The 72,089-nt window shown below is 37.8% G+C and overlaps 1 long non-coding RNA gene across 1 annotated transcript; it reads left to right on the plus strand.

Moving 5' to 3' along the window:
• Window positions 1-30,280: 30,280 nt before the first annotated feature.
• LOC108648318 lies at window positions 30,281-31,136 on the plus strand. Its single transcript, XR_001925063.2, has 2 exons — window positions 30,281-30,323; window positions 30,927-31,136. It is a non-coding gene; the product is annotated as an uncharacterized LOC108648318 (long non-coding RNA).
• Window positions 31,137-72,089: the final 40,953 nt, after the last annotated feature.

The following is a 72,089-nucleotide window of genomic DNA, read 5'->3' on the forward strand; positions in this document are numbered from 1 at the left end:
AAAGAGGAAGAACATGAGGTGCCTCCTCCTGGCCATATCTAGAACTATCAGGGGAAAATTTTAACATCGAATAGGATTAGGAACAGCTACCTATCCCAACTCTAAATTAGGACCAGCTCTTAGCTGGCCAAAACCAGAGGATTTCAATAGGTGAAGTTAATACTATAGACCCCGACACCAACTTCAATCAAGCCTTGATAAACAATGCAGGACTGCCATACCTAACTTACTAATAGTGATGGGTGAAATAATATGGGCAAATTTCCGCTTTTCGCCACTGGCGGATTGTTTTGTGAAACGGCAGAAAAACTCGCTACGGGAAAATGTGCAGCAAGACAAAAAATTTTGCGCGATTTGACTAATCTTTTGCAAGATTCGCAAAACGGGACAGATTTGTCCATCACTACTTACTAAATGTCTTAATATACCTTGGTCCCTCTCTGATCACTACTTTTTCTTCTTTACCCCCTTGAATTTCTGCCTTGCCTTATAAGTTGACCACCACACACAAAAAACAAAGAGGTCCATTAAAACATAGCATTGCAGGTTGTCTGTGCAGTTCTTTTCAATATGTGTGATTTTTCAACAATACATTATGCTTTCCAAAACAAAGAGAAATCTGTTTGCTTTTCATTTCAATGTGCATATTTTAACTAAATAAGGTCCTGATTTCAGAGCTATAAACATCGAACATTTAGAAGTCAGACAATATTTACTGAGCTATACAAACTAATACTTTGCCACACATGACCCACATTTGATTAATATATTAAAAAATGTGTTAAATAATAAATTAACTATTATGTAAAATAGCAATCACATATACTTGTTTTTTGTGAGTAGTAATATGATCCCAATATTACAGCAACAGCAGAGCATTTTTAGTGAAATATGAATCAAAATACAGTATATCATATGGATATACTGGATATGGATATGACCATGAATTGCCATTTATGAACTGTAAACATAGCAGGATTACGTCATTTCTTGTGTCATTGGGCATCAAAATATCTGCCACTGATTCTTTAGGCGCAAGTCTAACTAACATTGACATTTACAATTTTATTTTTTTTTTCTTCACGGTTTGTGTTTTTAATGTAAACAAAACATGATTTTTTTGTGATTTGTTTGTGATTTTTTTAAGTGTAAAAACCACGAAAAACACTAATACAACTTTACTGTCTAAAAGTTGTCGAGGGCATGTCAATGGGAGTTGTCCTAGGCAAATTGCAACAATCTTTATTTAAAGGAGAAGGAAAGGCTAGTTAAGAGTTAATCTCAAAATGCAGGCATACCTTCAGTTGTCTCAATAGTGCCCTTAAGTCTCCCCATATTTCACCTGTTCAGATGATCAGAAGCCTACTACTACTCAACTAATCACTACTAATCATAAGACTAAGATAATAAATAGAAACCTACCTGTGATGTGGAGAAGTCTAAATCTTTTACCTAGTGTAATTCTGCCTTTTCATATTATTACCCCATTAGAATATTGTAATCATAAAGGTATTGCACAGTACCCAATGTACTGTAGGCCCAGGCTACCAAGCAGGCCTCATATAAAAAAGTCTATGTTGCTGGCATTCTGCGATTCTTGCTATCAACAAAGATATTAGTGGTGGAGAAACGGTTAAGTAAACCTGACCGCATGTTGTAGATGTGGTCATGCCATAAAGGCACCCGCAGTAATCGCTCTCATTGCCACTTCAGGTTATACAATAGTTAAAAGTTTCCCCTGGCTCATACAGTATGATGATATCTAAATATTTATATAAGGAAACATCTGCATCATCTCACTGATTCTTTATCTCTGCATCTGTCACACATGTGCACTATAAGCTTGAATGACTAGGACTCTACATTTGCTGTTTATTTCTCATTGTTATTCTGGTTGGTAATTATTAGCCCCCCGGGTATACAGCAATGAGGTATATGCTGAAACATACACAATGATAGTAAAATAATGCCAACATTACACATAATGTATCTGTTCATTAATAGAGAACTTGCTGATGAAGGTTAAAATCCTTTAAAGACCAATGGCCTTAATATCTCTCAACTTCATTTACAGACCCATAAACAGATAAAGTTGCAGAATTATGATGTACAGTATTCTTGTTCAGCTGCTATGCTATGCACACTTTCTGTTAATGTATTAATTACAGAATTAAAATGTGCCTTGTTTATTGATCCCCTGTGGGTGGAAGAAGCCTGCAAATGCTTTCCTGCTTGTTTTTTCTATTCCAGCAGAATAAAGTAATGCCTGCTCTGCTTTAGCAACAGACTGAGACTGCGTGTTACTTTGTAACTCCACATTGGATCTTTACTTCATCTGAACCACCATGCTTTAAGTCTGCTAAAAATCATTTACACATTAAATAAACCCAATAGGAATGTGTTGCCTCCAGGATGGATTCGGGCAGCTTAGTTACCCTCAAGTACATGGTGCTGTTTTGTTATTATAGAGAAAAAAGGAAATCATTTAAAAAAATTTTGAATAATTTGCTTAAAAGATGTCCTTCCCATAATTCAAAGCTTTCTGGATAACAGGATTCTGGATAAGGGAACACAAACCTGTATATAAGGGACTTCAAAAATATTCACAGGTATTATGTATAAGCAACACACAGGACATGCAAAACTCAGTGCTATGGGCACAAGGGATAGTTCACCTTTAAGTTAACTGTTAAATGTTATATGCCCAATTCTAAGCAACTTTTCAATTGGTCTTCATTTTTTATCATTTATAGTTTTTAAATTATTTGCCTGCTGGTTCTGCCTCTTTCCAGCTTTCCATCAAATGAGGGTCACTGACCCCAGAAGCCAAGAAACTTGCTCTTTGAGGCTACAATTTTATTATGTTGAGTTGAAAACCCCCAACATACTGTTCTTCGATTTCAGCTTCTTCTTCCTCTTCTCCTTCTTCTTCCCCTACAGTTTTAGGGGTACAATACCCAAACTCCCCACACATCTTCGCCCTACAGCGGAGCAGGTTGCTTGTGCTTTTCTAAGCGATCCCGCCCCCTGTCTTTTTGTGGCGCCGCTCCGAACCCCCCAATTTTCCCATTGACTTTGAAAGTGAAGATTTTCAAACTGCTGCCACACTTACAGCTTTGAAGCTACATCCCCCAAACTTGAATAACATAATAATGGGGTCACCCTGAATGAAACAGTGACATTTGTTGGATGACCCAAAAGTGGGAGGGGCCAACAACAAATCAAATTTCACCCACTGACATTTATGGGGAAATTGAAACTGCTGCCAATCTTACAGCTTTGAGGCTACACTCCCCAAACTTGAATCACATTGTCATGGGGTCAGCCTGAATGAAAATATGATGATTGTTGGATGCCCAAAAGTGGGCGGAGCTGTGAACAGCCAATCACATTTTACCTATTGACAGCCTGGAACCACCAACAGACAATCAGATTTTAACTTGATTTTCTATGGGGAAATTCAGCCTACTGCCATTCTCACAGTATTGTCACTAGGGGACTGCATTTTTAGGTTTTAAAAGTGGGTGGAGCCACCAACAGCCAATCAGACTTCACTTATTGAATCTTTTTGGTTTAAATTTAAAATGCTGCCTTTCTCACACTATTTATTCAGGGTTCTCAAACTTTGCACAGTCAGTCACTGGCTGACTACATATTCAGGGTTAGAACAAGTGGGCAGAGCCACCAACAGCCAATCACTTTCCACACATTAAAATTTCATTGGTTTATATTTAAACTCATGCCAGTATTTAAGTATTAATTCCCGGGTTGTTAAACTTTCCAGAGTTAGTCACCAACAGCCAATCACATTTCACCTATTTACTTTTAATGGTGTAGTGTAAAATGCTGTCAGGCTCACAATTTCTTTGCAAAGTTGGTCACTGGGGGACTGCAGTTCAAAAATAGGAAAAGTGGGTTGGGCCACTTACAGCCAATCAGATTTATTCCATTGAATTTCATTGGTTTAAATTTAAAATGCTGCCATTCTCACACTATTTATGCCAGGATGCCCTCTGTTTGTCACTGGGTGACTTCGACTCAAGGTTAGAAAAAGTGGGCACACCCACCAACCACCAATCACAATTTACCTTTTGACTTTTGTTGGTTTAAATTTAAACTGCTGCCATTCTTTATTAATCCTAGGGTCCCTAAACTTTGCAGAGTTAGTCACTGGGTAACTGCAGTTCCAGGTTAGAAAAAGTGGGCAGAGCCACCAAACACCAATCAGATGTCACTCATTGACTTTCAGTGGGGAAATTTAAATTGCTGCCATTCAGACACTATTGAAACCATGGTCCCCAAACTTTGCACAGTGGTTTTTACTATATAACTGTGGTCCAACGTTAGAAAAAGTGGGCCGAGCCAACAGATCAGCCAAACTTCCCTTTTTAGTTGTTATTGTTACTACTATTCATATATTAGTCACTCTTTAAAACCACTCCCTGGTTACTAAGGTAAAATTGGACCCTTGCAACCAGTTAACTGCTGAAATTCCAAACTGGAGAGCTGTAGAATAGTGATGAGCGAATTTCTGTGCCAGGCATGGATTCGCAGTGAATTTCTGCATTTCATCATTGGCGAATTGTTTTTTAGTGAAACTTCCGTGAGAATTCGGTGTGGAAAAATTTGTCATGCTGAATTTTTTGTTGTGCGTCAAATTGGGCGCAGCGGTGTAAAAAAAGGCATGGTTGCATCAAAATTGGCCACGGTCACGTCAAGAAGGCACAGGCGACAAAAAATAGATGTGGGCGACAAAAAATAGATGTGGGCGACAAAAAAAATCACGCCACAAATGCGTTTCACAAATTTTTCACCGTTTCGTGAATTTTCTTGCTGCCTCACGAATTTTATGGCAAAGCGAAACAGGACAGATTCGCTCATCACTACTGCAGAACAAAAAGTAAAATTATTAAAAAACTAACAAAAAAATTACTAACTGCAATTTGTCTCAGAATAGCACTTTCTACTAGTGATGAGCGAATTTTTTTGGCAAGCATGGATTCGCAGCCAATTGCCACATTTCGCCATTGGGGAACTGTTTCGTGAAACTTCTGTGAAAATTTGCCACTGAAAAATTTGTTGCACGACCAAAAAAAGTTGCGGTCGTGTAAAAATAGGTGTGGTTGCGCAAAATAAGAGGCAGGCAACAAAAAATGTCACGCAACAAATGTATTTCATGAATTTTTCAAAGTTTTGCAAATTTTCTTGCCCTTTTGCGGATTTTATGGCGAAGCCAAATGGGACAGATTAGCTCATCACTGCTTTCTACATCATACTAGAAGTTAACTCAACAGGGCCCTTCTTTCAATCTGAATATTTCAGACTTTTCAATTTTTTGGGAAGTTGATAGTTTAAAATTATCAAATTCAAATTTACAAACTCATTTTTTGCTAAAAAATGTACCTTAAAAGACAAGTTACTGAAAAGGACAATTTCCAAACAGAGGAGGGGGTTATTGCATCTCAACTGCAGAAAATGAAGCCATCATGTATGTTGGTTTTGCACATATTTGCATTTTGAGACAATAATAGTTAACATCCAGTATTCCAGTGATCTTTAATAAGTGATGTTTGTTTGTTTTTTTTTTAACACTACCAGACCGCTGATTACCTACATCATATTTACATTGAACCCAAGCAGAAATGTGAAGTATTTTGTTTTGTATGCAAAATTACAGCTGGTTTAGACATTTTTTGCCAATTCAATATAAAATGTAATCTTTTGAATCAAAAGCTCATCCAGCCCATGTGCTAGCACAACAAAGCCATATTTCTTGCTTTAGATGAATTATGATGTAACTAAAAAATTTCTGTAGGGGCTTGTGGAAAAGTGAGACAAATAGATGATAATAAAATAAATAGCTGGAGAAGTTGCAAGAATGAAGTCCTGAGTACAAAATTCATTCGGGCTCTTGCTGACTGAGAGGTTTAGTATACTACAGTCTCTGTGAGTAATTCAAATCAAAAGACAATATGTGCTCTGGGCCAGTGCTTCCAATGTATTGATCTTCAATTACTTGAAAGAAGGAAGGCCCTGTTTGCCTTAGTAGATATTTGAAAGTATAACTAATCTATCTATTTCATTAAGCTTTTGTTTAGGTGGCTTCTTTACACTGCGTTTGATTGAACATGTTTCTAATTAATACGTACAGTTCCTGCTCAGTATATACTGTGCATTTTGTTATTCCAGGTGTTGGTTTACTGACCATTTAAAGGGGAATTACAGTGTAAATAAGAGAACAGTTAAACAGTAAAGGGTGTACATAATGTACATATTGAACGGTGATAATGGATAAAATTGTAGCAAATGGTCATTATTACAGCTGTGCCTATTTGTTGCTATTATTCCCCTGTGAACAAATATATATATATATATATATATATATATATATATATATATATATATATATATATATATATATATATATATATACAGTGTATATATATATATATATATATATACAGTATATATGCTCCTAGGCCTGAGCAGTAATAGAAATATCTATCCAATTTTTTTTTGTTTTGTTTTACAGATTTATTTTTCATTATGTACATTTCAGTTCTGTTTTTTTTCATGTTTGCTACCTCACTGTCACTATTTGTGATATCACTCCAGCAGTTAAGAGTGACGTAAGTTTATTAGAGCACATGGCTGGGGGTACTTAGAAAACTAAGGCTATGTTTATCCCCATGTCAACTTTCAATATTAAATATGAAACAATCTGTTTGTTCTCTTAAAAAATTATATTTTGTATTTTTCTGTGACAGTATTCCTTTAATGAAGGTTTGTACCAATTTAAATATATATAATTTATTTATTGGGCTTGTATACAACATAAATATACACACATACACAAGTAAATGCAGAGTTAAATAGCAATGATACTTTTTCCATATCGAATTAAACAGTTAACTTCAGTTTCTCCATTAAGACCATGCATTTTCCATGTTTCTAATTGCAAAATCCATTTTGGACTGAATCTCTAGCTCCCATCAGTGCAAATCAGATCAAAATGAATTGCTAATCTTTTTTTTCTAATCTTACAGCATAGGCCAGAACAAAGACCTTTGGGTCCTAGAGCAGAAAATTAGGATTGGCTTAAAATGAGTTGGTCAAAGAATTTTCCATCAAAGGTTTACAAAGCATATGTTATATCCTGAGAAATTCATTTCTTTTGAGCACCAGGCGGTCATACTTGAACTTGGCTGTTTTATTGTAGTCAAAATCAAACAGGTGATCTACTTTATTTCTAAATATTAGAAACCCATTTATTTCAACTTTTATTTACCATACATATTTCATTTCCTGTGGGTCAGAGGTTTGCATATACCAAGTTGTCGGTCTCTTTTAAAAAAAAAAAATCCAGTATCTGATGTAATGATTTGTTGAAGATTCTGATTGCCCATTTGTCTTGTTCACTGGTTAACCGACAGCATACCTGTGACTGTATTTAAAGAGGCGGTTCACCTTTAAATTAACTTTTAAGATGTCATATAATGTCCTATTCCTAGCAACTCTGCAATTGGTCCTCAAAGTTTTTGAAGTATTTGCTTTCCTCTCCCACATCTTTCCAGCTTTCAAATGGGGGTCACTGACCCCAACAGCCAAAAAACTTTTGCTCTTTGAGGCTACAATGTAATTGTTATTGCTACTTTTTATTCCTTATCTTTTTATTCAGGCCCTCTCTTATTCATATTCCAGTCTTTTGTTCAAACCACTGCCTGGTTGCTAAGTTAAACAAGACCCTAGCAACCAGTTAGCTGCTTCAGTAAATGACTGAATAACCACAAATAATGAAAAATAAAAAACTGTTGCAAATTATCTTAGAATATCATCTACATCATATTAAAAGTTAATGTTAAGGTGAACAACCCCTTTTAGGATCTACTTTAGAGCCACTTCCTGTTTGCCCACACAACATTGTGGACCTCTACAAGTTTGGTTTCTTCTTAGGAACAATTTCCAAATCCTCAAGGCCCCATGAGGATCTGTACAACATTATGCAACTCCCAGGGATGAATGAGTTTTGCTCCACAAGGTTTAGCTGCAACTAGTGATCAAATCTGTCCCACTGTGCTGTAAAACTGTCGAAAAATTTGCGTAACGGGGAAAAAATCGTGAAAATGATGTGTGTAAAATAAATTGTCACAATGTCCAAAAAATGACAATGGCAATTTTTTTTCCTTGCGGCAAAGTTTTCCGCCAGTTTCACAAAAAATTTGGCAATGGCGAAATGGGGAAATTCGCTTCAAATTCGTTCCTCTTAAAAATTTTGCTGATCACTAGCTGCAACTGAACCCTAACAACAGAGGAACTGGCATTAGATACTAAACTATCGACATCCACTGTTAAGGGAGTCCTTCCTTGCCAAGGCCTAGAAAGGCGAGAAGCTTGTGGAAGGCTACCCTAAGGGGCTGATTTACTAAGACACGATTTTGAATCCGAATTGGAAAAATTCCGATTGGAAACGAACATTTTGCGACTTTTTCGTATTTTTTGCGATTTTTTCGGCGTCTTTACGATTTTTGCGTAAAAACGCGAGTTTTTCGGCATCTTTACGATTTTTGCGTAAAAACGTGAGTTTTTCGGCGTCTTTACGAAAGTTGCGCAAAGTCGCGATTTTTTCGTAGCGTTAACACTTGCGCGCAAAGTCGCGCCTTTTTCGTAGCGTTAAAACTTAAAAGGCACAACGTTTCGCGCAAGTTTTAACACTACGAAAAAAATCGCGACTTTGCGCAACTTTCGTAATGGCTACGAAAAACTCGCGTTTTTACGCAAAAATCGTAAAGACGCCGAAAAACTCGCGTTTTTACGCAAAAATCGTAAAGACGCCGAAAAACTCGCGTTTTTACGCAAAAATTGTAAAGACGCCGAAAAAAATCTCAAAATTACCGATCATTACGAAAAAAACGCAATCGGACGCATTCGGCCCGTTCGTGGGTTAGTAAATGTGCCCCTAAGCATTCAATTTAAAGGAACAGTAACACCAAAAAATGAAAGTGTATAAAAGTAATAACAATATAATGTACTGTTGCCCTGCATTGCTACAACTGGTGTGTTTGCCTCAGAAAGACTACTATAGTTTATATAAATAAGCTGCTGTGTAGCCATGGGGGCAGCCATTCAAAGGAGAAGAGGCACAGGTTACTTAGCAGATAACAGATAAAACCCCATTGTATGGGGCTTATCTACTAGTTATCTGCTATGTAACCTGTGCCCTTTCTCCTTTTTTCCAGCTTTGTAGAGCAACAGCACATTATATTTTAATTACTTTAAAACACTTTAATTTTTTGATGTTACTGTTCCTTTAAACACTAGCAAAGTATATATAACCTAGCACATATAACATTAGCAAAGTATAAATAACCTTCTGACCCACTAAAAATCAGATATAGTAACTAAAAGCTGAATTAAATCGCTATGCTATTACTTTGAAACAATCCCATATAGGAATAAAGTAGGTACCCTATTTGACTTAAAGCACACAATGTATGAAAGAGTGAAGTTATACACAACTGGGTTTGAACAGTAGGACTCTGTATATGCTGATGTGTATGAGCTGCTATACACAGGGAGATGTTTTTACTTACACTGCTCCTCCAAGCACGCCAGAAATGCAGCGCTGCAGGCTGTTCTACCCCATAAATACAATCAGTCATAGACAGATTATAATAATCCCTTCCCAGCTACCTAGAATAAACACTAAACTGTCCTAGCCAATCCCAAATGATCTGTAACATATTTGACTTCTATCTTAATTCATCCTTTTTGGAGACAAAAGAATCCTATTGGGTTTATTTATTGTCTACATATTTTTTTAGTTGACTTAAAGGGAAACGAAAGTCAAAGTCACTTGGGGGTGCCAAAATGTTAGGCACCCCCAAGTGACTTTAACCGCTTACCTCGTACCCCGGGCTGGTGCCCCTGTTAGGAGAAAACAGCACCAGCCCGGGGCACCTGGAGCGCAGCGCTTCCGTCTTCCTGGCTTCCTTTTCCTGAGTGCCAGCGGTGGGCGCATGCGCAGTAGAGTGAAAAGCCGACTTTAACATTTAAGTTCGGCTTTTCACTCTACTGCGCATGCGCGCGCAGCGAATCAGGAAAAGGAAGCGCCGGCAGCTACCCCGGGCTGGTGCTGTTCCTTCCTCACAGGGGCACCAGCCCGGGGTAAAAGGTAGGCGGTCAAAGTCACTTGGGGGTGCCTAACATTTTGGCACCCCCAAGTGACTTTGACTTTATTTTTCCTTTAAGGTATGGTGATCCAAATTACAGAAATTGAAAGTTTATTATCCATGAAATGTTTCATTGCTATATAAATATAAAGTTTTTTTTTTATTTTAAGTGGTCTGCCAATGATTTCCATCCTAGTAAATAACATTATAGGATTGTTTATTCAACCTGCTTGTATCTTTTGCCTCTGAAGAGTTAATGCTCCATCCTTCTAGATAAATATTTATTTGACAAGAGTTAATTTCCCCATACATCATTATGAAAACAGGAAATTTGCTTGCATAATATTGAATTAGCATCAATTAGCAAAACTGGAAAACTACACTGGGGAAAAAGATGGAATGTGTTAGTAGTGACAAAAAAATCAAAAGATAAACATGAGAATGATATTAAATAGAAAAAAGTTTTATGTACTGAAAAGAATTATTTAGACTGTATCTTAACATGGTGTTATTATTTTATGCATTTACTGCTGTGTGCTTTTGGGAAAATGAATTGCATATCATAGAAGAACCTAAAAGGAGCACAGATGGTTACTATTCGATTCCTTTATTTCTAGAATATGACAATGTGTTCAAGGTTTTCTCAAAAAAGGTACTAATGTACATAAATAAAAAAGGCATTGTTTGTCCTTTACCATTAATTATTTATTCAGTTTTAATATTCAACAACAGAAGGTTTACATCCAAGCTGATGGGATCAGAGTATAAAAAAGGCAAAGGAAGAAACAAGATAATGTCAGGAAACAAGGAGAGTGTAAAAAGAAGAGGACAAAGAAAGAAAGGAAAAAGAAACATTATGTCTCTCATTGTGCCATGTAAAATACAGAAATTGTACAATAGTAGAAAAGAATGTGGAAAACAACATTTAAATAGGAATTGTTTATTCTAGACCTACAGTATGGAATCTTTACTGCATAGAAGGTACTGTACAAAAAAATGTTCTCTGAGAGCAAAGATGGCAAAGCAAATGCACAAAAAAGCACTCAGATGAGACTTGACTATGTTGGAATCTACAATATAGTATGGAGAATTAACTGCATTTTTATTTGTGGAAATACTAAGACATAGAATGGCATTATTGGAAAGATTGCCTTTCAGGGCCTTTTCTTTTTTGCCGTTCTAAGCAGAGTACTTTAAATTAGAACAGCTGAACAAGTAGTTCATAGTGTGATATTTCATTGCTGTTGGCACATCAAAAGGAAGCAGTCATTCAAGAAAGTGGGCACAGAAAGACATAATAATCCCCCTAAGCCCGCTTATTTTTCGAAACTACTTATTAGTACTTGCATCAAAATGCACTTCTTTAACTTCCACATAGTTGGGCTCGGTGCTGCACAATTCTTCCTGTCTTTGGTTCAAAATCTAGCACTGCTGCACCTTGGGTTGCCATCTGTCTGGTTTTGACCCAGACAGCCTGTTTTTTTTGTAGGGCTGTCTGGGACAAAACTGCCTGCCCAGTTTTTCAAATCCCAAGATTGACTCGATGATTGGCTAATCGCTGCATTATAGCTCCACCCCATAACATCATCGCCCTACCCTATAACATCACTGCCCCGACATCACGCTCCGCCTCCTTGTCCAGAGTTCCTATGCAGCAAAGGTGGCAGCCCTAGTTGCACCTATTGATGCAAGGGAACCCTGGAGCTATCGCCACCAGGGTTAGTGGTAGTCCCAGGGGGGTAGTCCCAGGGTTCCCATCATGCCCAGAGTCAGCACACTAAAGTATTGGGCACAGATGTCATTCACACACCAAATACCAGAAATGACACCTGTGGACCTCTGTGCCGTTGCATCTGAATTGCGACAAAATGCATGCACAGTTGTAATAATTGGCTGCAATTGCCATGTGAATCAACCTCTTAAGTCTCCAAAAATGTGAGAATTCTGGGAAAAAATGCATTGTGGGGAAAAACATGAAAATTGTGCTCAAAACTGCACTTTTGGATGTATATGTGACCATATGACTAGTAATTCAACCCCTATAAAAGGCAAAAAGAGCTACAATTAGAGTGTCTATAAAATAAATAACATAGGAGGCAATATCATCCCTTTTAACCTGCATTTAGTATTTGTGTGCCCAATACAAACATATTGCAGTGAACATAATGTAGTTTGGAAATTGATATTGCTAACATAAATTGTACTAACGCAAGCTGTAATCAGCACATTAAATTGTGTCACAGTGGATCACTTCAAAATCTACATAAATTAAGCAGTAAAGTCTAGTTAAACAAAAAATCTGGAAGTCTCAGCCCTATTATGTGCTACAAGTAGCTGCTTGTTAAGCCATTGCTAATGGTGGGACATCTTGTCATATGCAGAGTTTGCTTCCTCAAACAATTCATTAAAGACTATGCAAGTTTAGCTTTCAGTGGTTTGAGTACAATCTGCAAACCTGTCAGAAATAGCCACAGTATCATTTTTTTCAGATAAAAGTTAATAAAGTAATACCACAACAGACAGACTAACAATATCTAAAATTGTTAATTTGCAACAGAAAATGTTGATTAACTAAACAAAAACGTATTAAATCCTCCATAATGTTGGAGTCAGATATAAAGTAGTGCTGGCTATTAGGCTGTACAGTTAATTTAATGCGATGTTATGCGGAAAGACTATTTATGAGAAGGATTTTATAAGTATAGGAGGGAAAGATATTACCAAGGCACTGGACACATACAGAAAGGCCTGATCTATTCCCCCTTGAAATAAATGGCTTTGTGCAGTTGCAACACATTAGTGATGTTTGATTCATGTGACAAAGAGGATTAGAAGGATATAAAAGAATCTTAGGCATGGTTAAAGCAAACTGAACCAAAGAATTGCTGCTAGGTACAAGTTAAAATGCTCATGTTGTTACCTCAGGGGAACTTGATTGTGACTTATCTTTATTAAATACAATACATGTATATTTTATATACTGTATACTGTATGTTCTGTATTTGAAGATGTAAATACTAGATATATCATCAGAACACAACAAATACAAGCCTCTGAAAATAATCCAATTAATTAGGTGTTAAATCCACAGGTAAACAGTGGCTGTAAATCCAGTTCTTTTGTCCTCAAGCTTCCTTTTATACCTCCTATTGTCCTGGAGTTCAAGACAGTTATTTTAGAGTCCATGCCCAACTTAATTACATGAACCTAATGGTTACTGACCAATCAGAATTTGACACATCAACTATGGGCAGTCTCTGTTAATAGAATGGGTTGTTTTAGTTAGTGAGTTCTTTGAAACAAATATGTAGGATACAAATGCAAGACACACTGGAAGTAAGAGTATAAAGTAGGAGAGGGTTAGATGTAACATATACATATCCATATGGTATTATCTTTGTTAATATTTGTATATATTCTATGTAGACTAAACTCACATTTTTTTTTAAAAAGGATTCTCTTTTGCCTCTGTAATATTCAGTACATTGCACTTAAGATATAAGATATAATTCATCCTTATTGGAGGCAAAACAATCCTATTAGTTTTATTTATTGTCTACATATTCTTTTAGTTGACTTAAGGTATAGTGATTGAAATTACGGAAATATTTATTTGGAAAACCCCAGGCCCCAAGCATTCTGGATAACAGGTGCTATGCTTGTATTATATTTTTTTAGTAATGATCCCGCACATCCTAATATTTTTCTATTCTAGTATAGCTAAAAAGTCAAATTTCCTTGTGGTTGAACACTCCCAGCCCCATTCTGTTGGTGGTCTTATGCCTTTAAAATTGTGTTAGATTGGTAATCTCTCTCTAAAAAAATCCGCAGTAGGGGGATGGTCGGCATGGACAAGCAGAAAGTTTTCTCAAGTTAACGTAACCAGACACAGAGGTAAAAATATAGTAAAAATGTAGGACCACCGTAAGGTGTTCAATTTGATGCATGAAGACTTAGCAATTTTATTATCATAAACTTTTGTCTTTATACAGTCTATTTTAATGCATGCATTTTCAGAGAATACATAACTAGGAAGGCATGGGACTAGGGAATGTGCATTGTTTCCATTTTTTTGTTTGCAATCATTTTAGTCAGATTAGTAGCATTTAAATTTTACTTATACATTAATTAGCCTCAGAGTGATCCCACAACACCAATCTGTAAATTCAATTTTACAAAACAAAATTCTACATTATGTTTCCCTATGTATAACTGGCATTCTACAGGGCTGCTGTTAATTATGGTACTTTATTTTAATGATACCAATTAGGTTTATCATTTTGACAGTACTCCAGACAAGTTTTGATTTAATTTAAAGGCACCTTTATTTGCAAAGGCACAGTCCACAGCAATGTTCCAGGACTTTTGTGGCATTTTAACAAGGGCTGGAAATTACCCTGAAATGTTGATGCAGATTGTGGTCTTTGCCTTTCAATGTTCCTCTTTCAAAATCAATTTGAAATTAAATTACATTTGTTTAAATTTAATTTGCCCATAGCAACCAATCAGCAATAAGAATTTAAGGGTCAACTACAAGTTAGAAAACAAAAGCAAAGATCTGATTGGTTAGTATGAGCAATCTCACCTGTGATATTGGCTTACTCATTATAATAAATATGCCACTAAAAGTTTTTCCAAGTTTCTAGGTCCAGTAATCAAACTGACACAAAAGGCTCTTCTGTAAGTATTCTGCCTTCTCTGTTTATACCTCCCCACTGTTCCTGAATTTATATGCTAATCACCAAACACATGACATTTTTCGGATAAAAAAATCCAAATATAAAAACTCAATAGAATAAAAAAAGCTTGAATACCTCAAACTCTAACAAATTAGAAAAACTTGAAAAACTCGAATTGAAAAAATGACTTGAATTTAGGCTAGGACAACGCCCATTGAGTTCTACGTAGACTCCCAAGCTTTTAGCTGTTGACGTTTTTGGATTTTGTTTTTGAAGAAGGCATAAGGTCAAGAGAAAGTGTATGAGTTTTAGTAATTCTGTTGTGGAGTGGATTTGTTATTGCTTATGAGAGTACATAAGCACAGTACATAAGTACTGTCTTTGTCTTCCTGTTTTTGGTAAATACAGCACCTTACGTTACAGATACTGGCTTCTCAGCTACATTTCAATTGCATTTTTTATAGTTATGTCTCAAATAATTCCGTGTTCTGTACCAACTCAAGTTATAAAATGATTTCACCTTCTATGAATGGGTTCTTTTGACCCTGAGTTAGTGTTTTGTCATTTATATAAACATCTTTTTTGTTTCTCCACTGACAGATTGTTAATTTATAATCCTTTTCTCTCTTATTTTGACTACTGTAAAATACTGTATACAAATCTGTCTATTAACCTTTAATTCATCTAATATAGAATTGTAAATCTATTATTTTCTTTAGCTTGTACCTACATTTTTATTAAATTATATCTCTAAGCTTCATTTTAGCTCTGCATTCAGTCTGTCAGACTTACTAATGGAGTCCTTCACTACATTGTACATTGTGCCAGTACAACATAGATCCTGTTATGTTTTTATTCATGACGTAACCTCCTCTAAGTCCATTTTGTTTCAACTAATGTTCCTTTTTTATTTGAACTATTTTCTTACACAATATCTTGCTTCTAGTATTTAATGAGCCCTCAGTAATTGCCAAGGGGGGGGGGCAGGGGGGATTAACAGACAACTTTACTATAGAGCGGTAACCCATGGCAACAAATTTGAGTTTAAAGTAATTAAGTACAAACTGTTTACTAATTTTCCTTGTAGAACTAAGATACTATTATGCTCTTATTGATGATGTAAACTATTCCACTTTGTTTCAATTAATGTATATTTTTTCCTGAAACTAATTTCTCACACAGTATCCTGTCTCTAGTACCTCAAGAGCCCTAATGGATTGTCAAGGGGATTAAAATAACAAAACAAACAACAATTTTACTATGGAAATATAAATCATAGCAATAAATCCGAAAATATCTTGAGTGGTCAACAGCTGTTAGCTGTTGAGTAGTGATGGGTGAAATAATTCGCCAGGCATGGATTCACTGTGAATTTCCATGTTTTGCCATTGGCGGATTTTTCCGATAAACAGGCGGCAAAAAAATTTGGCATGCGAAAAAAAATTGTCATTTTATTTGATGCACGCATCAAAAAAATTGTCACGTGTGTCCAAAAAATTCCGCTCATCATAATTTTTTTGTAGCGCAACATTTTTGCTGTTTTGCAAATTTTCCGCAGACAGAACTTTTTACTACTTAGCACCGAGGTGCTTTGAAAAACTATGACCTATGCTTTTAATTATGTGAAACTCTGTATCAATTCAGTTTTAATTAATTTATCCTTTTTTTCCAAAAACAATTTTATTAGGTAGTACCTCCAGTACTCCCTAAATCTTAATAATTAAGTGATTATACCATGTATCCAAGATGTAAAGGAAAAAAAAAACCTCTATGGAAGTTGTTTTGGCTAGCATTTTATAGGAAGTGTTTTTTGCAAGCAATGCTCAAGACTACCACCCAAAGTTACTGACATAGATAGCTTCTCTTGATCCGTGTTAGTTCATTTTTAAATCTATAATATCTGCTTTGGGAAGCAATGGCGAATGATTAACTAATAGGGATCTTTTGTACACTTTTAAATTGTGTATAATGGTGTATAGTTATTTTAATGTTCAGTACTGTCCACAATAAAGTACAGGCAATTTTTAATAAACACAAACTAATGCATTCTACTTATTCCATACACTCACTATGTCTACAGGCCAAAGCTGAGTATGAAAGATAGGCTCTGAGCTTATTTTATGGAATAATTGTTTTTTTTGGGGGGGAAAAACAAATTAAGTTTAATTCTGTTGGAATTAAATGGCCTTTTGTCCCTACTTTGTCTTAATAAGTAGCAGTTATCAATATCTTGCGAACTGTAGAAAGTAGCATATGAGCCACCATTGCCACCCAAAAAAACATTATTTAACATTCAGGCAATTGTCAGGGTCTGTAAGAGACCTAAGAAGGACAAAACTGCACATGAGCGAGAGGCCCAGTTATCACTCACATTTATGATGTGACTACTTTGTGTGAGCCATAGCTGTTAGTAATTTATACATCACCACAGGCACCATACCACTGAGAAGACATTTCTTTGAAAAATGATAACATTTTAAATAAAAAAATAGAGCTGGATTGATTCAAAGGTCATTCACCTTTATAGCAGAACATTTAATATCATACGCATAACAGTATGTGCAGAAAATATTCAGAAAGTAGTACAGGAAGGTGACCTTATGTATGGTGTCTTATCTACAGCCATGCACCTAAAAATTCCAAATACAATTACTTGAATGCAAAACAAGTGCAGGGCATCAATATTTTAAATAAATTTCATTCACAGTACACCGCAGAAAGTGCAAATAATCTGACTTCTGGTTAGTTCTTGACATCAGGAAAGTAATAAAACAATAATCAAAGAAAGACCTGCATCAATATGATCTCAGTCAGTCACCTTGCTGCAGTGTGTAGGGTACCCTGGTGGAATGATAGAACAGAAGAGATATGTTAAGTCTACAATCCTCCTGAAAAGTTGTTTTTGGACATTTGCTCATGGAAATATTAAAAATAAATTTCTCAGAGGATTAAGAATGTCATTTACAACCACAAGAGCCATTGGAGGCCCTCAGAATTCCCCAAAAGTTAGTTGTGCCTAAAACTCCATACATTAGAGGTACAGGTATGGGATCCTTTATCAAGAATAATTTGGATCTCCATACCTTATGTCTACTAAAAAAATAATTTAAACATTAAATAAACCCAATAAGGTTGGTTTGTCTCCAATAAGGATGAATTATATCTTAGTTAAGATCAAGGTACTGGTTTATTTTTACAGAGAAAAGGGGAATCATTTTACAAATCTGAATTATTTGATTAAAATGGAGTCTATGGGAGATGGCCTTACCATAATTTCTGGATAACGGGTTTCTGGATAATGAATCCCATCCCTGTAACTGCATCAAGATGCACTCTGTGAATTTCTGTATAGTGACTGGTCTTGGAAAACTTTCAGCACAGTTGCAGATGTTTTGTAAGTGCATTATTTTTTGATGCATCTGCCACTATAGTGTTAGGAGCATCTCCCACTGGCAACTGCGATGACACCAGAATACTGGGAAAAAACATGGCGATTGTGCTTGATATTGCACCTTGCTCACTGTATTTTTGGTCGTAATTGACACATTCCATGTTTTTGTCCAAGTGAATAAAAATCTCATTGCACTTTTAAAAGGCCTTCTTCTTGTCTTCCTTCCTGGGCCTCAGTGGTGTAACAATAGAGTAAACAGACCCTGTGGTCGTAAGGAGGCCTGGGGGACAGGGGGGTCAGACTGTGGGGTCTGCTTCCTGCATTGCCTATAAATCTCTGCTCCCTGATGGCTTTCAGGCAGGAGATGGATCAGTGTGGGGGGAAGGGGCCAGGTGGATTTGCTGCTCTGCACAGGGCCCCTCCAAAGATTTTTTTGCAGGCAATGTGGCTCAACCCAGAGCCTATTTTTCAGGAATACTGTAGCAAAGGCATAGTTTTATGATTTTGTAATGCTGTAGTCTATAATATGTAAACAATTACTGTAAATGAAGCAATTAGCAATTACCAAGCAGTTACAGCAGTGACTATAGAGGAAGCAGACCCCCATGGCTGCAGGGGGACCTGGGTCTGCTTTCTATAAACAGGGGGTACAGGTGGAGTAGGATAGCAACCGACCCACAATTCGGGTTAACCACAAGTAACCTGTAGTTTTGTGGGGTAAGAGGGATAGGGCCCATATAATTATAAAAATGAGAGGTCCTCAGAACACATTCTTTATACAAAAATACTTTAAAAGAGGGAAATAAAAAACAGAAGAAGAATAGAGTAAATATAGGCACACATAAACTTGCTACAAAAAAGTGGGCTAATTTTTTGGTACCATGCAGCACAATTCATTTCACCATCACATAAATCATAACAATTTATCAAGTCCCCATAACACAGAAGAGAAAATATTGCATAATATAAAAAATAAAGCAAACAATATGGGACCCAGATATACTAAAGCTGCTCCCAGATTTCCTTCAGTGTACAAAAAAAGCCATAACTGGCATTTATGCATATCACACAGCCATGTAACTAATTGTAATTAACAAAGATTCAGTTGCTTGAAGCCTTGGTGTAAAGGGATGAAAATACTGTCATGGGAAAACGTGTTTTTTTCAAAATGCATCAGTTAATATAGTTTCTCCAGCAGAATCCTGCATTGAAATCTGTTTTTTAAAAACACAAACATATTTTTTTTATATTTAATTTTGACATTTCACATGGAGCTAGTCATATTCTTCATTTCCCAGGGTGCCACAGCCATGTGACCTGTCCTCTGATAAACTTCAGTCACACTTTACTGCTCCGCTGCAAGTTGGAGAAATATCACCCCCCTCCCAGCAGCCGATCAGCAGAACAATGGGAAGGTAGCAAGATACCAGCTCCCAGTAGATATCAGAATAGCACTCAATCGTAAGAAATCCAAGTCAGGCTTGGGACTCCTCCAGTTACATGGGAGTAGGAGAAACTGGTTATCTGAAATCAGTTCTAATGTGTGGTGCTGGCTACATCTGAAAGCTCAGACTCAGGCACAATGCACTGAGATGGCTGCCTACACACCAATATTACAACTAAAAAAAAACACATTTGTTGGTTCAAAAATAAAATGAGTGAATTATTTGCTATTTAACCAGTACAGTGTAATTAAGAAATAAAAAGTACACTATAAAAATCATGATAGTATCCCTTTAAAGATGACCCTTTCTTATGGCAACCGTAGCAATAATTTATAGTGTTTTTTTCCCTATAAAAATGGAATTGACAGATCATATGGCAAATTTATTAATGCAGAGGTGTTAGATCACACCAGTGCTGTTGCCTACAGCAGAGAAAATCTTAGCTTGCTTTCATCTTCTAAGTTCTAGTAAACTGATTAGAGCTAATTGCTAATAAAGTGTCTGAGTCATAAGGAAATGACAATGAGGATTTCAGCTGTCTGCAAACAACACTTGTATATTCATGCCATGTTGCCTCCACAAAGAAAACTGAACCAGAATAATTGGAATCCAATGGTTAGGGTGCATTTGATAAGCTCTATGGAGAAGTTGCAACAGCTGTTACCATTTATGAAGAACAAGGAGTCCACTTTGGGCCTCACCAGCAGGCCCTACAGGTTAGTTTGGCCTTACAATTTACAAAACATTGCTTCTTTGCTATACAGACAACAGGGAAGGCACAATATAAGGAACAGAAAGAAAATGTTCAAAAGTTCTCCTTTGGCACCTGTATATATATGTGTGCTTATAATAAAGTAAAGCATGGGAGGGGAGGAAAGACATGTGCATTTTTGGCTGCTGAAAAGACCCAGGGTATGGACCTGCAGTAGAGTTCTGCATTAACAAATATCTCAGTACCTAGGGACTATTGCTACATTCTTCACACAGAAAAAGTGTAAATGCAGCCAGAATCCAAAAGAGTTGCCCAAACATTTTCCATTTCAACTAGTTGAAAAACCCTGTAGCAAAGCGCAAATGACCAGCATTGTGTGCTTTGGAAATAATGCATAGGAACACGTCTTGTAGAGGGCAAACTACAAGTCTGGGGTGTAATCGTCTTGGTTTATATTTTTGAACCCATACATAGTGGTACTATGCACTACTAGTAGTTGTATGTATGTATGTATGTATAACTTTATTTATAAAGCGCCACAAGGGTACGCAGCACTGTACAGTGTTACAGAATACTAAATTACACACAGGGAGGACGAGTGATATAATAAATAAATACAATAAATACATATATGTATATATATATATATAAGTGCCATGTGGTATGAAACACAGTAGGAAGGAGGTCCCTGCCCCATAGAGCTTACAATCTGAGTGGTTGGGTAACATACAGGCACAAACTGGAAGGTAAGAGTGCATCAGGTATGGACATTTGCCCTTAAGCGCAGGACTGGGCAAAATAATGTCTTAGTGCTCCAGAAGGTAACAGCTGAGTTTTTTCTTAAAGAGAGTTAGTGAGTGTTCCCTACGGAGGGATTCAGGGATAGAGTTCCAGAGGTAAGGAGCAGCGAGATATAAAGGTTTAAGACGAGAGAGCGCAGTGGGTGTGGATGGTGTAAAGAGACGGAGGCTCTGAGAGGAGCGGAGGAGACGACCAGGAACATGTAGGGAGACCAGTGAAGAAATGTAGTGAGGAGCAGAGGAGTGAAGGGCTTTGAATGTCAGCAGAAGGATTTTGTAAGCTATCCTTTGCTTGACAGGCAGCCATGCTAGTGAGCTCAAGCAGGATCCCTCTTAGGAGAGAGCAGGAGGATCCTGACAGCAGAGTTTAAGATTGATTGCAGGGGAGAGAGGTGGGAGTCTGGGAGGCCGGTTATTAGGAGATTGCAGTAATCTAAGCAGGAAAGGATAAGGGCATAGATTAGTGTTTTAGCTGTTGCTTGTGAAAGAAAGGGGCGTATCTTGGCAATATTGCGGAGGAAAAAGCGGCAGGTTTTGGCAGTGTTATTAATATGGTTAGAGAAGGAGAGAGACTGGTCAAAGATAACCCCAAGGCAGCGTGCAGAATTTACAGGGTTGATGGTCATGCCATCAATAGTAATGGTGAAAGGAAGAGGAGGGCCAGGTTTGGGCGGGAAGACCATGAGCTCTGTTTTAGCTAGGTTAAGTTTGAGCTGGCGTCGGTTCATCCAGGAGGAGATAGCCAGGAGGCAGTTACCAATCTGGGTTTGAACATCAGTTGTTAGTGCAGGGGTGTCTAAATATATCTGGATGTCATCTGCATATAAGTGGTATTTAAGACCAAAAGAAGAAATAAGGTCTCCCGGGGTAGAGGATTTGTTAGTAAGAGCGACAGAGAAGGAGCGGTTAGAGAGATAGGAAGAGAACCAGGATGCTGCTTGATCCCGGATACCCAGAGAATGGAGAATTTGCATAAGAATAGAATGGTCGACAGTATCAAAAGCAGAGGAAAGGTCTAGGAGAATGAGAACCGAGTAGCGTCCTTTGGCCTTGGCAGTCTGGAGATCATTTGCCACTCTACATAAGGCCGTCTCAGTGGAGTGCGCAGGCCGAAAACCAGACTGCATAGGGTCCAGCAGATTATGGGTGCAGAGGAAGTTAGTGACACGAGAAAAGACAAGATGTTCCAGGAGTTTAGAGGCTAGGGGCAGGAGAGAGACAGGACGGTAGCTAGAAAGGCAGGATGGGTCCAGCGTAGCCTTTTTAAGAATGGGTTTGACACATGCTTGTTTGAAGAGAGAGGGAAAAGTACCAGAAGCCAGAGAGGAATTGAATATGTGGGTAAGAGCTGGAGTAAGGGCAGGGGCACACTGTTTTAGTAGGGATGAGGGCATAGGATCCAGCGAGCAGGTCGTAGGCGGAGAGGATCGGAGAAGCTGAAAAACTTCAGACTCTGTTACAAGACTGAAGGAGCTGAATACGGAGAGAGGAGATTTAGGAAGGTTGAGATTACCGGTATCTGAGGGTTGGGAAAATTGATTGCGGATAGAATCGACTTTGCTTTTAAAGAAGTCAGCAAAGTCCTGGGGGGTGTGTTCAGATATGATTGATTCATTAGGTGAGGGATGAAGTAGCGCGTTAAATATGGAGAATAAGCGCCGCGGGTTTGATTTATTATTATTTATAAGTGTGTTATAGTATGCTTGCTTGGCCTGGGATAGGGCAGTATTGAGGCACACCATAAGAAATTTATAGTGGAGGAAGTCAGCTTTAACGCGTGATTTCCTCCAAATGCGCTCAGCAGATCGTGCACAGGAGCGCAGAAATCGTGTCTGAGGGTTAAGCCAGGGACGGGGATTGCGGGCACGACTGCGTTGGGGCTGCAGGGGGGCATGGGTGTTAATTGCAGATGATAAAATTGAGTTGTAGGTATTTACCAGTAACTCAGGATCAGAGGAAGCACAGGAGGAGGAGAGGCTAGAACTAAGAGAGTTAGCGAGAGCAGTTATATCAACCATTCGCGTGTTGCAAATCAGGGTTTTAGGCTGAGAGTTAGAGGGAGAATGAGACATGTGCGAGATAGAAAAGGAGATAAGATGATGATCTGAAAGAGGAAAAGGCTCACTGTTAAATGTAGATAGATCTAGAGTTTTAGAAAAGACCAGATCTAGAAAATGACCATCCTTATGGGTAGCTGTATTAGTCCATTGCCGGAGATCAAAGGAGGAGGTTAGATGGAGAAATCGAGATGGCCAGGGCTGAGAGGGGTCATCTATATGGCAACTGAAGTCGCCTAAAATGATTGCAGGGGTGTCAGAGCATAGAAAAAAAGAGAGCCAGGATTCAAAGTCAGAGAGAAAAGTAGCCAAGGATTTTGAAGAAGGAGGTCTGTAAACAACTGCCTCTTTTACCAAAGACATACCTCTGTATTTGACTATCATTTATTTTCTATTTAAGAGCATAAGATCAGAGCTATTACTGCCCAACTATTATGCAGAAAAGAAGCATCACACCTGGTGAGAATTGATTTTGCATCAGCTGGTGATGCCTTACAATTCTTATTGGATGTTTTCCTATCATTGATTGGTTTACTGATCCTGGAGAGTTGGAGAAAAATGTTGTTGAGTAATATTACTTTAAGAATACAACCCTGATGTTGCTGGACTATGGGTCCTTACTTTACATCCTTTTACTCTTGATTAATCTGGCTCACTAATGGAGCAACAAGTGGGCATGCTAAAATGAACAAAATGTTCAAAATGTTGTGCACATGGATACCAAATTACTTGCAAATAAACACTAAACTAAAGGTATTGCACACTTTGTTAAATCAAACCCAAATATGCCTATTGAGACATACATAGTAACATAGTAACATAGTAACATAGTAAGTTGGGTTGAAAAAAGACATACGTCCATCAAGTTCAACCATAATGCCTATATATAACCTGCCTAACTACTAGTTGATCCAGAGGAAGGCAAAAAACCCCATCTGAAGCCTCTCTAATTTCCCGCAGAGGGGAAAAAATTCCTTCCTGACTCCAAGATGGCAATCGGACCAGTCCCTGGATCAACTAGTACTAAGAGCTATCTCCCATACCCCTGTATTCCCTCACTTGTACTGAGAGCTATCTCCCATACCCCTGTATTCCCTCACTTGTACTGAGAGCTATCTCCCATACCCCTGTATTCCCTCACTTGTACTGAGAGCTATCTCCCCTACCCCTGTATTCCCTCACTTGTACTGAGAGCTATCTCCCATAACCCTGTATTCCCTCACTTGTACTGAGAGCTATCTCCCATACCCCTGTATTCCCTCACTTGTACTGAGAGCTATCTCCCATAACCCTGTATTCCCTCACTTGCTAAGAATCCATCCAGCCCCTTCTTAAAGTTATATAATGTATCAGCCAGCACGACTGATTCGGGGAGGGAATTCCAGAACTTCACAGCTCTCACTGTAAAAAATCCTTTCCGAATATTAAAATGGAACCTCCCTTCTTCTAAACGAAGTGGGTGCCCTCGTGTCCGTTGGAAGGACCTACTGGTAAATAAAACATTAGAAAGGTTATTATATGATCCCTTTATATATTTATACATAGTTATAATGTCACCTCTTAAGCGCCTCTTCTCTAGTGTAAACAGACCCAACTTGGCCAGTCTTTCTTCATAACTGAGACTTTCCATACCCTTTACCAGCTTAGTTGCCCTTCTCTGGACCCTCTCTAACTCAATAATGTCCCGTTTGAGCACTGGAGACCAAAACTGAACAGCATATTCTAGATGGGGCCTTACCAGTGCTCTGTAAAGGGGAAGAATAACCCCCTCCTCCCGTGAATCTATACCCCTTTTAATACAACTCAAAACCTTGTTTGCCCTTGCAGCTGCTGCCTGGCATTGCTTGCTACAGCCAAGTTTATTATCTACAAGGACTCCAAGGTCCTTCTCCATTATGGATTTGCCTAGTGCAGTCCCATTAAGGGTATACGGGGCTTGCATATTTTTACATCCCAGGTGCATGACCTTCCATTTATCCACATTAAATCTCATCTGCCACTTAGCTGCCCAGATTGCCAGTTGGTCAAGATCCTGCTGCAGGGATGTCACATCCTGGATAGAATTGACTGGTCTGCAGAGTTTTGTGTCATCTGCAAACACTGATACATTACTCATAATACCCTCCCCTAAGTCATTTATGAACAAATTAAACAAAAGTGGACCCAGTACAGAACCCTGAGGGACCCCACTGAGAACCTTATTCCAAGTAGAGAATGTACCATTAACAACCACCCTCTGTACCCGATCCTGTAGCCAGTTTTCTATCCATGTGCAAACGACTTCACTAAGACCAATATGCCTTATCTTAGAAAGCAGTCGTTTGTGGGGAACCGTATCAAATGAGACGGGAGAACTCTCTTAACAGTTGTAGTTGGAGGGATTAAACGCAGCATTCCTTGCACAGAAAACATATTTCTTACTTTCCAATGACTGGCTGCAATGTAATAAATGAAGAAAAAATTACACTCTCCCTATGTAAGATAAGAGCAAGGATTACAATTTCAAAATTCTCCTCCATTTGTAATTTGTTTTTGGTCAATTTCTTTAAAAAGTTAGGCAATATAGTTGATACCATTTAAATAATGCTACACAGTGTTGTATTGTCCTGTTCATCTGGTACTGGTACCTACACAGCAGGTATTCCTACTCGCATAGACTAAAAATCCTTCCTCAAGGGTCCCCCTGCCATTTATTTGGTGTCAAATCTTATACAAAACACAGCAAGGTCTGTGGAGTCAGGCTCCTCCCTTGATTACATCAGACAAAGAGATTGTTGGTGTCCCTTTTCCTCCTTTTATTCTGTCAAAGTTATAACTGCAGGACCTCACATTGCCAGAACCCTCTTCACTATTGGGATTCACCATCCCATATTCTCATTACCAAAAAGTGGAACTGACATAATCCCTTAAGAAATAGAGAATTCATTCTTACAAGAGTATGCAGAAAGAGTATGGCAGCAGAATTCTTAATAAAATACAATGATGTCTGCCTCCACAGTGAAAAAGAGTTCCATGTTGCTGAAGTCTAAGGGGCTTAATTTATTATGCTGTGTAAAACGAAATTGCCAGAAAAACAGTGTAAAAAGCTGTGTAAAATAAACAAAGAAGATCACCGTCTGAACGCCAGATTTTATGCCGTTATTTTACATAAGTTCCGCCAAAAGAAAAAAAAAATGCATAAAAAAAATTACGTCAATTTTATGTCGGTTTTTACACAGTGAAGCCTGGGGATGTGTGGTAAATTTTGTGGCCGTTTTTTACACAGCATAATAAATATGCCCTTAAGTGTTCATAAAAGATTTATCGAGTAATTACAGACACAAAAGAAGCAGGTATGCAGGTGAAACCAACATACCCAAAATGTTTTGCTTGTTACTTACTGTCTGTTATCACTGGATAAATCTTTTATGAACACTTGAGGGCATCATGAGCACAAGAAGAAAGGGGGAAAAAGGCACACAAAACGAATTGCTGGTGTAAAAAAAATACCTCCAACCTGTTTATTGCGGAGTGCACATACAGACCAAACGTTTCAAGAGCTACATGCTCTCTTCATCAGTGAAAAAAGTACACTTGAGGGCATATGCACTGCATGAAATAATCAACTGGTAACCATTACTGAGATTCAAGATAAACCCTGGCATTTCAAATACACAAAGGCCCAAATAGCCCCCACAGGCCCAATAATTAATGACTGTCTATGGTATCTTACAGTAGCCCCCCTGGTATTTGCCGGAATCCGCATACTGCCAGTCTGGTCCTGGCAATGACCTATTTCTTTTTATTTTTTCTTCATGTTATTCATACCTGCCTTTTATCTCTCTGCAATTGGAAATCACAATTGGAATTTTGCTAAATCTCTGAGGTACCAGTAAACCCTCAGCACTGCTAAACTAGCTCTCATAATGCATGAATCAATCAACTGCTTTAGTAAATAGTAAATAGTGCAAAGCGTTAAACTCTGCTTTGAAGGTGTTATCAGTTTATAATAAAAATAAATCCCAAGTGGTTTAAGAAACTTATTTCCTTGTTTTATTTTGCCTTCCTAAGTCTTTATCAAGATTTTTCAAAGTCTAGTCAGCAAACTTACTTCAAGCCAGCAATTGTTCCATTTAATTCCATCTAAATGAATACATGTCATTTGTGAGCAGTTTTTAAACACAAACTCGCTTAAAAATGCTTATACAGCACTTAGCACTTTCCATGGCATTTATTTCAAAGCATTATAAGCACTGATTTACAAACCAGCTGTAAATGAACCAATAAAAATGGATCATTAGATGGAATGTGCTTTATTTAGGCATGGTGGTTACTGTTAATGTCACTCTTACTTTCTTAATGTGTATATCTAAAAAAAGCCTTTAAAGGCCATCTAAACCTATGATATTAAACCACAACAAAGGTACTTATATATAAGTAATTTGTTTGCATTGAAAATTTGTATTCCAAAAGTCTGATTTCACATTCTGCCCCTGATATTCTCTGCAACCATACATGCTTCCTAGATCTCCCTGGTAAAACAAATGTTCTAATTGTAACTAAGAGGCAAATACACTGTTCTTCGGATCAATTAAAGAAGATGGTGTGACTGCTAAATGTAAGAGTTCAATGAAAAAAAAAAAAACATTTTGGATTTTCAATCTGGAGTACAGTATGTGTATAGAACAATAGACTGTAATGAATAGCTTTTTGATGCAATGCTGCTTTATTGCCTTACTCATATGACTAATTGTATGACTCATATAATGAAACATAAAACTAAATGCAGTTTTACTTTTAACTTGGTATCTGTACACAATAATCCATTCCCCCAGCGGGGTGTTAGAGAGGATCTGAGGGTGGTTAGGGAGGTTTAGCGGGAGGCCCCTAGGGGGTGTGGGGGATGCGGCCGGCGGGGGCACCAGCAGGGCCCCTGTGGCCCCAGTGGGCCCTGCACCCCCCAGTCCGACTCTGGAAGGCCAGTGTTTTAGAACTTTAGAACTGTTCAACTCATTTATTGCTGTTGTTTATAAAGAATACAGTAAACTTGTGTTTCATTTAGTAATTGCTACAATTATTGCACTGCTTTTTATGACGTTACCTTATTGAATCTGTATTGCCTTTATGTAACAGTGTAGACATGTACATAGAAACAGTATCTCAAAAATATTAGAATTTGTTGATTGTGTATATATTTAAAACATTAAATGTGGAAAAGATACAATGAAATTTTATCTGCAGATACAATATGGTATTTGCATGTAATGTGCCCTTTGAGTAATTAATGTTGACAACGTTGAGGTTTCATTGGTCAATACACACATGAATCAGCACAGTAATTGTTTACACAGTGGATCAGGTAAATACCCCAAATACAGTAAATGATCAGAATAATGAAATGATTTCATTAAACTTTGAGCAATATCATGGCTTTCATTTGTGCTGATTTATATTATTTCATACAACTATTTAACGCCACATAGATAATATTGCTGCTTGATAGAGAGGGAGGATTTAAATTATAGCTGTTGCTTATTGTTAAGGTACAAAATCAGATTATTATGACTTTAACATTGAAAACCTGAATAGAAAAAGTATATTCTTTATTACAGATACAACATTTTCCGGTCAGGGTTTTATGTTAATTGAAAATAATGTCATTACATACACAACTGTACTCAAATTTCAGAAAGCCACATTTTTCTTTTTGCCTCATACACTTTTATATGAACAGTTAATTAAACACTTGAATTTAAAGTGTTGGCTGTCTGAGCATTTGCTCACCTTTCCTACACAATACTGCTTTGTGCCAGATCTGCTTTCATAATGGAAACTTTTCATGGTTTTTGATTCTCACTCCCAGTTTTTAAACACAAAATGTTGTGAAAGAAAATAATGAGCTGATCTATTAAATGTCTAACTCTGGTTTATGAAAGGTATTGCCCATAAACAACATTGTTTTATAGGGGTTTTAATAAAAATAAATATTCCAAAGATCAACTTTCAAGGGTCATCATGACCCTTAGAGGACAATGAGTACAAGGAAGCATATTGCATTAATATATTAATTCCAGGTTACCCCTCATGCGTATGTAGCTTGAATTTTATGAGATAAAGTAAATAAACACATTTGGCCAAAGTGGCTGGCATTGTCTGTACTTTACCTGTGTTAAACACAAGTGAAGTTACTAAACATTTACTGTATATGTTATAATACAAAACATATGGGGGAGTCATTCCTCAGGGTCTAACAAAACATCTGAAAATACTTTTGAATGGCAGACATTCAAAATGCCCCCCGCCCCCAAAACGTTGATTTTTTTTGTGGTACATTGGCATGATAAATGGGGTAAGCTCCACAGCTGAATTTTGAGTGCAGTCTCTATTTCTGCTTTTTACTAGACAATCTGATTACCAGCTTAATCTTGTAAAGATGCAGACGAGTGTATTTTCGCAAAATTCTTTGTATGAGTAATGAGTGGCTTGCATGAGATGTTTGTGAAATATAGGTACTTTGCAAAAAATGCCCATAGACGCCAATGGCTGCAAAAAAAAACAAGTTGCATCGTGAAAAAAAAATCACCCGGTAGCCATGAAAAAAAACCCAGTTCACTTCAATGTGTTTTGTGAATTTTTGCCATTTGGAAATACTTTAGCATAACAGATTCACTCATCACTACATGTAAGTAACAAAATGTCATGTGTGCAGTTATACTAACTGTATGTAATTGGGTTCCCTTTTTACATCCTCCTTTTGGCTACAACTGTATGGGCAAAGGGAACATATGACAAACTACCATTAAAGGAAAAGGAAAGGTAAAAACTAACTAAGCTTTATGAGAAAGGTCTATGTAAATACAGCCATAAGCACTCACAGAAACACTGCACTGAGTCCTCTATCATAACACAGGACTTCTTTTTTTTTTCAGAAAAATCCTTCATTCCCGGGGTCAGAGTCTGCACAGCTCTCTCCTCTCTCCCCTAGGAATGTGTAATCTAAGCTACAACTACTAGAGCTGTAGCAGGAAGCTACTTAAAATGGCAGCTGCAATCTTAAAGAACAGAGAAAGCTTCTAGGGCTGATTACTCAGGTATGGTAATGCTTTCTGTAGAATAAATATAGTGTTCTAGGTGGCACTAATGTGGCTAATCTATTGGCAGTAAAATGCCAAAATGACTTTCCTTCTCCTTTAATCAAATGATGTTGTTATTATATGATCATTGGGCAGTGGGACCTGAAATTACTTGTAGTTTATGATAAACAATGAAATCTAATTTTAAAAATCCATCTTACAAAAGACCCTTAGAAAATAAGTTTTATTGCCTAAAATCTAAAATTGGATTGGACTTTTTTTTACGACCATAGGAACTTTTCAGCGGGCTATTTGGTCATTTTAAGTGCAAAAAAAAATACTAGTAGTACTGTTCCTTATTTTCAATACTAGCACCAATTACTGGATTAATTAACCAAATAATCTGTGGTTATCCTTGGAGTAATTCGATGTGTCATGATCCAAGAATACTTACAAGTCCTGGGAGTAGAAAAAGGTTCATAAATGTATAAATGTGTTTGAACTGCTTCAGTTGTCTGTGCTTCACTTTTCATTGTATTATTTCATTTCTTAAGAAATTACTTTCATTACAAAATAGAATGAAATCTAAACTTTTGCCCTTTTTTCTATCTTTTAAAGCAGTTTTCTTTTCCCAAAACTATACCTGATGCGCACCTTGAAAACCAGAACAAATGGCGAGATCATTATGGCTTCTTTCTCTCAGTCTAAAAGTTCTATAACATCCAATATGTGATTATTGTTTTTGACCTAGAGATGGGGGAATGGTGCCTTTTGGATAGTTGCCAATAAAAGCATTTGCTTGTAGCTTCTACATTAAAAGAGCCCTCTGTCTCTCGGTCTGTGCAGATATTTTTCTTTCAAAGGCATCTGTGATAATGTGTGTAGGCATATTGTAAAATTGCAGGAAATACTTTCCTTGAGTGGGGTTTTGGCCTATTTGCTTCTTTGAAACTATAATGCATGAAGATAAGACAAGAGTAGAGAATTGCAGAGGTAATTTCAAGTTGTTATTATAATTTTCTGCTATGCTGAAAACTGCTGAATGCACTATAAGCTGGCATTTGTATTTATTATGAATACACACTTAGACAAAATTGAATGGATAGTTTTTTTTATAGGTAACATACAATACAATACGTAGGGGCAGATTTATCAAAATGTGAGTTTAGAGCTTAATACATAAAAATTTGCGCACATTCTATCCATTCCTATGGGATTTTAAGAAGCTTATTTATCAAATGGTGAGTTCTAACTTTCATCCATTGATAAATACCCTTCTAAAAATCCCATAGGAATGAATAGAACGTGGGTGAGTTTTTATGAATTAAGCTCTAAACTCACATTTTGATAAATCTGCCCCTATAATTTGAATTCTTGTGGTCAGGTTTATGTAGAGAAGTAATAAACAATAGTAATAGTAATAAGTAATAAACTCATATCAGGCAAGTCAACAAGTTTTGTAATTCATTTATTCATAATTCCTATTCTAATTCTCCTAAAGAATTTGAAAAACATACAGTAGGAGGTAACCTTTTAAATTCACTTACAGTATCTTATAATTAATGAAAATTAATAAGATTGAGAAAGAGAACCTAAGATATATCTCACTGAAAGGTCCTGAAATAACATACCATTGATTAAACACATTATTCAGTGAAATACACAACCATTTATTGGCTCAGAATTTAAACACAAAATTCAAAAAAACAGAACATACTTTACCAAATGGAAAGGTACATCCCAATGCCCCATGGCACCCACTCACCTTCCTAACGCGTTTCGCACACTAGGTGCTTCATCAGAGGGATGAGCGAAATTCTTCCCCAGGCATGGATTTGTTCCAAAAAAAGTTGCAACAAAAAATTTTGCAGATGTGTCAAATACATAGCAGTTGAGTAAATAAAGTTACAGTCGTGTCCAAAAAAGTCATGCGCATCAAAAAAGTTGTGTGGTAAGCATGTTTTGCTAATCTTTCACCGCTTCGTGTATTTTTCAATGGAACAGATTTGCTCACGACTATTGCAAACAGGTTTATTTTATAATGAGGAAAATGTATTCTAAAATGATGTATTTTATCTATGCAGGGCCAGAACTATGGGTAGGCAGGGCACATCCATGCCTTGGCTCAGCACTGTAACTATGTCCCCTGTAAAACCAAGCAAGCTGTTTTTCTTTTAATTTGGCCCCTAAAGAGAATCCTTCTCTGAATGGGCTTGTACAGAATCCTTCATGTACATGATCAAACTGTTGGAAATCTTTCTGGATTGCTTCATTCAATCATTTTTTGGCTTTTTTCTGACTGTCAGGAAATTTTTAAAAGAATTGACACATTTAGAAACATGTCAAAATGTGTTTAACTGCTTTGAGCAGTCAAACACATTAATTTCCCATAAGGTGTAAGTGCTCAGTCCAGATCTGTAAATCTAAAGGTGACGGTGATGTTTTACCGACCTTGTTACCGCTCAGTGATGAGTGATGATAAATCAGCCCCACAGAGACTCCAAATACCTCTTCATTTTGTCAAGGAAATCAAGTTACGCAACCATTGTGCTCCAAGAGAATACTGCAAATTAACTACTTAGCTTATATACAAGATTGTAATGGATTGTCTGCTGCAATGTGTGTGTGTGTAATGACTTTACGTGTAATTCTTTATCATGATGGCTAAAAAGCCTAACCAGATCCTCCTCAATTAAGAAGAGTACAAGTTTCATATCGGCAGCAATTAAATCCTCTAATAGAGTAGACTGAAAATGACCCATTTGAGATTGGATGGGAAGTATGTGGTCAGTCTTCATAATATAGTTTGTCCTTAATAACCATAATATCCCTTTTATGTGCACATTTACGCTCAATGTATTTCCTTGCACAAACTAGATTAGGTTTTTCTTTGTAAATCGATTTGCAACCCTTGCAAAATTTGTGTATTTAATTTGACTATTTTATTTTTTTCTGGTACAATATTGATATAATAACTTTTAAATTAGGTGGAAAAGGTTGCTATAAATATTACATTTCCAAGCAAACAAAACAAAATATTTATCAGAAGCCATTGCTTAAGCTTATTAAGGAATGCAAATATACTTTAAAATGATCTTTGTTTTTTGTTGTTTCAAAATAAAATTCCCTCTTTGCAGATGATTTGATAAAGTTACATCTGTTTTATTAACCCTTTCAAGAGACCAAATTTTGTCTTTGTGATTTTAATCTTGTCCATGCATTTCCTTAATATAAAGCTTGTGTAACCCTTTTTGACAATAGTATACCATGTCCAGATAGGTAGAATAGAGCATGGGGTACACTGGACTCTTTTAATGGATGGACCTTTGCTAATTGGAAGAGTATATATGGATGGTATTGTTGAATTATACCTCCCACTGCCAGATGTAACATAGTGATGCAAAATACAGATGCTAGAAGTTTCTTTTGCAGCAAACTAGAACTAGAACAAGTAACTTTATTGTCCAAGACAATAGCAATGTAGGTGGAAAGGCAGTTATGCAGGTACACAAGAATACAGCAGTATCACGTGATGCACCACTATAGAGGACCAGCTTGGCAAGTAGATTAATATCCCTGGGGTTTCCAAATTAAATGTCCTGGATCCCTACAGAAGACTTGATCAGGGAGGATATTCCAAGCCTGATACCCTTGTCACTACTTTGGTCCCTACACTAAGGCAGCAGAGCCTGTAAAGGAGAAAACTCCTGCTTGGAGCAAAGAATCTGCTCTTGCTAACTAAGACTGACTTTACTAGGAAGTGCTATTAAAGAATTAATCCTATTCCGTGTTCACAGGGTCCCTGTTCCCCAACTTCACTAGAGGTACGGGTCCCTCTAGGTCAAAACACTTCTGGGCCTTATTGATTCCAGGCTTCCTGGGGCATCAACCTGGTTCAACGGATGAAGGCCAAAAAAAAGAGATCCACCCCCCTGCTAAAAACATATTACAGTGTGCAGGACGTGGTCGTAAGCCTTACGGACCAATAACACATAATATGCAACAAAATAGATACATCGGCATGCCCATTAAAAAGGAAATAATAAAGTGAAGGGTTTAAAGCTATAGGGATTGTTAACCCTATATGCCCCCATACTTGAATGGGGATAAAAAGTTAATTAGTTCACATTTTGGTACATTTAAGATGGCAGTGAGTTATTCAGGATAAAATCTCAAGGGGAACAGAATCTGCAACTACATATAGGGAGATAGCATAAAGGTGAATAAGTAGTTCTGGATCTTCAATAACCTATATATTCTATAGGGCACCCTTTTTCTTTTTCTGATTTACACAAAGTACAATACACAAGTGTATACTGGTCTATACAGAATGCTGGTGGCCTTCCCAAGTTATATCTAATTAGGCTCCATATGATATTAATTTAAAGACTTTAACATCTGGTTGGCTGAAAACCACTTCAGGTTGGAGATGTGGACCTCAGGCAACTGGTATGCATTGGCCGCGTTATGATGTGAATGTTTTCTTACTTTAGCTGGTGTGAGCATTCAAACTGTAGTACTTTTCTCTAAAAAAAAGTGCTACATCTTAAATTAATTTGTCAAAATGAATAGAAGAGTTTTCATACTTTTCCTCAATACATTCCTTTAATCCTAGGCATACAATGCAGAATTATGAGGGAGGTGCTGTTTGTTCATTTTTGGCAACTAAACACATATATTTCATTTAAAAAAATGCACACTGCCCCGATGCAATGTGTCTGAGTCTTTTGATGCCTTACCACTCAATTCTCGAAGTATTTAAAACATAACACTTATCTGAAACTCGGTATAAAATAGATTTATTTTCTTGCCTTGGAGATCATTTAACAACGCTCTTTTTCTTTAATGGTTTGCTAATTGCATTCTGCTGATCGAGTGTGAACTATTTATTGCTTTTACAAACTCATAGTGTGATCCAAAAGACATTTTTAGAAGCTTTTTACCTCTCCAATAGATATATAAACAGCTTCGCCTGGCAAGTGGTTCTTTGCCAATAACTTTATGATCAAAATTTACGGTGAGTCTGTTCGGGGAGGGATAATGTGTTAAGGTATTCTGTGTTTACAGCCTAAAAAGCTATATAGTTCTAATAAACACATAGCTGCTTCAAGGTTAATTCTAATAACAGGAGATGGTAGATAGAATTATATTCAAGCTTTCTCAACATTCTTTTATTTAAAGATGAAAATGTATTCTCCATGTAGAACTAATGTCTAGCTTACTGCACTGACAGCTTCTTTTCCAAATATTTGTTTTTGCAACATGGATAAGTGGGATCTGCCACACTGCCACACAAGGCAATTTAGAATAGGCTGAAATAAGCAGTGCCATGTTTAATTACCCAAGGTAAGCAAAATTGCAGCTTGTGCTCATACACATTTATTAAACCTAGGCACATGTTTAGTTCTTGCTTGTGCAAATTATGGTATCTAAAAGACTGCAAACGGTTTAGAGAATGCCAAGCAAAATAAGTTTTAGCTATGAATTTGAAATGGGGGATTTTCCTTCTGAAGGCACCATTAGGCAGTATATCCCTAATATCCTCATTTACATGAAGATATTACAGACAACCCTGTAGAATTTTTTACTTATTTAAAGAACTAAACCCTAAAAATGAATATGGGTAGAAATGCCATATTTTATGTACTGGACATACTGCACCAGCCTAAATGTTGAGCATCCCTATAGTAGAAATGACCCCGTAATTCAAAATTGGCACAGGAGCTTCCCATTTTGGATTGTGTTAGAAGTGTCAATGACACGCACATGCTCAGTGTGCTCTGGGCAGCTGTTGCTAAACTTAGGGGTCCTTACAAATAATGAAGCTGAAAATGAGGCTAGACTCTCATATAAGTTGATGCTAACTGCACTGGTTTCAGAGCTGCCATGCACTAATAATTTCAGTTAATTACTAAAATAGCGGAACTAGTGATGACGGAACCCAGGTACAGGAGGAGCAGCAGGGCCCCCACACCACACACAACTTTTACGCTGGGTTTGCTGAAGTGCAGCAGGTCCCAGAGGGTGCAGGCCCAGCTGCGATTGTGCCCCATACCCCCAATAGTTCTTCCACTGATTACTAATGAGCCTTGAATTGTGACATTTATATTCTATATATACAGTATATTGTGAGTGGGTCCCTAAGCTCAGTAACTGACAGCAGCACATAGCATGTGTAGGGAATCAGCAGAAAAGAACATGGGGAGCTACTGGGGCATCATTGGGGGCCCAAAACATAATGCTTTAGTTCTCCTTTAAAGGCACTCAGTAGTGACTGTGTGCTTCTATCTGATCTATGGACTTCTAATATCCATATACTGAGTATAATTGGTTATATTATGCACAATATACACCACGATATGTTCCACATAACAAAGTGTAAACAAGAACTAAATGATTTTATTTGTTCCTTGGCAAAAATGCAAGAAGGTAGAGAAATATTACTCTCATTCTTACAGCATATGTGGTGAAAATTAATTGGCCTTTGTTGTAATAAACATGTTTTCACCTACACTTACTGCATATAATTATTCCGTGGATCCTATTAGTAATAAAGGCCGTTTATTTTCTAGTAATCAAAACATTATGACAATCATTGGAAACTGATTCCAAAGGGACTCATACACGTACAAACTGGTGTGAAAAGGGATGTTTTCCTGACAGGTGGCAAGTCTAAGAAATTCACAACTAGTAACAACTGTTATCCTGGTGGAAAAATCTAAGCTTAATGATTGGAACATCTGCCAGCCCTCTTAAATAAAGCTATGCTTTGAAACTCTAATGATGCACTCCATTCTGGAATTTTAGATTGATGCCATTAAAAAATATTAATATTCAGGACATACCTAGTTATAATTATGGCTAACAGATGCTGTGAAGAAAAAAAAATGGGATCTTTGACAGGGAAGTATTACCGTCTGAAAGAATTGATTCTTCTTAACAGATGAACAATCACAAGAATGGTTCAGTTTGAATGAAGTGACTGCAGGAAACTCAGTGTCTTTCTACTCTGCATATAAAAGTGTAGCCATTTGAGAAAATGTGAGGCCCCATCATTAACTGTCTTCAAAAGAGACTTATAGTATAAAGTAGGAAATATAGTCTTATGTGACTCTTGCAAACAATTAACATATCATTAGTATGATGAATATACTTCGTACAATATTGCTTATGGATTGTATTTAAAGGTAAAAGCAGAACAAGGAAGCAAACTAACATATTTAGCACTTTGGTCCATATAGTCACCAGTAAATGCAAATTTCATATTAAGCAAAAACCCACTGATGAGAGCATCCTCATTCATTAATGTTCTATCAGAACAAGCTATTGCTGGCGATGACCAATAGAAGTTAATTATATAAACATGTATATAGGTATGGGATCCGTTATTCAGAAACTTGTTATCCAGAAAGCTCCGAATTACAGGAAGGTCATCTCCCATAGATTTAGAAAAGGAACATCAAGCACTCCGGACTGTAGAGATCTGCTGTAAAAACGGACTTTATTTCCTCATTTTAAAAGCAATATGCCTGACGCGTTTCGTGCGTACATGCACTTATTCATAGGTCATCTCCCATAGACTCAATTTAAAATTTGAAATCATATGTAACCTATTCTTGGCACACTTCTGCAGAATAGGATCACACTCACTTCTCAGGGCTGCACCTGTGTTTGAAATCCAGTACACCCTAAAAACCCCTTTGCTATGTTGAAACAGCCCAGAGCCTCTACCTACTGGGCACTAAGGAGTACACCTCAGGGAAGTTCCACTATGGAAAATGAATTACACACAAATTGGACAGTTAACCTTTATGCAAAAAAGATTAATGCATAAAACGACATTTATTAAAAACAGAAATCCTGCCCTCAAGAAACTGGTGCAGTCTATCAGCCCCTGGCAGAATCTCTCAAGGTGCCATAGTCCCACACTCCACTCTGGATGGACACAGCAATTGCTTAGCTCAATTCCTAGCAATATCCCTTTCCCAAGAACTGTTTTAACACCAGGTAGCGCTCCCTGCCTTCAAGTACCTCTCCCTTTGGATAAGGCAGTTGCTCCCATGTACAGTTGTAGCAGGCTCATGAGAAACACCTGTCCTTACACAGGGGATACACAAACATGGCAACAGGCATCCACGGGCAGCTGTAAAGAATGCATAACAATCTCTGTCTTTAGAGCTGGAGCTCAAAGATTGTCCCAAGCTGAGCACCCGCAGCCTCTCAGGCTACTGGCAGCTCCTTTCCTTTCTGTGCTGCACTCTTACTGTCTCTGGATTTAGCTCTGGCTGGCTCTCTCGCTGACTGCAACAGCAGGGCTCCTGCTCTGCTGGCCCGGCCTGTAGTTTTTGCTTCAAACCCTGTCTCTCTCTGGGTCCTCCTCTCTTCCCAGAGATGCACTGGGTTTCCCAGGCAATTTGATTTCTGTCCAGTCTGTAACCTGGCTGGATGATATCACAAACAGAAAAACTGGGGAAAGGGTTCTCTGATTCCCTACATATTTCCTTTTTCTTTGCAATTACTAGACAGGACCTTGTACTTGATGCCAACTAAGCTGCATGAATGCATATTGGTGGCAAAACAATAGGAAGATTAGCTGCCTGCAGAAGCAAAGATTTATTGCAAGCGACTAATCTCCCCGTGTGCCAGTACCCTTAGGGCCGTGGCAGATGGGGAGATTAGTTGCCACGCGACAGATGCCATGGCGGTGCCATGATTTCCCGAAATCACAGAAGTTGCCTTGAGAGGAAACTTCTGCAATTTTGGGAAATTGTGGCGCCGCATATGCCATCCCACCGGCGATTTACATTTTCGCCGGTGGGATGGCATTTCAGGGAGATTAGCCGCAACTAATCTCCCCTTGTGCACAGCCCTTATTTGTCTCAGACACCTTCCTGTAAAGCTGCAATGGCGCTCACCCAAGTATTGACATAGAGGTTGATAATTCTCCTGTATCCCCTTTAATGCTACTGGGGATCATTTCCAGGAAGATTAGCATTTAGGATTGCACAGCACTTTCTGTTCATTCCCTGAACCCAGGGCATTGTGTCGAGTAAAATGTGAGTTAGCAGATTAGGCAAAGAAATACAATTGCCATATACTTGTCTGAGAAAAAGTGTTACACAGCTCAATAAGCAAGGCACTAAAGGTGGCCATACACATTGCAATAATGATCTTTCCGACGACTCTTTGTTGAAGGAAAGATTGTCCTCCATGCCACTAATGTTAAGAGCTGTATCGGCAGATATGCAGGTAGAAACAATAGAATTCTACCCCTATCTGACAATTCAGCATTAAAGGAACAGTAACACCAAAAAATGAAAGTGTATAAAAGTAACTAAAATATAATGTGCTGCTGCCCTGCACTGGTAAAAGTTGTGTGTTTAGTTCAGAAAGTCTACTATAATTTATATAAATAAGCTGCTATGTAGCCATGGAGGCAGCCATTCAAAGGAGAAAAGGCACATAGCAGATAACAGATAAAACACTATTGTATTCTACAGAGCTTATCTGTTATCTGCTATGTAACCTGTGCCTTTTCTCCTTTTTTTCAGCTTGAATGGCTGCCCCCGTGGCTACACAGCAGCTTATTATATAAATTATAGTAGTGTTACTGTAGCAAACACACCAGTTTTACCAGTGCAGGGCAACAGTGCATTATATATTTATTACTTTAAAGCTCTTTCATTTTTTAGTGTTACTGTTCCTAGTACCGATGTCTGGCCACCATCAAAATGTTCCACTCTGGCTGATCGACGATACAACTGATACTTTTAGGCTTTTGCTGATATTGGTCGCCTCGTTTATCCACCATACAACGCCAATTCATATTATAACATTGGTGCATGCCTGGGCACCTTTCACAGACCTTTCCTTGTAGAGAACCAGTGTGACTATTACTGACAAGGAACAGCCTCTTAAGCCTAAAGCTCCCTGCTTTAGGTATGAACAACCAATGTTTAAATGCTTTAGCATTTCAGATGTGCAAACAGCAGGTTTTCCCATTGCTTTTAACTTTGTTGCTGCCATGTTGGAAACAGAAAAAAAGTGTTTTATGTCTGAGAATTGTGTAGGGCAGACACAAGAAGCAATGAAAACAAATAAAAGAGATGTTTTGTTTGTTCTGGCCATCAGAGGTAGAAAAGATAGAAAGGAAAGAAAGAAGAGAAAGAAGAGAAAGAAAAGAAAGAAAGAAAAACAAAGAAAGAAAGAAAGTGCCGATATTTCTGACTGGCACCATTAGGTGTTTCATGCAAATTAATGAAAAAAAAAAACTGCTTGGCTGCCTGCCCAAGACAATATAAACTTCACATTTCATTTTGTGTACTAAATATTCATATATGCTGTACAACCCCAAGTAGCTGTAGGACCCATAGGGGTACATTTACTAACCCACGAATCCGAATTGGAAAAATTCCGATTGGAAAACGAAAATTTTGCGACTTTTTCGTATTTTTTGCGATTTTTTCGGTGCCTTTACGACTTTTCGGAAATTGTCGCGACTTTTTCGTTACCAATACGATTTGCTTAGCCATTACGACTTGCGCGAAAAAACGCGAGTTTTTCGTAGCCATTACGATTCGCTCGTATCTTGTCGCAACTTTTTCGTATTGAGTGCTCGTAAGCGGCGGGCGAAACTTTCAGACTTAGCATGATTTTGGAAACCTCCCATAGGACTCAATGGCACCCTGCAGCTCCAACCTGGCCCAAGAAAAGTCACCATACTGAAGCTTGAATGAATCCGAATGTTTCGTACTTGGCATGAAAGCTGCGGAAAAAGCGTGACTTTTTAACGCTACGAAAAAATCGCAACATTTTGCGCAACTTTCGGAATGGCTACGAAAAAGGCGCGTCTTTTCGCGCAAGTTTTAACGCTACGAAAAAATCGTCAGATTTTGCGCAACTTTCGGAATGGCTACGAAAAAGTCGCGACAATTTTCCGAAAAATCGCAAAATACTGATCATTACGAAAAAAACGCAATCGGACGCATTCGGCCTGTTCGTGGGTTAGTAAATGTGCCCCATAGGGTTAATAGCCCCTATTGGCTTTAACTCTCTACTAGTTCATTTCCTTGGTTGCTATGCAGAAACATCTGTATCTATTTTATCTCATTAGCATATCTGTATTATTGGCCCAAAGGTTAGTGAAAAATCGGATGTGTAAACTACATGAAAGGTTTGCCATCTGATACGACGCACCTGTAGGAAGGAACACTGCATGCTGCGTCTTTATCTGAAAAAGTAAAATCTGATGGTGTCTGACAGGCATAGTGACTTCCGGATATAGATGCAGGAACCAAACACACCATCCAACTTTATCTGATCCGACATTATATTACAGCTGTGGGCATTAGACTTTGTTGGATCCTACAAAATCTCGTGCTGTTGCCTTGGTGTTGCGTGCTGTTGCATGACTAGATCAGATAAAATCTGACTTACAAAATCTGATCAAAATCAGAGGACAAGTGCTACCGTAACTATTAAACCTGTGGTGCTTTGAAATAAAGTCTTTGTTACTTTTGGTTATGCAAGAATCTCTGGCATCCTCTTTTTTTATGTTTGTACAACAGCAAGAGAGAGATGTAGTTCTACAACACCCTCACATCACTCAGTGTAGTCCATGTGTTATCTTACCTAGCTGAGCAAGGCCTGCTTTAGTCAAAATAGGCTTACATAGCTAAACCAATCTTTGTAATCCAAGCAGGGGACTTTTTCAGGGTCTCTGATGTGCGGTTGCTTGTTTATTTTGAAATGTTCTAAATCTTGGCTTGACTTGCATTGCTTTCAGTATAGTACCTCCAGAAATACATTATAATATATTACGTTTGGTAATGCCTAACTTGTGTTAAATTTTGTGTATTTTTCTGTGCCTGATGCTACATAAAGGAAGCCCTGAAGCTATAAACGCAGGGGCTGCATGACAAGGGATCCGAATGACCAGCAGCCAGATTACACTGGTTTATGTTTAAAGATTGGAAAAATCAGATGCAGCTGTGATTGGGTGAGAAGCAGTATGTTAAGGAGGGGGAAAGCTGGGCTGGGGGTGGAGAAGGATAGGGATATGATGTCACAAAAGAAGGAGTTCACTTCCTATCTTCTGAACAGGTAGAAACATGAGGCAGAGCTCTCTCTGTAATATAATGTTATTAGCTGCAGTATATACACACTAAGCCTCACTATACTGCTGGCTTTGGGGCTAGAACTATTTGGGCAGGCTGTTTGTTAGTCTCTTGCTGTTTGTTTGCAGCTTTACAGCAGTTAATCTCACTGTAGTCACTCAGGCAGCATGGAAGTCAGCCTGGGCCCAAAAAATGTACCCTCTCTATTTAATAGGAATCCAGGCTGGGACATTGAGCTGCAGCTACTGCAACTCATTACAGTATACAGAGAGCTATAGTTGTAGTATACAGAGAGCTGTAGTTGGAGTATACAGAGAGAGCTATAGTTGTAGTATACAGAGAGCTGTAGTTGGATTATACAGAGAGAGCTATAGTTGGAGTATACAGAGAGAGCTATAGTTGGAGTATACAGAGAGCTGTAGTTGGATTATACAGAGAGAGCTATAGTTGGAGTATACAGAGAGAGCTATAGTTGGAGTATACAGAGAGCTGTAGTTGGAGTATACAGAGAGAGCTATAGTTGGAGTATACAGAGAGCTGTAGTTGGAGTATACAGAGAGAGCTATAGTTGGAGTATACAGAGAGCTGTAGTTGGATTATACAGAGAGAGCTATAGTTGGAGTATACAGAGAGAGCTATAGTTGGAGTATACAGAGAGCTATAGTTGGAGTATACAGAGAGCTATAGTTGGAGTATACAGAGAGCTGTAGTTGGAGTATACAGAGAGCTGTAGTTGGAGTATACAGAGAGCTGTAGTTGGAGTATACAGAGAGCTGTAGTTGGAGTATACAGAGAGCTGTAGTTGGAGTATACAGATAGCTGTAGTTGGAGTATACAGAGAGCTGTAGTTGGAGTATACAGAGAGCTGTAGTTGGAGTATACAGAGAGCTACAGTTGGAGTATACAGAGAGAGCTGTAGTTGGAGGTGGGGCTCAGTTGGTAATAAGTCAAAGCCTGAATTCAGTAACTTTCCTGGGCTTTGTTTTACTAACACTACGTATTATACAGTAGTTCTATAGATATAATCATTTGATTCAGCAGCCTGCTGTCAGAGTTTGACCTCTAAATTTACTGGGCCTTATCCAGTTGCGGATGTCATCTATCTATGTATTATTAACCCATGCAGAACCTGCCAGATAGCCATCTAGTTATTTGGACAACATTCCTGTAGAGGCTACACTCAGGCTGTGTACCTAGGGCAGAAGTAGTTCTACTGTGTTTCGGCGCACACACACACATATATATATATAGAGAGAGAGAGTGAGGGAGGAGGGGATTACAGTACAATTGCCCCTGTGAGTGTATCATGGACCATGTACAGACCTCTCTCTTTTACATAATGTTATTAGTTGAAGTATATACAAATTTACTCCTCATTATACTACTAGCATTGGGGGTAGAACTATTTGGGCAGGCTGCTCAATAGTCGTTTCCTTGTTGTTGCTACAGCAGTTAATTGCACTGTAGTCACTTGGGCAGCAGGGGAGTCAGCCTGAGTCCAAAAAGGCATCCTCTCTATTAAATATAGAAATCCAGGCTGTGACACTGAGCTGCTGCTACTGCAACTCATCAGAGTACACAGAGAGCAGTAGTTTGAGTTTACAGAGAGGAGCTTAGTCAGGAATAGGGCAAAGCCTGAATATAGTAACTTTCCCAGGCTTTGGTTTAAGAAGTCTGTACATTGCATGGTATTTCTATAGATATAGTTCTCGATTTAGCAGCCTTTAGTAGGATCCTTACCTCTAATTTATTGAGTCACAGATTTCAGGTCATGCTCAGAGGACAATCCGATGCTACTGTAGACAGAACCTACATATAGTATAATCCTCTATTAGTACAACTAGTAGGAGTCCAGATACTGATGGGTAAGTATAAAAAACAGAGCCTGCCTATTGTAGCTTAGCTGGGATGCAGCCGACTGTTAGCGAGGCAGGTGCTTGATGGGCTTGGGTCCCACAGGAGTGTTGACAATTGGCTGCCTGGTTACACTTGCCCACCCAACCCCTAACGGTTGGGTGGCTGGCATGCCAGGTAGTCCATGAAGGCGGATGGTGGTTTATTACTGGCAAGCATTCCCTCTGAAAAAAGGTTTGTATAAGAAAGCCACAGCGCCTGTGAAAATACCATACGCTTAGCACAATGTCGCTTGCAGTTTCAGGGCACTCAGCTTGCAATTGGGGGGTAGATACAATTTCACCATATCTGTGCAATTATATAGAATTAGCAACCCCAAGATTATATGATAGAGGCCTGCTTACTGTAGCTTCCATTTGCGCGGGGGGTAGACATAAGTTTATTGTGTGTATATGTGTATGTATATGTATATATGTGTATATATATATATATGTATGTATATATATGTATATTTAAGCTGATCACATAGCTCCCTGGCACAATGCTAGCCTTTAATTCATAGAACTTATTTTAAATTTTCTGGGCAGAAAGCAGTTCCCCACTGTCAGTATATGATTTGATTACCTGGGGGGGAGGGCGTACAAGCAGGCAAGAAACTAATAGACCCCATTCTCGACAAGGTTATTATTTCTTTCTTTCTGTGACTAGTTGTCACTACAGTGACTATAATATCAAAGCCTAAGAAAAAGTGGTTGGTTGGCCTTTTTCCCTGAGCTGGGCCCTTATGAGCTAGGCTTGCAAGGTTGGATGGAGGTCTCTGCACAAAGGATGGGCTGTGGAAAAAAGCACAGTAGTCTGTACGGGAGCAGCGACAGGAGCAGTTTTGCCTTACCCTCAAAGCTGGGCATTCACAACGTGGAAGGGCTGCTACGGAAGCAGCATGGTGGAGTGGTTGGTTGGCCTTACCCTCAGAGCTGCGGTAGTGTGTACAGGAACAGCGAGTGTACGGGAGCAGCAACAGGAGCAGTTTTACCTTTTCCTCGAAGCTGGGCATCCACAACGTGGAAGGGCTGCTACGGAAGCAGCATGGTGGAGTGGTTGGTTGGCCTTACCCTCAGAGCTGGGGTCTCTGAGCTGGGTCTCCACATGTGTGGAAGGGCTGCTATGGAAGCAGCATGGTGGAGTGGTGGTTGGCCTTAACCTCAGAGCTGGGGTCTCTGACCTGGGTCTCCACATGTGTGGAAGGGCTGCTATGGAAGCAGCATGGTGGAGTGGTGGTTGGCCTTACCCTTAGAGCTGGGGTCTCTGAGCTGGGTCTTCACAGTATGGATGGGCAGCTACCGGACCAGTATGGCAAAGTGGTTGGATGACCTTACCCTCTGAGCTAGGCAAGTACAGCCGGAGGGAGGTCTCCACAGAGAGGACATGCAGCTATGGAGCAGCTTGGTAAGTGGTTGGTTGATCTTACCCTCTGAGCTAGGCGTGTACAGCTAGAGGGCATGGTAAGTGGTTGGTTGACTTGTGCTCCATTGTTATTAATAGAAGTGCAAGTTTGGTATCCAGGATGGAATCAGATTGCCTTTGAAAAGCCGTGTTTGCATCCTAGTCTACCACATGGGCAGAATACATGGTAATTTGCAGCAAAATAATGCTACAAATTTTTAGTCTCTTGGCCAATAGAATGCTCCAGTGGTTTTTTTGTGCTCATCAAATCCTCTAGTTGAGAACTATTTGGGCTGATATGCCAGGCATCCTAGTGGGAAGTTTTGCCTTGCTGTAACGTGTCCAAAAAATATACATCCATAGCTGGCCATGTTGGTAATTGCACATGGTCATAGATTTAAAGGTATTTCAATAAAGGAAAGTATTTATTTATGTTTTGCATACATATGATATTTAAAAAAAAAAAAAAAAAAAATGATTTATATTTATACCATAGAGCTAATGGCCAATTTTATTCTATCCTGTGGTACAGTATGTGTGATACAAAAAGAAATGTTTTATAACATAGTTATAAATTTATGGTGGGGACGAACCCAACTGAAGGTTTTCAGTTGGGCTCGTTGTGGCGGTAGGACCTTGCCAGAGTACTGCACAGGAAATTTTAGAAGAGGGAGAAAGGAGCTTCTCTCCTTTGACTGCACGGTGGGTTGATTGATACAGACACTACTACTGCTTGTGCTAGGTGACAGCCTGCTTGGATTTCCTATCATCGAGGCACTGCAGATTCAGGACCGGCAGCAGGGCTGCTGAACTTCTCTCATGGTGGGAGATGCAGCTCCTGCTGGTAGCAGAGTTTGGGGCCATCCTCTCTGTAGGTAGAGGCAGCCTAATACTCAGTGGTGGATATAATGACATAGTGCTGATCTCAAGTCTTCAGTAAGGAACAGCAGAGCATAGTAGCGATCTCTTATGGAATTCTGGCTTTGAATATTGCCTTGGGGTGAGGCTGGCAAGGTCCTATTTATTTGATAAAATGTAAATAAATGCTGTGGCCTCTTTTTACCCATTTCCGTCTCCTGGTGTTTTATTAATGTATGTAACAATGGGGTTCAGAGGGATGGCTGAAGGCGAAAGGAAATTGAGGAGTCCCCTTGTCATGTATTTTCCTTCACAGGTTACATTTTAACTTACTGATCTTTATGAAACATATAGGTGTTGCATAATAAAATACACAGTATACATCTTAGTCTGCCCTTTACTTTGCAGGCCCCATGCCAGACCTTGTCATTTCACCCTACTGCTTTATTGTTAGAAATATTGTTAATAAAGATGATACGAGTAATGCATTGCTGCTGTGTTAATACAACAAGTGTGCGTCAATGATTTATTTTAATACTGATTGCTATTTTTGTTAGATTGTTGGCTTTCTGCCTCTACAAAACCAGAACCAGTTAAGAATTGCTTTTTTAGACAAACAATAGGGTGAACAAGGTGGGGAACAAATATAAGAATGGCTTTACAATGCCTTCAGTAACTGAACAAAAATGTATTTACACAGTTCCAGCTACAGAGCTAGAAAAGTAACTTTATTAATTCTGTAGGATTTTTCTGGGCAGTAAATTGCCATTTCTATAGAAAGGTTAAGGAACAATGACATGGTAACCGAGAATACAATTATTCAAATGAGATATCACACAGAAGCAATCACTAATGTCTTGCTGGTTTTGATACCATGGATACCAGCTGCAACAAAACAGCAGCTTTACATAGCAAAAATACATTATAAATGCAATTTAAAAGAGAACAATAAATGATAAACTGCACATAGATATAGCTAAACATTATACTCTTTTAACCTTGGAGAGAAGTAATGAACAGACTGTTCTTTTAGGCATAATATTATGTTGCATCTTTGATACTCTGTTAGCTTCCTTTCAAAGTGGCAGTGCTTGAATGAATTGGATTTAAAAATGGCTAGGTTGGTTTTGCCAAAATATATGGGTCTTAAAGGAGCCCGAAAGTTGGTACTTTAATAAAACTATATCTCTTTCCTTCTCTCTCTCTTCCTCATAGGCGGAGGATGACTTTTTTGTTTGGGGAGGCTAAAGATGGCCCATACACAGACTGACCTGCAGCTAATGTGACACTTAGTGGATTCACTGCTGGTGTAAAAAATTAACCTCCCAACTTCCTCTGGCAGTTCCCACTGACTCCCAGAGATACTGTGTAAAAGTGCGGGTGGGGGGGATTTTTTTAACCCTAAAATGCTTAGGATGTAAAAGCATTCATACGTGCACTTCTGTTAGGGGTTCTCTATACATTTGTGTTCAGTTAGGTTAAAGGGGTAGTTCACCTTTAAATTAACTTTTAATATAAGGTAGACATTGATATTCTGAGACAATTTGCAATTGGTCCTCTTTTATTTTTAATGGTTTTTCGGTTATTTAGCTTTTTGTTCAGCAGCTCTCCATTTGGTATTTCAGCAGCTATCTGGTTGCTAGGGTCTTATATACCAGGTAGTGGTTTAAACAAGAGATGGGAATATGAATAGTTAAGGGGCCTGCATGGAAAAATAAAACTGTAGCTTCACAGAGCAATACTTTTTGGTCAGTGACCCTCATTTGAAAGCTGGAAAGAGGCAGAAGCAAAAGGCAAATTATTCAAAAACTATATAAAATTAACTAGGAAGACCAATTGTAAAGTTGCTAGGAATAGGCCATTCTATAATATACTACAAGTTAACTTAAAAGTGAACCTCCCCATTAGATGTGTTTAAGTTAGCTTTATAGAAAGTGAGGCAGCAGGTACTGACATCCCAGGCACGTTATATACAGCGAGACGCAGTCTTTATATACAAAACCAGCACATTATATGCCATGAGGAACAGTGGGTACAGATGGCAGATATTCAGGCCCTGGCACTATAACACTGGCACTGATACACAGCATTGGCCCCACTGTAACTTACTATAAATGAAAAAAACAATGACAAAAGTAAAAAAAAATAGAATGTGCAAAAAACCATAACAAATATATAAAAGCACAATGAGCTTTGTCAGGGGGAAAAATTAACTTACCCTCAGGGGCGTTTGGGCCCCTCTTGCCGTCTGAGGCGGCTCCTGGATGCCGCCCCCCCCCCCCGCTCCCCAGCGCTTACCTCTCCAGCGCAGGAGCGGGTCTGAGGGCGGTCTGATCGCTAGTGCAGAGAGCGCAATTGCGCTCTCTGCACTAGAAGAGCCGAATTTCCGGTTTAAAAACCGGAAATTCGGCTTTTAAAGTTACCAGGAGCGGCTTTTTGCCGCCCCTTGTAACTGGGGCGCTTCTGGCAGAAGCGCCCCTGCTTACCCTCCATCTGTTAGGGTAGGGGATATTATAAATGTCAGATGACAAAAAACAATTTAATTCCAGCTAGTGGGTCAGTCTTTAGAACATATACAGTATAGTACCTGTGGGATGAAAACTGCAGCAAAGTTCAAAGCTGGTTCATGGGTAAACTTACAGTCTGCAGATTCTTCTTTTTTAAGTCTTCATTTCTGCAGTTTGCAAAATTTCCCGATCCCTGTCTGCATCTGTGTCTTGATTGGTCAATTTTACTGTCTGTCAAGAAAGCTGTGCTCTGATTGGAGAATATACAAGAAGAAAGATCCAATCAGAGCACAGCTGATTAGAGCAGAACCCAGAGCTTGCAGGGACAGGAGAAGATTTGCAGGACAGCGCAGAAGGAGAGCCAGGTTTTTTATTTTATTTTTTTATTTTTAGGGTGCCAGAGCAGGTTTGGGGAGGCTTAGCCTCTCCTAGCCTTATTGAAAATCTGCCTATGCTCTTCCTCTATATTAGATTCACTGAAATGCTTAATGAAAGGGTGAAGGGACTGTGGAGCCAACCAATTCCCTCCGTGCACAATAGGGTTAACTCACCCAGCTGGTTTTCCCGCTAAAATGCCGCCTTGTTCACTCCTCCTCTTCCTGGCATTCCCTGCGCTGCGTTCACCCTCCTTCTGCCTGGCGTCCAGAGCTGCATCTCCCTCCCTCCCTGTTTCAGGCACACTTGTCTTATGACATTTAGGTCCGGTTAGGTACATATATGAAGTTCAATAAAGTACTGTTTTTCTTGTTAAAAAAAAAAGTGTGAAATATTTGACACAGCAAATGGCGGGTGATAGTCCTTGGCCATTTAATCAGTGGTGTTATTTGATGTCTTCCACATGCCCACTGCAAAACCGTTATGCAGTTTTGGTAAATGTTTGCTAAAGGTGAAATACATGGCAAGGACTATCGATGATGTACCATATAATAAAGCTGGGGCCGAACTCCACCCCTCTTAACGGTGCCCATGTGTTTTCTTTGATAGTCGAGTGTATCAATTGGGGCAAGGTAGGAAGGGAGGGAATAAGTCTCCGCAGTCTATATATATATATATATATATATATATATATATATATATATATATATATATATATATATATATATATATGGTAGTTCTGTAATAGAAAGCCATATTTACCTATTTTTGATTCCTCATATGTAGTTTCCAAAAATATATGGTTTCTTCGGGTGAACCTCCCTCCCTGAACCAGTCGTACTGGCTGATACATTAGATAGCTTCAAGAAGGGGTTGGATGACTTTTTAGCAAGTGAGGGAATACAGGGTTATGGGAGATAGCTCTTAGTACAAGTTGATCCAGGGACTGATCTGATTGCCATCTTGGAGTCAGAAAGGAATTTTTTCCCCCTCTGCTGCAAATTAGAGAGGCTTCAGGGGGGTGTTTTGCCTTCCTCTGGATAATTTAGCAGTAAGGCAGGTTATATATAGGCATTATGGTTGAACATGATGGACGTACGTCTTTTTTCAACCTAACTTACTATGTTACCTACTGTTAGAGGATTTTTTGGCCCTGGAATCTGAAGTACAGTATGCTGATTTCTGTGGTGATGCTTTGAAATTTTAGGAGTATATGGAGTTTTGAGTCAGAAATCTCCATAAAACTACATATTTGGCTTTGGCACATTCATTAAATATGCAGATTTCTAAATCAGTTGTATTTCCACATACTAAACATTTTTGTGATACATATTCCTACATTAAATATCAATTTCTTTATTTTTTGGTATTTAGACCCTTAAATCTTGTTACAGAAGTGCAGTTACACAAAATGTAAAATAAGAAAGTCCAGCTTGTCCTAAAAAAATTGATGTATAGTTTTCCTAGGTAAACTAAAATTGCTAATGACTAGCAAATGAAATGCAAAATCAAGAAAAATCATTGTTTAGAAAAATCATTATTGCAAGGCTCATGTAGATGGGGGATTTGGTTTGATGGCAGAACAACAGATTTAATAAGAGCAAAAGACAAATTTATAAAAAAAAAAAATGTTGGTAAAATATCATCTAAAAAACAAAATCTGAAAACTGTCTGTTTAAAAGACAAATTCACAAAAGTGGAGATAGAGGTTTATGAATACGGAGGTAAATCTGACAAATCTATCTGCATTTTGTTTCACTTTCACCATTTTTGTGAATTCCCCCATTATGTCTTAGTTTCAATATTTAACATATTGCCTATGTACTAGAGTATCTAGTAGGGTTGCCACCTATCTGGTTTTGACCCAGACAACTCGGTTTTTAGAACAGCTGCCTAGGTCAAAACTGCCTGCCAGATTGCCAAGTCATAGCCCTGCCCTGTGATGTCACCGTCCACCATGTGACATTATTGTCCTGCCTAGTGATGTCACACCACGCCCCCTGTCTGGAGTTATAGGCAATAAGTTAATTGCCATTCAGGAAGTATTTAGTTATCTATGAAAAAATAATGTCTCCATAATCAGCAAAAAGACCACCCATTCGCTCCTGTGGCCCTCTGCCCACAGTTTAAGAATCTATACTTTATAGTGAATAGCAGTGTTGCAGTGCTGATTGTATGATCTTTTCTTAAAACGTTAGTAGTTAATTTCAGTTCCCAGAGCTGTTTTGATATGCCCTATAATGTTCTTGTAAAACTTGCTTTTAATAGTCTAATTTATATTTTAGGTACAAAGATATCTACCATGATAATATCATTTGGCTAAATTGGACTTAAAAGGGAATTGTTCCTGTTAGTTAGTGTCTAAACACATCTCCAAAAACATACTCCTTGACTTCCATAGTCTGATTAATTATTGGTTACAAAAACTGCATAGCACAGGGCTGTACTTTTCCATAATATAACAAGTTTTTGGTTCCCAAACTATCTTGGATGGAACTTGTTATGGTAATTTAATTTTATTTCAGTTATCATGTACAAAGAAGTTTCTAGCACAATCAGAAGGTCAGCTTTACAAAATGTTAAAGAAAATGTTAATTATTTCCAGTTATTACTGTAGTCATCTACAGAATTGGAAGAATAAAACAAAAATTGTTTAATTGAGCATGTTTTGTTTCGGTAAATCAAGCTGTGGGTTCACTGTGAAACACCATACTGCATGACTTAGTCATTCAATTAAACAATCTCATTTCAGCCCACCTAATTTCCTTGCAGCCAAGTGATTCAAAACTGTGAATCATGTAAGGCTTGTGTTATGCTGGAATATAATTTCCTATTTTCAAAATTATGTGTTGGGTTTGGCCTTCAATTATCTGTTTGTGGCACTCCCAAGAAATACATATTGCTATTGCCTGCAGCTTTTCTTGAAAACTGAACATATGTTATAATAACTTTCTATTATAAAAGCATTTGAGATTCTGATTCAATTTCTAGAGAAAGAAGTAAATTAAAGGGAATATATCACGTCTTAGTAAAGTCTTGCCATGCCTGCTTCCACAGGAACAGAACAAGCAATTTTCCATAGAATCTATTGTACTCATTTATTGTGTAGGTAATAAAATACATTGAAATTAATACATTTTCCAGAGCCTGTAAATTAAATTAGCTTATATAAGGACCTGGGAAAGAGAGTTTAGGCTCTTGGGAATTATTTCTGTAATGTTCTGTGCATATCTTATCTGAAAAACTAAATCAAAGAATAAGTAGCACATTTGTATTATGATCATGATCCTTAATGACCTGCATATATTGTTTTTATTTAATGTGCATGCTTTTCTAAGAAAGGTTTATGACTTATTTCAAGTTGTCACTAGTGATGAGCGAAGTTTTTCGCCAGGCATGGATTCGCTGTGAATTTCTGCATTTGGGATTGGTGTTTTTTTTTGTGAAACGGCCACAAAAATTCACCATGGAAAAAAATTGTCAAAAAAATGACGCATGTAAACAAAAAATGGTCTAATTTTTCATTACATTTTCTCCGCTTTGCAATTTTTTTCAAAGTTTTGCACATTTTTCTGTAATGCAAAACAGGAAAGATTCGCTCATCACTAGTTGTCACCCATAAGATAACAGAGACAGCTGTTTAGTGACCCCTCCTGTATAGCAGGTATTGCAGTTAAAAAAGAAAAAAAATAATTTTTTAGGGCTGTGGCACATGGGGAGATTAAAATCTCCCATGTGCCACAGCCCTTACAGGTGCTAGACAGTAAAGATGTTTAGTTTCCAATTGGAATGAAAGGGGAGCCAATGGGGAAACAGTCCCACTATTCACCCTAGGCTCTCTAAATTAGAAGGCCAAATTTTAAAGATGTAAGGGTATTCATCAATAAGAAATACAGGCATGCTTACCCGTACACTATGTCATTCTGTTATATTTGGTCCCTGCTTAAGGGCTCTGGCACACGGGGAGATTAGTTGGCCGCGACAAAACTCCCTGTTCGCGGGCGACTAATCTCCCCGAGTTGCCATCACCTGCCATCCCACCGGCGAAAATGTAAGTCGGCAGTGGATGGCACACGCGGCAGCGCGATTTTGGCAAATCGCCGAAGTTGCCTCGCGAGGCACCAGGTTGGCACCTCCTCATGGGGTACTATTCCACTGAACACCACCACAGTCTTCTGTCATGTCCCAGGGATTAGTGATGAGCAAAATTTTTCTCCAGACATGACATGCGTCAAATTTCTACATTTTGCCATTGGCAGATTGTTTAGTGAAATGAACGTAAAAATTTGGCGCGTAAAATGTAAAAAAAATGTATTTAGGCACACTACAATTTTTTCGATGTGCATCATTTTCCATGTTTCTCTAATCTTTTAACATTTCCCTGAAATTTTCAGCAAAGCGAAGTGAGATTTGCTCATCACTACCAGGGACCTATTACAACTCTCCAGACTGCATGCATATGCAGTAAGTTAAAGTTCTGATTTACTGTAGTTCTACTGCTCATGCTGAAAGCAACGCATTTGGATTACCTCAGAAACAGGAAGTTTGGACAAATCAGGGAGTGCAATAGGCAGCATGGTTGGAGCATAACCGGCACGGCCAAGGTGCAGCTGAATTATAATACATTTGGGTTGGCATCTCTTTCAAATTTCAGAGACTAAAGCCAGATCTCCAGAAGATATTTAACTTTTGACTTTTTTTGTTCCCAATCTAAATATTCCAGTGTAATAATGATTGGTTTGATCAATTTTGCTTCCTATAATATAAACACGTATAATAATCAGATAATAATACAATCAAATATATTAATAAATGCTTTACAGGTACCTAGACATGAACCCCCCCCCCCCTCAGATAACCGTTTCTATCTTCATGTCTAGATTACTTTGCAACATTTCCATTTGAATTCTGAGCTGCTTTTTTATTTTGGAAACAGTCTGTTTGACATGCACAGAGTGTTGCTAACTGATAAAAAGCAATCCAGAATTCTGTCAACAAACTAAGGGTGTTGGCTACAAGGTTATTATAATAAAAACATTTATTGGTCAAAAAGCATTAGGTTACACTGGCTGAGCAGTAAGATCTGACATGAAGGAGAGATTAAACTCATTACAGAAAAAAAATCAAAGCAGAGATGCCCTACTTTTGTAAAGGATGGACCCCTCTGCAAGCAATGTCAGTGCAGGATCACAGAATTTAAAAAATGCATTTTCTCTTAGCCATGAAAGTAGTATAATGTCAAAGTCCTATTCATGTCACCTTCTATCTTAATCATCAACTGGGTAATGGTCTTGAAATTACACAACTGCTCTCAATGTATAATTTAGCTACTTTCTCTCTCAAGAAGTGCATAGAACAGGCTAATGCCATTTGTGATAACAACTGTAAAAAGGTTTTTATTTTCATAACTACACTTCTATCCGCTAGCAATGGGCATACTTTCCTTTTATACAAATATCTTGTCTCATAAATGTTATAGTGGTTCCTGACAAGGTAACTTATGTCAGTAGACTTGTTAAGTCAGTGCAGCTGAGTGCTGTACATCTGAATTCTGTTTCATTTACATTTGACCATTGTACAGATGGAACATTATTCATACATTAGACATTTTAAGTGGCACAGAACACAGTGCTGCATTCCTTAAAACTATACATACCTGCTATTCTGTATTATACAAGGTTCAATGCCCTTATACAGAAGAACATACTGTTTCTAAGTAGGCATTATATTGTAAATATGAATGCATTTCTATTGTAACATCTGTAGACTTTCACAGGATTTAGCTTTTAGTGAGACAACGGCATCAAAACAAAGAGAGAAAAGTTTTTTTTGCGTGCTTTGTAGATGCTCTTAAACATAGTTTAACATGGCCGTGTTTTGAACAATTATATGAACATGACAGGTTCCCTCTCTTATACTGTAGACTGATTACAATAAGTTGTCAGTCACCAACAAATGGAGAAGTTTAAGTTTAGACAAGCATTGCATTTGTTTAGCCCTGTATCTCAGAGTACAATGGCATCACTACCCTGCACACAAGGAAATACTGGTATATAACAATGCCTGTACACTTCTATCAAACAACTTGAGCTGTAGTGCTTTCACCCTTTCATTTCTGGTGTCAGTATCTCTTTAAAGTGATACTAACATGAAAACACTACTCTAAAATATACAGATGTACAGATGATGGGACCTATAGTTATGCCGATAATTTTTTACTGATAGATCTGCTTTTGTAAGTAATTGTTACTTGAAGTTCCTAAACCTGAATGTTTTGCCAACCTGGCTGTCCCTTTTTAACTTCTCATTTAGAATTTCTAACACTAACAGACTACTGCAGCACAAATATGGCAGCCCCCTCATAGAGGAACATCCAACAGGTAATGTAAAGGCACCAGGAAGTACAGTACTTTTTATGGCAACATTATATTGCTCACACAAAGACCATGCTATGATATGTTTAAAAACCATTTCAAGGCAAAGACAAGAGGTCCTCTGCACTAACCCATTATCAAGGACAGGTAAAATCACAGGGCAGTTCGAATTTGGTACTCTCCAGTGACTTTAATCGCTTATCTCTTACCCCTGGATGATGTTCCACTGCTTTAAAAATTGCAGCAACCAGGGGTAGTTTTAAGGGAAGGTAGATGGATGCCATCTTCCCAGGAGTCCTCTGCACCATGGCAGATTAGCAGATGCAAAGACTTGAAAAGTGGTTGGATCTACATGTTTGACAAGGGGGTTTCTGGGAAGATGACTGAATTCAGCCTGCCATATGCTACCCCAGACTGGTGTGACACATTAGGTTTGAATTAAAGGGGTTGTTCACCTTTGAGTTAACTTTTAGTATGTAGTAATACTGTATGCTCAGACAATTTGCAATTGGTCTTCATTTTTTTTATAGTTTATTAGTTATTTCACTTCTTGTTCAGTAGCTCTGCAGTTTGGAGGTTCAGCAGCTATCTGGTTGCTAGGGTCCTAATTACCTTAGTGACCAGGGAGCAGTTTGAATGAGAGGATGGTAAATGAATAGAAGAGGACCTGAATAGAAAAACAAGTTATAAAAAGTAACTATAAAAATAAAACTGTAGCCTCACCAAGCAATAGTTTTTTGCTCAGTGACTCCCATTTGAAATCTGCAAAGAGTTAGAAGAAAAAGGCAAATAGATAAAGAAAAACTATAAGAAATAAATAATGAAAACCAACTGAAAAGATTCTTAAAATAGGCAATGCTATAACATAATAAAAGTTAACATAAAGACGAACCACCCCTTTAAAATTTCAAAACGAAAAGTTACTTGCAAATTACTTAAAAATTGACTAGTATTGGCCAATTCATCATAATACACAAGTTTATTGATCTGATGGATGAAATGCCTTCCAAGTTCCCCATTTTACTAAATTCCCAAAGCACTACATCGTATTTAAAAACATAAACAGTTTAATGTAAGCAGTAGTCCTACTGTTCCACTGATAAATGTTCCAAAGTGCAGTCAGTATAATGCCCACGCAGTACTTAATAGGTACAGCAGTATGGGACAAGGTGATACATAATTCATATAATCCTAACCCAAGGCCAAACCCTACGATGCAAATGTTGAAGTAATGAACAGTAAAATATACTTATATTCCTCAGAGCCTTGTGCTGGCCCTTTTTCAGTGAATGTAATAGAAAAGGTTGTCACCAACAGGTGGACGCCAGGCTCTTGGATCTCAAACAACAAAGACTGACTCATTTCATCTTGGGTTCAAAAGGAAGCACAATACAAACACTGCCCAGGTTTGCATACAAAATGACCTTGCTAGAGATAAGGAATCCTCGTTGATCTCTTTACTGAATTAAATATTGTGGACCATTGCATCTTAATATAATATTTAAAATGTCCTGTGATTTAGAAGGTATATTTATCAACTTAATTTCCATTATGCTATGGGATTCCACAAGGCTCTATATTATCCCCAATGTTAGTTGTAATATACATGCTACAGTTGGAAATTTGTTCAAACATAGTGATGGGCGAAATAATTCGGCAGGCATGGATTTGTGGCGAATTTCTGCCCATTAACAGAAATGCAAACCCTCAAAATAAATAAATGTAAAATTGCTCAGAGTGCCTTTTAAACACTTTTGCAATTTACATACATTTTTGTTATAATATTCAAAATATTAGCAATATTTACACTGCTAATTTAATGAAATTGAACAGCTAAGTCTTCTGATGTTGCTATGTCCTGAGCAACATCTGAAGACTTTGCTTTTTTAATCTTAAACATCTTCCTATAGTCAGACCAGTTGGAAGAACTGACCAGTAGATAGCACAGTTTTTTTTTTGTTTTTTTTATTGTATTAGCAGTATAAAAAAAATCACACTATAAAGGTATACTTGTAATTGGAGGGCATAGGTTAATAACAGAATGGCAGGAAGCACAGCTTGTGGGTTTAAAACTTGGAGCTGGATAAATCTAGATTTGTTACAAAAGCCTGCGTGTGAGTCTAGACAGAGATCTCTCCTTCAAATATAAAGTGTCAGCTACCTTTAGTTCAGCATTCTTCCATCTCTGAAATATTGCAAGAATGAAACATTTGATTCCAGCTGAGAATATGCTAAAATTATTTTGTTTTCGTATTCTGAGACTGAATACTGCAATGTCCTGTATTATGGTCTCTGAGAGAAAGAACAGAATCGATTGCAGTTGGTATGTCGAACGTGGAAGCTAGACTACGACCTCATCAACACCACTAATACCTTATAACACCAATATTCCATTCCCTACAACAATTTCCAATAAAAAGGAGGATTTTATATCTGAATATAATGAATTCAATGAGTTTAATGAATAGGGCTTGTGCTGAAGTTTCTTTTTGTCTGTTGTTTTAGTCATGAGAAATCTATGGCTTTTGCTGTTTCTACAGCAATACATGGCAAACAGGGGAACTGAAGCTACTCCATATTTGGCCCTTATGAGGTAGATAATTGAATTTGCTGTGGCATTTTTCCATTCATGATAGTTCCCCTTTAAGTCTGATGGCAGTTGGTTGGTGTTTATATATATATATATATATTATAAATAATATAAATAAATAAATGATTTCCCCAATGGTGAACCCAATGGTTTACTTTTATAAATAACAAGTCATTGGGCCTGATTCACTAAAGGGCGATAAAAATTATCGCACGCTTTTTCGCGTTAAAAAACGCAAAATAACTTGCACGCGATTCACCATAGTATTATCGCGTGCGAAAAATCGCCATTTTCGCATGGGGTATTTCTCGCACTAGTTTTACCGTTTTGCGTTAATTTCCGCGCTGAAAAGAATACGATCGCATGATTCACTATAACTTTTGCTCGCTAAATATCGCATTCGGCTATACGAAAATTAACACCTACTACAGGCAGGCGAAAAATTATACAAAAGTACAGTAAATGATTTTTTGCAATAAAATATGGACTTACAGTGTTATTTATTCAAGTCTGTGTTTCCCCCAGAGTGACGCAGCCGCCAGTTTGCAGCGAAATGTTCATTTTTAATACAGTAATTTTCCGCAAGTATTGGCGTGTATGGCTAACATGGCGTGCGTTCATTTGCGCAACTATTTCTATTTGGCTACAAGTGATGAAATGTTTCGCCAGGCATGGATTCGCAGCGAATTTTTGGACGTGCGTTGAATTTTTTCACGGCGGATTTTTTCATGCGTTTCGCAAAACAATCCGCCAATGGCAAAACGCATGAAAAAATTTGCCACGCAAAAATTCACCGCACGTCCACAAATTGATACAAGTGTCAAAAAATAATAGTCACGGGCAACAATTTTTTTGCCCGCACAACATTTTTGCCGTTTCGGGGATCTTTCGAAAGATTTGCAAATTTTTCACTAAAGAAACCAGAACACATTTGCTCATCACTAGTGGCTACTATTTATAAGCATCTACTATTTATATGTGGCTAATATTTATATACACCATTTATATGCTTCGACAATTTTTATACACTATTTCTATGCTACCATTCATATTCGGCGATTATTCGCGTAATTTAGCGCATGTACAGGCAAATACCGCATTGAAATAGTCTTTCGCGAGTTAAATAACGCTTGCAATATCGCGCGTAAAAAAGCGCGAGTATGCTTATAGTGAATCGTGCGAAAAATCGCCAAAATTAAGCGGCGGTAAAAATTTTAGCGCACAATAAGAATAGCGCACGTTTTATCGCCCTTTAGTGAATCAGGCCCATTATTCCATATGTACTTGCATACATGTAATACCAAATTTTTTCCATGCTAATATTTAGTTTGTGGCCAGCCCCAGTGACAGAATCTGTAGATTTGCAAATGATAATTTTCCTTTCCAGCATAAAAAAGAAAGGTTCTTACTAAAGGTCAAAATTAATAAACTTGTATTAGAAAGATCACATAGTAGGGCAAGAGGCCACTGAGATAGCACGTTTATTCCACTGATGCTTATTACTATCATTACATTTAAACAACAAAATTCTAACAAGAAATATCTCATTCGTGGATTCGTAAAGTGAAAAATGACACTCTATATTCATACTTATAAAATACTTGTACTCTTTCATATTAGACAGTGGCCTTCATTTAACAATACCTTGTATGCAAGTGCATTAAGGGGTGCAAAGTTATGCAGGGCATAGCTTCCCACAGCGCTGGACTGAGCCGATGGGACAATAGAAAAAATCCAGTGGGTCTCAGCAACCCAGACCCGCTCCCCTCTGACCTCCCCTCCAGATTGCTGCTGAGATTACAAGGTATGCCCATTGGAAGTAAGGGGGGTTGAGATATTGCATATACTTGATGGTGACCTCACAGCTGGGGTTAGGGCCTAGGGGGGCCATGAGGCGGTAGCCCTGGTGGGCCTAGACCCGCCAGTCTGACTCTGGCTGCCTTCTGCACCTTGCTGCAGATTAAGAATCTGGTGTGTTTTTACAATTTTTGATTTATTAATGTATGCTCATAGATCTATATTTGCACCTTATGCATTATGACATTTTGACAGATGTATGCTCTTGTTGAACTGCACTTATAAATTTGAATTTTTATTCTCTGCAGGTTATTGTATTTGTAAACCTTTCTGGATTTGGTATAAAACAACTGTAAATACTGCAACTTGAAAATGTATGTATACAATGAAATATATGACACGTGCCTGTGGATTTGCCATTGATAGCTAAAAGCATGTTTCCTAGGGGAGGAGGTTGCTATGCAACCATAATAAACAGTAAGCGAAATACGATGGATACGCAAATGAAAAACTGCAGCGTCATGGAGGTGGCAGTATTGTCTGTGGTAATGACACATGCACAAGTCATGGCACGCCAAATATTTGTGCACTTCTTGGAGAAATTTTGCGATACATAGGTATAAATATGGTGATCAGAAGCAAACAAACTAGAATTCAACTTGACAAAGGTGTTCTTGCCATAACAATTCTCCTGCTCGGAGTATCTGCTTTGAGATCTGAAGGCTTTTTTGCTAGGTGGCATGTATGTTTTTCTGTGGGAATTGTTATGAATTTGTATATTATGACTAGGGAAGCACCAAACCCAGTTTCTTGGGTTCAACCGAACTCCCGAATCCATGGTAAGGGATTAGAATACGGAAGGGTTAAATGTTGCCACGCCCGCAGTGCGAATTTTTCCACTTCCGTGTTTATGCGGCGACATTTAACCCTTCCAAATCCTAATTAGCATATGCTAATTAGAATTTGGATTTGGTTTGTGGATTTGCCCAAATCTGAACCCTGCCAAAAAAGGACGAATCCTGGCCGAATACCAAACCAAATCCTGGATTACAACAATATGATATAATGTTTATTTTGATATAATGTTAATTTTGATAATTATTTTTTTATTGCAGTACCACCTTTGTGCTTTGTTAGTTATTTTCAGAGTGTTTTCAAGATCTAGCTATTTTTTCTATGTGCTTTTACAATGTAGCCAAAGTTTCCACTTCCAGTTTAACATAAATAAAAGTAATATTACAATGGAAGCATAGATACAAAATGTCTCTGTTTTCTCCTGCAGTCATAAAGGCAGATGAATAATTATAGTACAATTGTTTTTACATTCGCAGCCCAACTAAAACGATTGTATTAATGCGGCTTTAATGCACTCGGTTTTAAAATGAGCAATACTTGTAAATGGTTGTCACCTCCCGGGCCTCAGGTGCTACATCTTTCAGGATATTGAAGCTCTCCTTGTAAATGTTTCATTCTGTGTTACTTCACCCGCATATCCCGTACAACAAAACAAACACTGACTTATCTGTTTCTTTGTCTAAAACCCTGGCTTTAATCATTTATATTTGCGGTTATTCTGCTAAGACAAAAACATTGAAGAAACCCTGCCATGGGCAATAAATCAGAAATGCTGAGTTATATTGCAGCGTTGTGTGTCTGCTCACTGAGTACAATGATCAAGAGATGAATAAAACCTTAGGTTGTCAAACTCTCCAGAGAGCACTTAAATGTATCCTGGTTCATAGGTCTTTACCAAAAGCACCTGCTAATGCAGTTTCATGCACCAGGAAGCAGAAAGCACTGATAGATTGATACATACAACACCTGCCCCCCTTTCTCACCTCTATACTATCACCTTAGGGACCTATCATTTTTCAGTATGCCTAAAATGTGTAGAAAGAATAATCAGCTGACCTTACAATACTGTAGCTGGCGACTTGAAAAATGTTGGTATTTTAATTGTTGACAGCTTCCATTATAGAAAGTACAGGAGAAATCCATAGATGACACTCCCACGATGAAAAAAAACAAAAAAACCAAGATGACCGTAGTGGAGAGAGGACATTGCAGTTATCAATTTCTATCAGCAGTGACCTTGAGCTACAAAAAAAATCAAAAATTAATATAGTACGTGAAAATCAATATGCTTAGCCATGTAGTTTTTGTATTGTGCTCTGCATAAATTTAGCTGAATGCATAAAGACATTGCCATTTGTTTTTAGACTCTGTAATAATTTACAAAGTGGGGAGACGTCAGAGCTAGCAAGTATATTGCTCTCTAATTGCTTCACCTTATCTGTCAGTGAGATGGCATTGCTCAAACCTAAGTAAGTTCTCCGTACTTTCATTTCGCCGCACTGTAAATGGAATATGGTTCCTTAAATGTTTCATATGCTGAGTTTGTGACCTTCACAATGTCACATTACTAGTATAAAATATTTATGCGTACAAACAGATTGAAATGTTAATTGGGTAGTAAATAGCTACTAATATACCTGATAATGATGGCCTATATGACACAGGCAAATGTATGCAACCTGTAAACATGATTATAGAAGTGTTATTTTAGATTTTATCCTGTCCTTACACATAAAGGCGCAGATTGTGAACCTTCTTTTTTATAGATATATTTGATTGTTGAGCTGTGGCAGCTCTACAAATAAATACATTTCTACATTTGTAAATGTATCAAATATATCTGGCTCAGGCTATCTGATGATAATAATCCCATTGCACATTTCCACTGTTGTGTTTGCACAAGTGCTCCACAATGGGAGTGTACCATGAAATATTAGGGTATTAACACATGGAGCTACTTGTGGTTACAAAATAGACAATACTGATAATTGTCTTTAGATGTGTTTTAGCAGAGACAGTTCTCAGTATTTTCTATGGCAGGATATTTTCTGGCATCTAGAAGACTCAACAAGTAGCACCATGTGTCAAAGCTCTTAGGGGCTGAAGCTATAAGGCTACAATGTAGAAAAAAATGTAATTCATAAAAAGGTAGACCATTAAAATAAGCATAAACCAGCATAATCTGGTCCTTTTGCAGTAGCTGCAGTGACTTTGAAAGCTTTAAGTCTTGTTGCCACTGGGTTGTTGTTATTGCTTGACCTACTCTATCGCTACCTCAATTCCCTTAGCATGGTGCAAGTACCTTCAAGTCAGCTGAAGGCTTATGCATGCAATGTTTATTTACCCCAGGCCTGCATGTAATTGCCAGCAACTTTCCACTGATCCCTGGGTTTGCAGTACACTTAGGAACAGATTTATCAAAGAATAAAATTAGAGCTTACCAATAGTGATGAGCGAATCTGTCCCATTCCGCTTCATATAAAAATGAGTTGTATTTATCAAAGGGTGAATCGATTTTTTTTTAGTAGTTTAGGAAAATGTTTTGTAAGTCAGTATTAATTACAAAGGTGGTGACAACAGTAGAAAAAAACTCACTATACCCTAATTTATTAGAAAAAGTCATAAATTAATATATTTATTTTTCATTCCTAAATGATGTAGAAGATGATGATACCCTTTTTTCTAGTTTGTTCACAATTCTACACTGCAATTATAATATATAGGCTGTTTATCTGCCTTTGTGTTGCCAAATGGCAAAAAAAATACAATAATCACTGTATAAATGCTTGTTTAAATGAATATAGCATAAACAACAGGAGGGTTGTCAGATGGAGTTTTATATTATTATGTTGATATAAAATAAAAATATTTTAGTCCAACTACTATGTGTGGAAATTGGGACCTCTCTAGAACTATATAGTGTAATACATCCACCTAAAGTTGGGATGTGACAAAACCCTGTTTATACATCTTATTCTATCTTATGTTTAGGGTCTTTTTCTTATCTATAATGTTAGATAATTCTGTGATTTAAATCACAGAATTCATACAACAAAAGCCTAGGACTGCAAAGAAATTGGGGAGACCCACCAGCACTATCCTTAACCAACAGTCTTTTGGGCCACTGGACTGCTGCCAAAACCAGTGAGGATCCAACTTCAACAGAGAGTGCTTGGGTAAGATCAGGCATAGTTCAAGCAAAGAAAAGTAAGGTTTTGGCAAATACTACAATTCAGGTCTGTCAGGGATGGTTCAAAACCAAGGAGATGACTGAGAAAAGGGCAGGCAACAGACAAGTACAATCTGATAAAGTAGCAGGGTTACACACAATAGCCAGGAAAATTCTTTCAAAAAAGTTGGTAACAACACCTTGGTACAAGGAGTTCAATCGATATGTTCAGAAAGCTGTAATAGGCAATATGACTACTAAGCATTATACCTGTCCTTATATGCCACCTTTGGCCTTTACTGCAAAAAATTGATAACTTAGCCTCCTGCTCAATGTTTTAAATAATCTACCTGCAAGTCCAGTAAGTTCCTTCCCTTTTGTAGTCATCCTAAATTAGGACATTTGGAGATTCTTATTTATCTCGAGCAAGATGTGCAGAAATAATGCAACATACATGTGTACATATATATATATATATATATATATAGCGAACCCAGGGTGGCACTCTGCTTCAGCTTTTAGCTCGGGTGCAAGGTAAATGATTTAAATATCCAAAAAAGACCAGCAACACCGAGTTATATTCCAAAAACAATCAATTGTATATTAAAAACGCATTAACAGCCAACGTTACGTTTCGGTCCCCATCGGGACCTTTCTCAAGGCAACCATGCCAACCAACCCCATGTTCTATTTATCCATAGTGAGCCAGTAAATAGGAAGTGACATCAGTGCGCACATGCCATAAAGTGACTATTAAATATATATATATTATCATAGAAAATCTGACTTTTTTGAAGAAAGTAATATACTATTTTAAATTATTTTTCCTTCGTCAATTTCATCCTAAGAATAAACCATAATGAAATGTAGTGAGAATAGAACAAAGATGAGTATGTACCACATTGGGATGTGCAAATGATATGCTTTATTATAGATTCCCAGTGCATTCAATTCTTTTCTGAGTTGCAGCAAGTCCAATAAGAAGAATTTGATTAACTAAGTATATAGCATTTTAAAGGAATATTTTCTGTCATAATGCAGAAAGAGCCTCAGTACTACTCAGTAGTCAATGCTGGAAAATACTACTGATATGGCAAAGACGACAAAGAAGGTATTTTACGTTTCAATTTGACATTAACCTTGAAAATATGAAAACGGCAGAATTCAATAAACAGGCTTAAATATTAGAATATGTCCATCTATACTGCATTCCTAAGCAGTCTATCTAGTTAAATTAAATTCAAACTTGTATTCTGTCCCAATTAAATCCTGACAGTGGTCACCCTGTGTCACATTTTAAAATTTAATCAGTTATTATCAGTCAATCAGTTATCATAATTGCCAAAGTGCATTTACATACTTGAATTTATATTGGCTATTTTAACACTGAATGAATAGATGGAATGGATAGCTTTTGAGTAACCAGTCAGAGAACCCCTAACAAGCTCATTGATACATCTCTGACTGTGGTTTTCATGAAAAACATACTTTAGTTACAAATACATCTCGATTGAGACTATTTTACATATTATTGAATAAATTGTATTATACAAAAATAAAGATAAACCACAGTCAGAGATGTACCAATCAGTATGCAAGGTTTTCACTGATTGGCTGTCCTACAGCTATCCACGATTGGTGTATTTACTTTTAAATACTTATGATTAAGTGCCCTACGCACAAAACTTGTAAGGCTTGTTTTTCGGATGTTTTTCATGAAATACATTTTTTTAAATTTTTTACACTTCTGCCTGATCTGGTTTTGTTCCAGCCTGTCTGTAGATAGATAGATAGATAGATGATAGGATAAGATAAGATACAATAGATTCGATGGTTACTTTGCTGTCCCTAAAGCAGATTGGTAAAGCAAAAAACTGAGTAGTGTCCACTAGGTATTAAGAAAACTGGAATGTTGGGCCCCTGATTCATCTTTGACTCTTGCTTTAAGGTCCCCATGCACTATAAGATCCGCTCGCTTGGCGATGTCACCAAGCGAGCGGATCTTCACCCAATATCCCCACCTACGGGTGGGCGATATCAGGTAGCAAGTAGCTAAAAAAAATAATAATCTGGGGCTGAACGATCGAATTGCATTTGCGGCCATGGGGCAGTCGTTTCGGGGACCGCATCAACGAGCCGATGCAGTCCCCCGATCCGACTGGATTTTCTAACCTGGCCGATCGACATCTGCCCAATTTAAGGCCAGATATCGGTCGGCCAGGCTGCTCGGTTCTGCCCATACATGGGCTGATTAGCTGCCGAATCGGTCCAAGGGACCAATATCGGCAGCTACTATCGGCCCGTGTTTATTAGCCTTTAATAAACAAGCAAATCAAGAGAAATCCTACTGTGCAAGAAAGCATTCTTTTGAAGAATCACCATTTACAAGTTACATAAAAGGCAGAGGCAAGAGTTTGTTATACTAAATAAATTAAACATATGTAAAATGTGATCATGAAAAACATATAACTCTTCTAAATATATTGGTGATTGCTTCCTTTTTTATTACAGACAGAAGCTCAGGGCCAGAAACATCCTTTGCTCTCTACTGTGTGCTCAATGGTAAAAACATCTGCAAGCAAACTTCTAGATGCAGACATGATGTCAGGCAGTGCCAGAAATGCCTCTCTGGATTTCATAAATCTGGCACTTGAGCTGCAGGGTAACTAGTGATGTTCATTGCCAGCACTGGGCCAGTAAATAGCCCCAAGTTAATCTCAGCTGTAGTTGCAGACAGCACCTGTTATGTCCACTCATTTTAGCATTTGTATTTTTTTCTCCCTTAATTATCCATAATGCATATTTTCAGGTCCAAAAATAAAGGACATTTTATGTATAATAATATGAAGGTTATTATAAAGCCCAAATGCTAGGGTAATGCTGCTGTTGCTGACCTCTATTTTAGACTTTTTTGAACTGGGCCCTCCCCTACTGTCTTTAACAATATACTAATACTGAAGTGTATACTGCTCCAGTATGATAGCATTGTATGTGTAGGCTGGTAATGTATAGGTTTGTATCCTGCTACACTATATACCACTGCGGTAGATGATGTTGGTTGCTAATAATAATAATAATAATATAAATATAGGTGTTAACCATTCCTCATATTATGGGGTCCTTCTATATCTCTTTTCCTACAATGCAAAAAATTAACATTTACTTCAGGAAGACGTTCTTAGCCTTTAACATGTATAATGGTAAATCAAATGCATCTGAAAGCAAAACCAATTTGGGAAATTTGTTACATTATTTGTTATTGTCTTCAGGGGAATCAAGTCCACTCTCTAATGTGCATCACATGTAACAGATAAACTTTCTCTCTGATGTATATCCTGTGGATCACATAAACCTTCTCTCTGATGTACATCACATAGTTACAAAGGGTTGAAAAAAGACCAGAGTCCATCAAGTTCAACCCTTCCAAGTAAACCCAGCACACACAACCTATACTGACCTATCTATACACTGACATACATAAACTATATATACCAACACCAATACTAACTGTAGATATTAGTATCACAATAGCCTTGGATATTCTGCTTGTTCAAGAACTCATCCAGGCCCCTCTTAAAGGCATTAACAGAATCTGCCATTACCACATCACTAGGAAGGGCATTCCCCAACCTCACTGCCCTCACCGTGAAAAACCACCTACGCTGCTTCAAATGGAATCTAAGGGGGTGACCTCTGGTGCACTGATCATTTTTATGGGAAAAAAGAACATCCCTTATCTGCCTATAATCCCCTCTAATGTACTTGTACAGAGTAATCATGTCCCCTCGCAAGTGCCTTTTTTCCAGAGAAAACAACCCCAACCTTGACAGTCTAACCTCATAGCTTAAGTCTTCCCTTTACCAGTTTAGTTGCAGTCTCTGCACTCTCTCCAGCTCATTAATATCCTTCTTAAGGACTGGAGCCCAAAACTACACTGCATACTCAAGGTGAGGCCTTATCACATGTAGCAGATACTACTATAGAAACTGATAGTGATGAGCACATTTTTTCTCTATGGACTCTATGTGATTATAACCAAAAGCAGTTCATACTTTTTTCAAGCTCTGAAGACCAAAACAGAGCAATATTGGCAATCTTAAGTTTGATTTCAACGTAATATTGGCAAGCAACATTTTCAATTGAATCTCAGTGTGTAAGATAAACATAGGATTGCTGCCAATTTCTTCCAAACATGGTGCCTGGACACTCCTTATGGTGACTGCACACTGGGAGATAAATCTCCTGTACAGGGGGTGACTATTCTCCTGCATATGCTTTCCCACAAGCAATAATATAACTCACCTGTGGCAAAACATAGTTGTTTTGTTTTTTTGGAAAGCAAAACGACGCCTATGTTTTCCCACTGTCAATTTACTTTATTGCCACTCATCCCTAGAGGATTTTAGTCATAGAATTCTTGTGCATCTTTAATTAAGCTTGGGGCCCCACTTGGTGAGTTAGGGAGAGCAAGAGAGTATTATAAATATAATATATATATATAATATATAATATATATATAAATATATCCTTTAATGTATTAAACATGTGTAAAATTTATTATAGACTGAACTGGGAAATGTCGAAGGATTCCCGGCTTTGAATATGACTAGAAAGTTTTCAACAAATTGACACATTCATCAAAGCTGATACCTGTGTCACTTTATTGGAATGTCTTTGACTTTAATCAGTCAAATGCTCTAGGGGTGCTTTGTGCTATCACCTTTTTGAATCCTTGATCCCTGATGCAAATTGCATGTGTGGAGAAAAGAATCAAACAATTATTACGCGCGCTAGAACAAAGCTGGAATGCTTAAAAAATGAATTAAGTCTTAAAGTATAACTAATATTCTGTTAATAGAGTGGCAACTATTGTTAAAGCTTAGTAAAATGTACTAACAATTGAAACATTGCAAGACAAAATACCCTATCCTTTAAACAAAGCAAGTATTGTTTCAATCATTTCTGCAAGGAATAAACCCAATAGGATTGCCACCAATATGGATTCATGCAGCTCAGTGAGGATCAAACACAAGGTCTTGTTTAATTATTACGAAGGCAAAGGATATAATAATAATAAAAAAAAGTATTTCTTGTTGAAAAAGAGTATATGGGATGGTCATCCTATAATTCAAAACTTTTCACAACAGGTTTCCAGACAAGAGGTCCGATACCTGCATATTGAAACTGGGCTGATACATGAACATCCTCCCTATTTAGCAATTAACACAACTTGCCATTTTGCTATTAGTAACATGATTTGGAAGAAGAAGAAGCCACTTGCAAGCCATTTGCCATCTAAGTGTTTCGCAATAATTATAGAGCATGACCTGTTTTCACTAAAGCAGAGTGACCTACAATCTAAAATGACTATATTATGTCAGTCATCTTAGATTACAAATCTATACAGATGTCAATTAATGTTTTGACAATCGTAATCAATATTAATACAAGGACTGTGCGTTTGAACTTTACAGATTCATTGATTGTTATCCCCTGAAGGAGACGGCTGTCGGTTTTAGAAATGAGCTGGATGCCAAATGTTATAGCTAAATGGTAAACTGATCATTTGGAATATATCTTGTAAATTATATTATTTTCAACATCTTGGTATACTTATAGATATTGCTTCTGACACTCAGTAGTCATGTAAAATCATTTGTTGGGGCATTTAAATACAATGGGGAAGCTTACTTGTGTAACACTATAATAACCCATAATATATAATCCTTCCTATTCTTTTATTCTTTATATAGTGCTGATGTTTACGCAGCCCTTTACAGAGATTGTTCATTATTCACAACAGTCCCAGTGGAGTTAACAAACTAAGTTCCCTATGACATTCACAGTACACACGCTAGGGTCAATTTTATCCAATTAACCTGCCTTTATGATTTTGGAGTGTGGGAGGAAACCAAAGGAAACCCACAGAGACATGGGGAGAACATACAAACTCCCCGCAGACAGGGCTCTGGTCAGAATCAAAAGCAGTAATGCTAACCACTGAGCCGCCCTGCACTCCATCTATTTTAGACAAATGTGGAGGTAGACGAAAGCACAGTAATATCCTATTTACCTGAAACTTTGTAATCGTTTGTAAAAGGCATATTCTTTTCTTCTTTTTAGAAGGCTTTCAGACCTGAGGTATAAATAATATTTAAAGCGCTGTGGAAGGCAAACACTGTTATGCGCATAGGATAAATAGAGTTACCATATAAATTCCAAATGTGTTACTGGTTCTAAACGGTATGTGGACATCAGTAAATAAAAAATAAATGCATAAAAACAGAGTGGTTATGATCTTACTTAACAAGAAAATATATATCTATATCATATATATGTTATATTTTCTTAGACATTTTATAAACCAGCTTATTATGTGGAATGGTTTCTAGTACTTGAAAATGGAGAGGAGTATTTCATAAAGTACTATGAATACATTATTGTAGCCATTTGATTGATTGACCACAGTGCATCACAGAACTATATGCTTATTAAAGCTTTAATGACTTTTTGCAGATTAATAAATCAGTCCTTTAATTTCTGAACCACCCTGAGGCAACATAAAGCCAACCAATAGTTAATAAGTAGAATGTCATTAAGCATATTGATATGCAATTTGATGTATTTGAATAATGACAGTAAGCCTCCTCCATTGCACACTGTCATATTTATCCTTCCTTTTTAGTTTTAACCTTATAGTTTGCAATTTTTTTGCCTAAATAAATACTGTGAATATGTAGAGTGATAATAGGCTTCATAAAATTACCTGCTATAGGTGCATGCTGTATTCTTTGCCCAATCAAGAGTTTTGTTAAAACTGTACACTGGGAATGAGTGGATGAGATCTTAGTTCAACATGGAGAGCAATTGATATTTATTGATTTATTGATATTACATTTATATTATACTTGTATTTGCAATTGCAATATTATTTATATATTCTAATCTAAGCAATGATATACACTCATCTAAACATTTAATGGATACTGAACACTGTTGTCAGATCTGCAGTCTGTCAGTTAATTATAAACTTCAAATTCTTCTGATAGCTAGGTGCTGTAAAAAAATGTCATCAATAGAATAGTCTAGACTTGTCCTGTAGTAATTGTGTGGTACAGTGTACTATTTTTTTATATATATATAGTCAGTTAGTTTGCTTTGTGCAATTGCAAACAAACATTATCATATTATCTATTGCACCAAAAAGATACAGCCGGCACCCTACAGGTCTCTGCTGTGCAATTCTAGCTAAACTCTAGAAAAACTAAAAAATCGGGGTTTTTTTTGGTAGTGCTAGAAACACTTGTCTTGTCAGTGGATATGTGACTATTATGAACCTCTCACAGTTGCAATCCCAACCAAAACTATGCAATATCAGGCTAATTTCATTGTTTGGCCCCTAGGGCATTAAAACGGCTGGCATATGGGCTGTTGGACAATGACCACATCAATATGTCGATGTGGTCCCGTATCTGACTGGAAAATCAAACATCAAATTTTAGGCCAGATATTAGTTGGGAATATCCATTGGGGGTGCCCATACACAGGCAGAATGTGGAATCGGTCTGAAGGACCTGAATTGGCTGCTGAAATCTGCCCGTGTATGGCCACCTTTAGCCTGCCCCTCACGTATACAGTGATGCCAAATGCAGGGAAGAAGCACAAGTCTTTGCAGTACTTTTTGTGATGCAAAGACCAGTGCCAAAGGTGCTAAGTGTAGGCAGGGGTGCAAATGTGTAGAAAACATGATGTTTTGCCACTATTTTTTTGCACTTTGCATCATGCTCTACAGTAAATGACTCCTATGTTTAATTGAACTGTTCTTGCAATTTGTAGTTTGTCCTAA

Source organism: Xenopus tropicalis, chromosome 8, assembly GCF_000004195.4.
Source record: "Xenopus tropicalis strain Nigerian chromosome 8, UCB_Xtro_10.0, whole genome shotgun sequence".
NCBI lineage: Eukaryota > Metazoa > Chordata > Amphibia > Anura > Pipidae > Xenopus > Xenopus tropicalis.